Source organism: Hemicordylus capensis, chromosome 1 (genome assembly GCF_027244095.1).
Source record: "Hemicordylus capensis ecotype Gifberg chromosome 1, rHemCap1.1.pri, whole genome shotgun sequence".
NCBI lineage: Eukaryota > Metazoa > Chordata > Lepidosauria > Squamata > Cordylidae > Hemicordylus > Hemicordylus capensis.
Genome location: NC_069657.1, coordinates 28,149,276 through 28,221,364, shown reverse-complemented (window position 1 = coordinate 28,221,364; position 72,089 = coordinate 28,149,276). Strand labels below are relative to the sequence as shown.

The 72,089-nt window shown below is 45.5% G+C and overlaps 1 protein-coding gene and 1 long non-coding RNA gene across 3 annotated transcripts; both read left to right on the top strand.

Annotated features, from left to right (window-relative positions):
• Positions 1-18,920: 18,920 nt before the first annotated feature.
• On the top strand, positions 18,921-23,929 carry LOC128340566 (uncharacterized). Its single transcript, XR_008313802.1, has 3 exons — positions 18,921-20,701; positions 23,061-23,118; positions 23,254-23,929. It is a non-coding gene; the product is annotated as an uncharacterized LOC128340566 (long non-coding RNA).
• Positions 23,930-39,437: 15,508 nt separating this feature from the next.
• LOC128340565 (uncharacterized) lies at positions 39,438-59,172 on the top strand. 2 transcript variants are annotated; one of them, XM_053285829.1, is made up of 3 exons: positions 39,438-39,502; positions 51,233-51,316; positions 51,426-54,910. In XM_053285829.1, the coding sequence occupies exon 3, from the start codon at positions 52,453-52,455 to the stop codon at positions 54,250-54,252; it is 1,800 nt and encodes a 599-aa protein (XP_053141804.1). In that variant the 5' UTR covers positions 39,438-39,502; positions 51,233-51,316; positions 51,426-52,452; the 3' UTR covers positions 54,253-54,910. The 2 variants fall into 2 exon arrangements, 1 of the variants encoding a protein (XP_053141804.1); XR_008313801.1 differs by lacking the exon at positions 39,438-39,502 and adding an exon at positions 59,080-59,172 and having other exon boundaries at positions 50,766-51,316; positions 51,426-52,260.
• The last annotated feature ends 12,917 nt before the right edge of the window (positions 59,173-72,089 follow it).

Below are 72,089 nucleotides of genomic sequence, written 5' to 3'. Positions count from 1 at the left end.
AGGTGGGGATGGGGTCATAGCTTAGAGGTAGGGCATCTGCTTTGGATGCAGAAGACCACATGTGCAGTAGACCAATAGCCTGGTTTGGTAGAAGGCAGCTTTGTATGTACCTGTGTCTAATCCTTAGCTTTCTCTCTTTCATTCCAGATTTTGTCCTAGTCCAACTGTGGGCCCAACAAATTCTGGCTTGGTGTGACCTGCAACACCTTATCAACACCTGTGATCAACAGCTGTGAGCCCTTAACTCTATGTGTTCATGGAGAGCCAGCCTGCTCTCCTCAGCGGGTATCTCCCATATAATTATGCCATAGTAGGGTCCCAAATTCGACTTCCTCTCTATTCCATAACTTAGGAAGATAGGAAGCTGCTTTATACAAATCAATCAATCAATCAATCTTTATTTCGGTCTTTGACCAATATAACAAAAGAACGGATTCAAACAGATACAGACTAAATTTCCATAATAAGGTAGGCAAAACTACTAACATCTATTATATTAATTCTCCTGGGTGTGCCTTGGAATGTGCGTCCCAGTGCCCAGCTGATTGGCTGGGTGGCGGACGTGCCTGATTGGCTGAGGTGCACCCAGGAGGATTGGTTGCCGTGGCAGCGGCCCGGCCATGGAGGCCAGAGGTGGGGGGCCCGGCCCAGCCACAGAGGCAAGGCCCAGGAGGGGGGAAAGAAAGTAGGAGGGGCAGAAGTGGCAGTGGGGAGGAGAGGTGGCTGGGTTCAGAAGCAGAGACTGGGGCAGAAGCGGGGGGAGAGGTAAACGCCGGCTCCAAAGAGCACACAGATGCTCTGTGTGGAGTCGGCTAGTTTAAAACTATTAGATAAGACTAAATATAACAAAAACTAAAAGAAATAAGAAACAGAATGAGATAAACTATAATAACAAACAGCTAAGTTATTTGCAACAAAGCAAGATGCTCAAGTAACCCACTCATTGACAAGCTGTAGCCGAATTTTATTAGCAATGAGACAAAACTTAGCTACATTTTAGGACCTCACATCATTCTGATCCTCTAAAAGAAAAGTCAAATAAAAAGTGTCAGTAGAGCCTGGATGTAAGTTAATATCAGGGGAGATAAGCTTATTTTATACAGATTAGACCATTGATCCATCTAGCTCAGATTGCCTATGTTGACTGGCAGTGGCTCTCCAAGGTTGCAGATAGGAGTCTCTCCCAGTCCTACCTGGAGATACCTAGGGAGATACCTGGGACTTTCTGCATGCAAGCAGATGCTCTTCCATCAAGCTATGGCCCTAAGAGGAATATCTTACAGTGCTCAAATATAGAGGCTGTTCACATGAGCAGTCCTGCCTGGACTTGCACAGCCCTACCAAGGTAGGGCTGCTTGTGTGAAGTGCCGGGATCAGGGCTGATCTTGGCACTGCCTTGCTGGTTAGCCCAAGGTTTCCCTCTTGGGCTATTACCTAGATCGAAGGGTGTGAGCACACCCTTTGATCGAGGTACCTGATCATGTGTCTGCTCAGGCTGCAGGCCCAAGAGAGCACCTGGCTTGGGCGGGGACCTCCAATGCATTGCACGTGGTGCAATGTGCAGTGCACTGTGGGATGCAGGAGGCAACAGACTTCTTTCTTCCTGCTCCCTCGCCACTCTCGGAGCTGCTGCGTGCTGGTCGTGTGGGTTCACAGCACTGGCAATCCCAAGAGCGGCTTGAATCATGTGGGGGAATACAAATACGAATACGACAAATATTTAAATACTGGTTTTCAACTGAAGTTCTCAAAGCGGTTTACATAGGTATAAACAAACAAACAAATAAAATGGCTCCCTGTCCCCAAAGGGCTCACAGTCTACAAGGAAACAAAAGGTAGACATCAGCAACAGCCACTGCAGGGATGCTGTGCTTGGAATGGATAGGGCCAGTTGCTATCCCCCTGTTAAACAAAGAGAATCGCCACTTTAAAAAGGTGCCGCTTTGCTCAGTTAGCAGGGGAAAGCTGAATGGCTCCTGTCTTCTCCCTAGCCCTCCCCTAGGCTGGTTAAGCATAGGTTGAGTGAATGTCCTTATAGTCACCCATTCCAACGGGTGCTATGCAGGGTCCACCATCCAAACCAAGGTGGACCTGCTTAGCAAAAGGGACAATTCGTGCTCACTGCCATAAGACCAACTCTTCTCCCAGCAATATTAACCAATCCAGCCACAGAATTAGGAACGTGTTGTAGAGGAAGTGGCCACAGTTTTGAATGCACGTTATTTTGTATAACACTTCCTTGAAGGTGAAGATCCTGAATGTGAACTAGAAGGCAGGAGGAGGAGGATATATACACATTATGCAGAAACTGCAGATTGACATTATCACTGCATTATACAGGTTCCAACAAGCCATCACACCCCAGTGTGACCAAGAAAGAGAACCCAGGAACTCTTTCTCTCTTCCCTTCCCTGCCTGTCAAATTTGACAAACCTTTTGCTAGTAATAATAATGATAATAAGTCATAATTATGATCAATGATAATAATAATATGTTCCCAAGCTAGAGAAGTGTATATAGGTGTGATCTGGAGAGTGGGTAGAGAGCCAGTGTTTATCTTTGTTCTATGTGACACCCAAAGATTCAGCAATGAACCTTGTTCTTTCTCTCTTTCTCTCTCTCTTTTAAAAAATATGTTTAAAAATTGATGCAGGAAATTATAACTGGACTTTTAAAACATACCATCATGACAGGAGGATAGATATCAGTGTCTTTGTTTTGTGCGACTTATTGAAGTTTGATGTCCTTAGAGGAATATTTTTCATAACCCACTGTTTGCTGCCCTGTCTATCCAATTATTTAGAACAAGCAATCTGTCATTTTATTGTTTCCCTCCAATTATATAACTTTGGTGACAGTCGTGACAGAGAGAGTATTCTTTGTACGTGAAAGCAAACCTTGCTGTAGATTCCAAAGACAGTTTTGTGTGTGTGTGTGTGTGTGTGTGTGTGTGTGTGTGTGAGTTCATGCAAGGCTGTCCTTCTGTTTTAAGCATTTTGGTGGCTGGGCCGGAAGATTTAGAAGTAATTTATATGAGCATCAGTTAAAAGACTAAGGATCCTTGAAATATGAACTGAATTAAAGTTCCATTAAATTTCTACATGTGCACCTAAAGGCAGCTGGCTTGAGTCTCTGGTCGCTGAACACTGACCATACATGCTTAGGATCTTGTTACATATTCAAACCTGGAGAGAAACATCTTACGAGAAATGGTGCTTCACTAGAAATGGAGTCTGCCAACCTGAGTTTTATGTACTAGAAAAACTTGTATTTTTAGACTGTGAGCCCTTATGGGGCAAGAAACCAAGATGGTTTATTTATGTACTTTTCTATGTACACCACTTTGAAAACTTCTTTTGGAAAGAGGTAGTTACAGAATTTGGAAACATCACTCATTTAAATCAGGAACCTTAGACTAATAGCTCATACCCTTTACCACTACTCTAGGTCACCTTTCTAGATGGACCAGAGGCCATGCTTTCACTAGATTCCAGTAAATGTTTATGGTTTCTCATTTAGCAGGCTAATCTATTAGCTCGTGAATGTGGATTTAGGCCAGTTTTGTCTCATTTGTATTGCTTTATGATCCACTTCCACCAGTGATGCTGAGAAGAATGCAAATTTGGCCCTCATGTGTTGTAGATTCTTTTGGAAGTATAAATACTGTCCATGTGACATGGACAATAGAAAGCAGCCATTGAAGAACTGGAAGGATAGGAAAGATCCTAAGAAATTATGCTAATTGATACCATTGTATGACAGTACCATTGTATGGCATACCATTGTATACTATGTATACCATTGTATGGCAATTGATAACATTGTATGACCACCACACTGACATTACCATCACATTTTTCATTCCATTGGGCTCCAACAGCTCTGATCAAGATACACTATCCTATTTGTTTAAATGGGCATATTCTTCATAATACATATTATCCAGTCAATCAGCCTCCAGAGTCCAGACTATACAAAAATATGTCATACATACAGTTGGACTTTGGTGACACCCCCCCCCCCGCCCCAGCCAAGACGTGCAGAATCTTGGCTTTAACTTGAGTCATGCAGGCTACTCATTGGCAAGTCGAATGACCGGCCTGCACAGATGAACAGCAAATGACTAGCCTGTGCTGGTTTGGGATACAATGAGTGAGAGAGAAAAGAGTTGAGGAGTCCGGAGTTCGCCTGACACCCACCCGACACCCTTCCTTCCTCTCTTTCTGCCACCTCTCTTCCCTCAACATTGCAGGCCCTGAGATCCTCAGAGCCAACCAAACTCTCTTTCTCTCTGAGAGGCAGCTTTTAAAGGTATTGCCAGGAGCTTCCTTCGACAACCAATCAGGCCCTGCCGCAGCCAAGTCACCTGTCATGGGCACCATTTACTTCCTGTTTGGAGTCAGGGCACATGAGGAATCAGGATGCAGGTTCCTGTCTGAGCAACTGCAGCAGTAACAGAGCAAAGTGAGGCATGGAGGGGTGGGGAGGGGGAGAGGAAAGCAAGCCAGAGACCAGCTAGGAGGCAGATCCTGCCCAGGAAACTGTGGTGCCCCCAAGAAGTGGTGCCCTACACAACTGCCTAGGCTACCTAATGGACAGACTGGCCCTGCAGCTATTTCCTGGGTCATTTCCCCCCTCATCTTTACTGAGAGTGGCTAGGCACTTATGGAATATAACAAAAAAGCAAAAAAAAAAAAAGAAAAAAAAAAGACTGGATCATTTCTTACCGTGAACTCACCAGGTGATCAGATCACTGTCCCTCCAGCCTCCGACACTGAGATAATAAATTAATCTAAATTCAAACTCAGTGTGGTCTGATAGAGAGAGAATTGCACAAAGAGGGGATGGGCTATAGCTCAGTGGCAGAGTGCCTACGTTGCATACAGAACGTTTATAGCTCAGTGGCAGAGTGCCATGTTTATAGCTCAGTGGCAGAATGCCTAGGTTACATACAGAACACCTCAAGTTCAGTTCCTATCATCTTCAATTAAATAGCTCTCAGGCGGCAGGCTTGGGAAAGACCTCTGCCTGAGAACCGCTGCCAATCAGAGTAGAGAGCAGTGGCCTAGACAGACCAAAGGCCTGATTATTCAGTTAAGGCTACTTAATTGTGCTGAGTTTCAATCATATTTACAGATGACATTATTTTCGGGTGGGCGGGGGTTAAAAGGAAAATCCAGTTCTTTGATACTGAATGTCCCCCTGCCCCGGAACTCCAGGTTCAAAAGTCAGATGCTCATAGCACCTGCTCATGACTATGTGTGCACATAATAGGGCTCGCTGAATTGGAGACATTATATTTGAACATCTTGATGTGCATATTCTTTCAAAAGTGACTGCAGTCATTGATTTCACTGTGGTCGTCAGGATGCTAATTTACCCTCTTTCTAGGAGAGAGCACTGTTTATATATGAATCAAAGACAGGGTGTATTATTATTGGAAGGAAAGCATACCACTGTTTGGGGATGAACCTGAGCCCTGGCTAACCAGAGAGTTTAGTATTTCTCTGTTCTCTGGGCACTCAAATCAAAACCTAACTCCTGTTATCGACTTCTTCCCCCCGCAAAAGGGAGCTCCTAGTGGAAATTCTCCATGTAGTCCTGATTTGCATGCTGGGTGTAAATTTTTCTAGGACATTTTCCAGAAATCTGCATTTAGATAGAATAGTACTTTACAAAATTTAAAACCTGAGATTTTATGTGTATCCTATTTTTCTTAACCCCCTCCCCTGGACAGCTAAAGAGAAGATGATTTTTTTTCCCCTTCAGAATCTGGGATATGTAAGACTCCAGCACAAATTCCAACATATTGTGAAGATGGAAAAATACATTAATCCTTTCAAACCAAACACCCAAGCCTCCGTGATCCATCAGCCAGATAGATGGCAAGAGCTTCCTGAAGCCCCCATTCACTTGAGCCTTAAACAATTCGAAGCTAGCCTCGTCTTTCATCTGGAGGCAAACAGATTTGAGAGGCTAGCTTAATACACTGGTTTCTCTTATGTTTAAACTCCTGCTCTTTGTCGCATACACCTTCCAGGCTTTTAAAGCTCTCGGTATTTTTTGCTCACCACTTAACTAGCTGCCATGAGCTTGAATGCAGGAGGACAAAGGAGAAGGGGAGATTGAGCCCAGAACACAGCCTTCAAGAAAAATCTAAGCTTCACTTGAACAGTTTCTCTTCTTTTCTCTCTCTCTCTCTCTCTCTCTCTCTCTCTCTCTCTCTCTCTCTTTTGCCACCCTTAACGAAAAATGATCAGCTTTGATATGACATGCATTGCAGACCAGATTTCCAGGCTGTTCTCTGAAAAATATCACTTCACAAATCCAGAAGAAATTTTGTATGCTCTCTCCTTTGGTCCAGGATGAGGATGCTCCCTTGAAAGTCAGGCCCACTGAGTTGTTTTATTAATTATGAATTTGTTGTTGTTGTTGTTGTTATTTCTCCACATACTGCACAGCAGTTCTCAGGGAGTTGAGCACTGCGCGCACTGCTGCAAATGTGCCAACCGCTACCTACGCAGTTAAGAACATAAAAACACCCCTGCTGGATAAGGCCCAAGGCCCATCTAGTCCAGCATCCTGTTTCACCAGTGGCGTATCGGGGGGAAACGGCGCCCAGGGCAAGCTCTGGCCCTTAAATGGCGCCCCCACCCCCCACATACCTGTGAGGGCATGGCGGCGCCCCCCAGGTGGCAGATTGCCGGCAGTGGCAGCGATTCAGTGCTGGCGTGCGGCGGCGGGTCGCCTGCCGAGTGTGGTGGCGGGCGTGCGGCAGCAATTTGGCGGCGGCGTGCAGCGGTGGGTTGCCCGCGGCCTGCCGAGTGCGGCAGTGGCTGTCTGGTGGCTGGCGTGGCGGCGATGGGCTGTAGCGCGGCCCGAGCGGCGGTGGCGGATCGCCCGCCGAGGACGGAGTGCAGGCCGCAGAGCGACACCGAGCCTGCCTCCTGGCCCGGCGTCGCTTCCCAACTGCGCAGGTGCGCCTGCGCAGGCACGCTTGCACATTTGGGAAGCGACGCCGGACCAGGAGGCAGGCTCGGCGTCGCTCTGCGGCCTGCACTCCGTCCTCGGCGGGTGATCCACCGCCACCGCTCGGGCCGCGCTACAGCCCATCGCCGCCACGCCAGCCACCAGCCAGCCACCGCTGCACTCGGCGGGCCGCAGGCGACCCGCCACCACCCGCCGCTGCCAAATCGCCGCCGCCCGCCCACCGCCACACTCGGGGGGCGATCCAGGGGGGATGGGGGGGAAGCCACTTTTTGGCGCCCCCGCGTGACCCGCCGGGGTGGCGCCCGGGGGACGTGCCCCCCCTGCCCCCCCATCGTTACACCCCTGTGTTTCACACAGCGACCCACCAGATGCCGCTCGAAACCACAGGCAGGAGTTGAGGGCATGCCCTCTCTCCTGCTGTTACTCTCCTGCAACTGGTACTCAGAGGCATCCTGCCTTTGAGGCTGGAGGTGGCCTATAGCCCTCCGACTAGTAGCCGTTGATAGACCTCTCCTCCATGAAGTTATCCAAACCCCTCTTAAAGCCATCCAGGTGGTTGGCTGTCACCACATCTTGTGGGAGAGAATTCCACAAGCGGATTATGCATTGTGTGAAAAAGTACTTCCGTTTGTTGGTCCTACATTTCCTGGCAATCAATTTCATGGGATGACCCCTGGTTCTAGTGTTATGAGAGGGAGAAGAATTTCTCTCTGTCCACTTTCTCCACACCATGCATGATTTTATAGACCTCTATCATGTCTCCCCATGGTTGTCTTTTTTCTAAACTAAATAGAAAAAAGGTGTTGTAGCCAGGTGTTGTAGCCTTGCCTCATAATAAAGGTGCTCTAGGCCCATGATCATCTTGGTTGCCCTCTTCTGCACCTTTTCCAGTTCTAAATTGTCATTTTTTAGATGTGGTGACCAGAATTGTACGCAGTACTCCAGGTGTGGCCACACCATAGTTTTGTATAAGGGCATTATCAATCCCCTTCCTAATGATCCCTAGCATGGAATTTGCCTTTTTCACAGCTGCCACACATTGAGTCGACACTCTCTACGAGCTGTCCACCACAACCCCAAGATCCCTCTCCTTGTCAGTCACCGGCAGCTCAGATCCCATCAGCATATACTTGAATTTGGAGTTTTTCGTCCTAATGTGCATCACTTTACACTTGCCAACACTGAACCGCATTTGCCACTTTGTCGCCCACTCACCCAGTTTGCAGAGATCCTTTTGGAGCTCCTCACAATCCATTTTGGATTTCACTACCCGAAAGAGTTTGGTATCATCTGCAAATCTGGCCACCTCGCTGCTTACCCCTGCTTCTAGATCATTTATGAATAAATTAAAAAGCACCGGTCCCAGTACAGATCCCTGGGGCACCCCACTTCTTACTTCCCTCCATTGTGAAAACTCTCCATTTATACCTACCCTCTAAACCTGTTTTTCAACCAGTTAGAAATCCACACATGTACTTGTCCCCTTATCCCATGACTGCTAAGTTTCCTCAGAAGTCTTTGATGAGGAACTTTGTTGAAAGCTTTTTGGAAGTCCAGGTATACTATGTGAACTGGATCACCTTGATCCACCCACTTGTTGACACTCTCAAAGAACTCCAAAAGGTGAGGCAAGATTTACCTTTGCAGAACCCATGCTGGTTCTCTCCCAGCAGGGCTTGTTCTTCTAGGTGCTTTACAATTTTATCCTTGAGGATGCTTTCCATCAATTTGCCTGGAACGGACGTTTAGCTAACCGGCCTGTAATTTCCCAGGTCACCCCTGGACCCCTTTTTGAAAATCAGTGTTACATTTGCTACTTTCCAGTCCTCTGGTACAGAGCCTGATTGCAGGGATAAGTTATGTATTTTAGCAAGGAAGTCGGCAATTTCACATTTGCGTTCTTTGAGGACTCTTGGATGGATGCCATTCGGCCCTGGAAATTTGTTAGTTTTCAGTTTTTCCATAGAGTTTATAACATCATTTCTTTTCACTTCTATCTGACTCAGTTCTTTAACCTTCATCCCCAAAAAGCCTGGTTCAGGAACAGGTATATGCTCAGTATCCTCTGCCATGAAGACGGATGTAAAGAACTCATTTAGCTTCTCTGCAACCTCCATATCCTCCTTAATAATCCCTTTCTTATTCCTTAATAATCATTGTCTAATGGTCCAACTACCTCTCTGGCAGGTTTCCTGCTTCTGATGTATTTAAAGAAGTTTTTGTTATTCCCCTTGATACTTTTAGCTAAATGTTCCTCAAACTCTCTTTTTGCTTCCCTTATTGTCACCTTGCATTTCTTTTGCCAGAGTTTGTGTTCCTTTCTGTTCTCTTCATTTGGACAGGCCTTCCAATTTTGTTATAGCAAAATAGTCAGTTCGACTCTGACTTAACTTGTGTAAATGCAGTTGTGTGACACAACACTCATTAGCCCAGTTCATTTGTAATGCCAGACTGGAGTTAAATGTGGCTGAGGTTGGAACTCCAGTACAGTCATCCCTTGCCAACTGTGGATTTGGCAACCACGGTTTTAAGTATGCATGAATGGGATTTTGTGGCCCATCTTGAGTAATGCAACTTGAGTATGTGCAAGTTATCATGCGATTTGGGTTGTGAGAAGTGCGAAAGAGAGGAGAGATGGAAGAGATGGAGAGTAGCTGAGGAAAGAGAGAGAGAGAGAGAGAGATGGAGGAGAGAAAGAGGCAGAGGAGAGGAAGAGTAAAAGAGAGACGGAGAGAAGTTTTACTTCTTACCACTCCTCTCCATGTTCATGGAGTTTCTCTTACAGCTGAACGTTGCTGGCTTTCTGGTGACTGCTGCTCTTGTAGCAGGTAAGGGAGCAGCTGCTGGTCTGTCTCCATTCCTACTTCTAGGGTCTTTCTCTGGCTCTCCTAGGGTCACTTCTCTGTCCCGCTGTGCTCGGTGCAGTCGTGTCCCCTCCCATCTCAAAGTGGGGAGAGTTATTGTTGTTGTTGTTGTTGTTATTATTATTAATTTCGATTTCTATACCGCCCTTCCAAAAATAGCTCAGGGCGGTTTATGAGGGGAGACATGAAAGAGGTCTGTCAAATCATGCATGGTGTGCAGAAAGTGGATAGAGAGAATTTTTTCTCTCCCTTTCAGGGGTCATCTCATGAAACTGATTGCCAGGAAATTTAGGACCGACTAAAGGAAGTACTTTTTTGCACAATGCATAATTAACCTATGAAATTCTTCACCACAATATGTGGTGACAACCAACAACCTGGATGACTTTAAAGGTAAAGTGTGCCGCCAACTACAAAAATCAACTTTACTGGGAACAACCTATATTTTGCGACGATATCTATAATAATAACAACAATATTGATAATAAAATGCAGACATCCCAGGTCCTTGGGAAGGACTAGATGTCTGGATAAAACAAACCATTCAATAACACCTGTCTGGCTGTGTAAACAAGAAATAATAATATATTGCTTTTCAACAAAAATGTTCTCAAAGAGGCTTACATAGCAAAAGGTTTGAGAAAATTGTTTCCTGTCCCAAAAGGTCTGATCTGTGCAGAATAGCTTGGGACCAGGTATCCTGGTCCCAAGCCATATAGGACTTTATAGGCCAAAACCAGAACCTTGAATTGTACCTATAAAAGGGCTAGAAGCCAGTGAATTGGACATCTGGTGAGCCATTGTGGGAAGCAGGATAAGAACATAAGAACAGCCCTGCTGGATCAGGCCCAAGACCCATCTTGTCCAGCATCCTGTTTCACAGTGGCCCACCAGATGCCTCTGAGAAGCCCACAGACAAGAGGCGAGGACATGCCCTCTCTCCTGCTGATACTCTCCTGAAACTGGTACTTAGAGGCATCTTGCCTCTGAGGCTAGAGGTGGCCTATAGCCTTCAGACTAGTAGCCATTGATAGTCCTGTCTTCCATGAATTTATCTAAACTCCCCTTAAAGCCATCCAGGCTGTCACGACATCTTGTGGCAGAGAATTCTATAGGTTGATTATACATTGTGTGAAAACGTACTTCCTTTTTTCGGTCCTAAATTTGGATCTAGTCTAGGACGCTGGACTAGATAGGCCTTGAGCCTGATCCAGTAGGGCTGTTCTTAAGTACGTATGGAGATTTGTCAGTCTTGACAAGATGTGTCCAAAGCTTTCAGGACCAATCAGCAATCTGGTGGCTGTATTCTGAACCAGCCCCCATAGCTTCTCTGTAGTTTTAAGGACGCTTATCACTTGGAGTTGTAGCTTTACCATTTTTGAAACTGCCCAGTTCAATCCAAATAAATGTACAAATAACACCAAATTGACATTGCCATTCCTGTCCCAGGCTGGACTGCAGCTTGGCAGACATACCAGCGTAAATCCATTTCACGTGTAGCCTTTTAGCTGTCCCTTCGCAGCACTGCTCAGATGTGGGAAGCTGAGCTAGTTTGCGGGTGTGGGGTATTGGCAGGGGCTGGACTTGAGTTTCAATCTTCTGTCTCTACCAACACAAATTTTGTTAGTAAGCCTGCCAAAACCAGGCTAGCAACAGTTGGCAGCTTTGGTGGAAAGCTAAATTGGGAATTCAGTAGGATAGTTCTTGTCATCCCTAAAGGTCTGCTCTTTATGAAGTGTTCTCTTGTTTAATGAAGTCCATTTGCCTGATCGAAGAGGCTTCAACTACATGCTAATGGTTGACAAGGAGTGGTTTTATTTCATTTTATTTTAATATGCTTGTTCAGTTGATGCTTCAGCTAAAGCTTTAATATTTAGTCATATGTTTCTGATGGGGTGTCTGGAGAGTGTAAGAAGACCAGTCGTGTAATTTAATTTGAGGTCCTGCACACTGATTATATCTGAAGGCTCACCAAATGGAGAGAGAAAAGGCATCATAAAATGTAGAACATCTATTGCTGCTACCTTTCATCCTTCTTGCTTGTCTCATATTCTGTGTTCAGAAAAGACCCAGGAATTTCTCAGCCAGGGTTGGTTTTAAGCATGCCGGCTTTCCAAGGAGTGTTGGGGCTGCCCTGGGGGTCAAACCTCCACTCAGCCATCCTCTCAGTGGGTGGCAAGGCTGAGTCATTTGCTCTCTGTTGGAGCTCCCGTTTCCCTTGACTGGCCTATTGACAAACTGTGTCTGTTGGGCCTACTTGCTGGTTGGATCTTTTTAGTATAATAGCATTAAAAAACAAAAATAGAAGTGTGTAGCTGCCCGTGTGAGCAGAGCAATGAAGGGACCCCCAGTCCAGATCAGGACCATAGAGGGGTTTTAATTTGTTCTTCTCACCCTATTTTCCCAATGAAATTTGCATCCTTTCCCTCTCCCCACAAAAGAAAAAAGCAGTTATTTGTTTTGGGAAGAATGACAGCAGCTTCTTTTTGTTGGGGGGGTGGGGAAGGCCCATAGCCAGGGGGCAGGAGCTAGGGCAGGCCCACTCCCCAAATTTTTCTCTCCCACCCCCCAAGTTTTTACAAACAATTATTTTCCAAACTGCTATAAAGCATTGTAGTATAATGGAGAGCAACTAAGGTGGTAAAACCTCCCCCCCTTTTGGGCAGGGGGCAAAGGGTTAATTCTCCTCTCCCCATGTCCCTGGTCACAGTCTGTACTGGACACCCCTCAGCTGCTGTATGAAAGAGAGAAATGGGAAGGTGCATGCATGTTTAAATCTTTCCTGTTAAAATAAATGGGATGCTAAAATGCTGCATTTTGGCAGGATTTCCCCCCATGCTTTCTCTGAGGCTGCCAGGACATGCAAAAAATCATGGGAGAACTCTGGGCAGGTTCACACATAATGCCAGAAACTACTTGCAGATTCAGTAACCAACTTCTCTGCAACTGACTAAACGCCAAGGTGGGAACCAGAGATTCACTTGGGGCCTCCAACCAAGATTTGAAGTTGGCTTGAAAGTTGGCAGACCAAGTGGTGTTCCTGCTGAAGTGCATGTTATGTCTGAATCCATGCTCTGAATAGACCTCTGATTTGTTCCAGGTGAGCCCTCCCACTTTGCCATCGGGATCAAGAGCTATGAAGTGGAGAAAATAGGGAACATGCTTAAAATAATAATTATTTTTTTTAAAACTATTTTATATTTATACGCTGCCCATTGTCCTAAGACCCCAGGGCAATTAACAACAAGATTAAAACAATTCAATAAAAAGAAACACAGAACTAATACAGTTAAAAATTTAAAAAGTCACCCTTGGGGAGCAAGTCAGCTCCAAAACCAGGGAATTTGGACAGTCCACTTTTGGGGCTGACTCGCTGATTTGTGCAGCATGAGGGATGCATCCTCCCCGGTGCATTATGGTTCAAGTCAGCATGGCACACTGACCAGTCTCCTGTGGCACACCACTGTGACATGGTGGCACTTATCAATAGAAGGGCAGCAGTGGTGGATTAACGAAGAGGCAGAGTAGGCATTGGCCAACGGCGGCAAAATTTGAGGAGCAGCACATTTTGCCCCTCCTCAAATTTTGCTGCCCCTCTCTGTGGGCAGTGGCAGCTGCAGCAAGGGTGGAGTGGGTGAGGAGGAAGTCCCCTCTTTTACCTTTTTTTAAAAAGGAAACCTTTTTTGTTTAAGGTGAAAGGGCAGCAAAAAGCTTAATCCACCCCTGAAGGGCAGCATAAAGCAGGCTGGGTTAGCATCCAGGGTCTCATTGGGAGGCCTAGCCGGGGAGGGCATGCTCCTAGCTCAACTCAGCTGCTTCCAACAAACCAAGATATGTAAACCTCTGCAGCACCAACTTCAGGTTTCCGCCATATCTCAAGCTGGGGGAAACTCAGGTTTGGTATCATGTGAACTCACCCTATATCTAGAAGAAGTAACAATGTCATTTAAAAAAAAAAAAAAAAAAGCATTCACACTGGTCTTAAAGGAACTGCACTGGTTGCCAGTTTGCCACCGGGCCTGATGCAAGATTTTAACATTGACTTAAAGCCCTGAACAACCTGGCCCCCAAATACCTGAAGGAACACCTTCTTCCATATAGATCTGCCCATCAGTTAAGATATGTAGGCGAGGCCATCTTGGTAGTGCCACCATTGCCAGCAGTTAAAGTTAAAGGGGTAGGGGCACGTGGGAGGGCTTTCTCTGTGGTGGCCCCTCGGTTGTGGAATGCCCTTCCCTCTGAGGTGTGCCAAGCTTCAACATTGCGCACATTCAGGAGAATGGTGAAGAGGCACCTCTTTACCCTGGCCTTTGACTTCTCGCCCTCTCAGGCACTGTATTTTTTTTACTGTATTTTTGATTTTATGATGTTGAATTATGTTTTATATTGGTTTTATTCTAACCCTCTCTGAGACCTTTGGGTATAGGGCGGGCTAGAAATGTAAATAAATAAATAAATAAATAAATAAATCTAGCCATAATTTTAGCATAAATGGTTGAAACTGAAAACACATTTCCTACACTGCTATGGTGAATCTCCAATATGCCTGCTTTAACCACATTGGTTTGTAATCACTTCATGCAAAGATCCCTCCCCCTCCCCACCCCTGACGGAGATATGGATGCTTAGCTAGATGGTCTCCCTTAATGCAAGACACTGATTAATAAAATGTGTTATAATAGGTGAGACATGCTTTTTAAGACTTTCAAAGCTTTGTAGTCACCCATTAATTCAAGTGCAAATTGAAATATGGTTACATTCTGTTGAAATAAAATGACTCAGTCTTCAAGGATCCCCATTTTACTTACACTTAAGAAGTTTGAGATAATTCACCACAGACTGAGAGAGAGCAACTACAGAGGGTATCAATTTGGTCTCTCCCCCCTCCATGTTAATGCATAATATATTTCCGAGAAGAAAAATAAAGCTCTAATATTCTCAAGACTTCTTGGTTTAAGAGATGCTTTTCTTGCTTTCTCCTTTTACAAATTAACTGCATTTTAACATCAGAGGAAATTGAGAAAATAAGGGTGCATTTATGGTAAAGTTAGTCCTGGGTGTACCCTAGTTTTGTTTTTCAGTGGGAACTCAAAATGTATGATCTAGAAATATTCATAGATTATGCAGATGTTCACATTTTTTCTGTCCTGTTGACACTATTGGTTCTCTTGGTTGCTCCTGCTAAGGTGTCATTTTCCCCTGGGATCTACTTCTTCCTACTTCCTGGTACATTCAAATAGCTGTTCCCACCCAGTCGGAGATAACACAGTGAACAGAATGATACCTCCATAGGCTCAGTCCCTATTTTCTGGGATTTGTCACTGATAAATCTTTGCCCTTGTTTTTACCTCTTGGGGATGCCTTGGTCAATTATTATTTTTCCCACATGACTTGCTAGAATTGTCATTCTTCAGGGTCTAGCTCCCAGACTCTGTAGAAATCAAATCTAGTACATTTGTGTGTCAGTAGATGCACAGCACAATCTGGGGGGAGCTGGTTTTGTGATAGCAAGCATGAATTGTCCCCTTTGCTAAGCAGGGTCAGCCCTGGTTTGCATTTGAATTGGAGACCACATGTGTGAGCGCTGTAAGATCTTTGGATGGGGCCACTCTGGGAAGGTAGCCTTGCCATGTCCCCTGCAATTTAGGGTAGCCCCCAGATTTTGGCTCCTCCACCTGGCTGCTAAATTCCACCTGGAGTTACATGGATTTCAAATGTGCTGACCGTATTGCCCAGATTTTACTCTGGATCCAATCCCATGGCAGGGCAGAGAGGGAGGAGAAAGTATACAAATCTGTCAAATGAATAAATAAACAAAACGCAAATTAGTTGCAGCATAATTTGCATAATATGCAAATTAGGCTGCCTGGATTTGGGAAGCTTGAATATGGCAACCCTATGGGAAGGGCACCTGCATGCTTGTAAGCAGAAGGTTCCAAGTTCCCTTCTGGTATCTCCAAGATAGGGCTGAGAGAGACTCATGCCTGCAACCTTGGCGAACAGGAAAAAGAAAGGTTGTGCCATTGAGTCGGTGTTGAGTCTGGTGACCACAGAGCCATGTGGTTTTCTTGGTAGAGTACAGGAGGGATGTACCATTGCCGTCTCCTGGGTAGTATGAAATGATGCCTTTCAAAACCTTCCTGTATGGCTGCTGCCTGATATAGGAGTCTCCCATATTCTGGGAAACACACCATCAGGGATTGGAACCAACAACCCTCTGCTCTCTAGGCAGGTTGCTTCCCTGCTGCGCCATTAGGTAGCTCAACCTTGGAGAAAGTCACTGCCGATCTGTATAGACAATACTGAGCTAGATGAACCAATGGTCTGACTCAGTATAAGTCAGCTTCAGTGCAGTGCATCGCATATAGTGGGTAGAATCCAGTCTTCAGGAATGTGTAGCCGGGGCGGGGCGGGGGGGCTAGGCAGGAATCCTTGGTATGAGAATTGTTTGTTACTAATGTATCCTTATTTGTTTATTATTTCTTTATTTTTATATCAGTATATTTTTACACCTCCTGATATGTACATATTTTCGTCTGCAAAATCTTGGAGGGGGGAGTTTAGCTCATCCGCTTTGAAAATCTAGAATAATATGCTTCGCATGCGCTTTATTTGCTGCTTTCCATTTCTGGCATGCTTATAGTCAGAACTACACCTCCAAGGTTGCTTGGCAATACATAGGCCTTCCGGATTACTTGCCTCTGCCCTCTGCACATTCATGGGCATGTCCCTAATTTCTTTGGTGAGATGTTGGAAGGTACAGCACCTAATGGCACAGCGGGGAAATGACTTAATTAGCAAGCCAGATGTTGCTGGTTCAAATCCCCACTGGTACGTTTCCCAGACTATGGGAAACACCTATATCAGGCAGCAGCGATATAGGAAGACACTGAAAGGCATCATCTCACACTGCGCGGGAGGAGGCAATGGTAAACCCCTCCTGTATTCTACCAAAGAAAACCACAGGGCTCTGTGGTCTCCAGGAGTTGACACTGACTCGATGGCACACTTTGCCTTTTCACATCTCAGTGCTATACGGACAGTCAGATTTAGCTACATGAAGGATGGGCTGGTTCAGATGAACAGTATACATGGTAACGTTGGGGCCGTGGTGAGAACGCACCTGCCCTAACATCATTCAAGGACGTGCTGATCAGTGTTCTCTGTAACAGGGATTCTCAGATGTTGTTGACTACAACTCCCAACATCCGCAGCTGAAATGACCTTTGGCTGGGGCTGACGGGAGTTGTAGTCAACAACATTATATGATGGGAGATGCAGTCAACAACATCTTGGAATCCATTTTACAGGGAACACTGGTGCTGATGCAATCCAATAATGTCCCTTAATTGCATGTGAGGGGTGGTCATCCAAAGTGCTCCTTACAAGCACTACAACACCCTGTTTGCACCCCATCCCATTCCCCAGAATATACCACCCAGCAGCAGCAGCAGCAACAACAACAACAACAACAATGGAGGCACAAGGAGGAGGCTGCTCCTTAGGCTTCCATTAAACTCTGTAACCTTACCAACTGGAATATGAATTATTCATATTCAATAGGCTGGTCCAGATGTCATGCAGAACCTCAGTTAAAGCAAAGTCCTGTGCAATTTCCCTCAGCTTTGGGATCACACACAGAATTGCCATCCCCACATGTGTGTCTATTTCCTAACTAGGTTAGGATAAGCCAAGATTGGTTGTGACACCTGAACCCACTAATCATTGCTTTTTCTAACCTACCTGCTTCATGAGAACCCAAGATCTGAACCTGAGGCTTGAAGTAAGTTTCAGAGCTTGGGTTCTCTGAATTAAGTCGGTTAGAATAACCCAGGATTTGTTGATTTGGATGTCATAACCAGTCTCGACTTATCCTAACCTAGACAGGAAGTAGATGCTCACACAGGGATGGGAGGAGGAGCGTGCATTCCTGAGACTGAGGGACATGGTGTGGAGCTCAGCGGTGACTGAGGTTCCATGGGCTCAGAAAACTCTGTGATTCTAGGATATTACTCTGTGATTCTAGGATATTGTCAAGTAAAGTGCCCTATATATTTACCTCTCAGTTTGCTAGTATGATTTATACTTGGTACTTATGAGCAAACAGGTTTAAAAATTGCTATTTGTCCACGTCCTCAATATCCCATGTTCACAAACACAGAAGGGTCTCCAGATGTGTTTGTTTCATTGTCATTTTCCCCATTCTTGGCCAGAGAATGTTTATAAGAAATCTCAGCCTATTTTGTAATAACCTGTTATCCTCCCATTGAAGGAAATGAGTTTTATGCCACACTTGTTTGCATGTGCTTTTCTAGGGTTCCCTTTCGAGATACAGTTCAGTCAATGAATAATTTCCCAAAGTAACCCTGTGAGTAGATTTAGTTCATTGTATTTGCCTGCAAACACTTCACTTAAAAAAAGGAGAAGAAGCTCAAGTACATTGGAAGCCAAACAAGATATAAGCAAATACATGCACTGAAGAAAAATGAAATGTTCTGTGGCTTTGCTTGGAATATAACCTAAGCTGGTAACCTGGGAGAGTACATGATCCCCACCATGGTGACTTGGGGCCGGGCCTTCTCTGTAGTCACTCCTGGGCTGTGGAATTGTGCTCCTTATAGATATTGAATCAATAGCAGCTTTTAAAAGAGGCCTAAAGGAATGCAGCGGGGAAATGCTTGACTAACAAGCAGAAGGTTGCCGGTTCAAATCCCCGCTGCTACTATATCGGGTAGCAGCGATATAGGAAGATGCTGAAAGGCATCATCTTATACTGCGTGGGAAAAGGCAATGGTAAACCTCTCCTGTATTCTACCAAAAGAAAACCACAGAACTCTGTGGGCGCCAGGAGTCAAAATCGCCTTGATGGCACACTTTACCTTTAAAGGCATATTTACTGTATTTACCCAAATCAAAGAAGACTCTGAATTTAAGATGGCCCTCTTTTAAAAAAAGGTTATAACTGTATTTACCCCAGAGGAAGAGGAGTCATCCCTCTAATTTTTTAAATCTCTGTGCAGAATGAATTTTGTTCTGGGCGGCAGTATCAACGCTGTATGTGTGCACATGCATTCAGAGTGGGGCCTTCCTGCCCTGCTGAACCTGAGTGGGATCCAAAATGAACTGAGCGCACATCCAAAAATGTGTGAGCATGCGCACATGCACACGTCTTAGAGGGAACAGTGAAGAGGACTCTGTCTGAATTCAAGATGATCCCCTGATATCTAACATAAAGGAACTTGGAAGAAACCTAGTCTTGGATTCAGGTAAATATAATGGAGTGTAACGTGGAGCCCCGGGTCCAATGGACCTGTGGTTCCATTCCTCCTAGCCCTGCTCTCCTGTCTTAATTTGGACATCATGGAGAGCTCTCTCTCTCTCTGCAGTCAGCAAGATTGCAAAGAGGAGGGAGAACTGGCTGTGTGAGCTTCCTTCTTGGCTGAAGGACAGCCCCAGCAGCCAATAGCAGCCAGAGCGAGGGAGGAACTTCCTCCCTCAGTTTTGGTTGCTGAAGAATGAGACTGTGGTTCCATGTTCAGACGTAATGCTGGCACTGCAGTACCGGAGGTACAGGCTGCAAAACTCACTACAAACTGAAGGTACAAATCGGAATCTGAGGAGGGAAACTGTGCATCCATTTTCTCTCTGAACTGCGGTTGTATGCATCCAGACATACACAGATTTTAAGCGGCGGTCCCTTCAACTCTGGTTTCGTGTAACGTGTGGATGCAACCAGTATCTAGCCTAGCCTTCAATTACTTTTAAATGGCTTTAAATGGTTTTAATTTTGGACAATTTCAACAACAGTAATTGCTTTAATTAATTGGCCGGTTGTTTCTAGAGCCATCTGCGTTAGGCAATATAAAATGTAATAATAATATTAATAATATTAATATTATCTATACTGTATATTTAATTCTCTAAGACATACCCGTGGCTAATCCCGAGTGTGACAGCTCTCGCAAGAGTTCGTGAGCAAAAGCACCTGATTAGGCAGTGGGGATTCCATATGCAGATAGGGAGGAGGAGCCTGTGAGAGCAGAAGCACCATGGTGATTGGGCAGTGGGGATTCCATATGCAGATAGGGGGGAGGAGTCTGTGATGGTTAAGGTCAGTTTGAATGCAACTGTTACTGGTCGGAAGATGTTCTTGATTGTAGAGGAGAGGAATCTCTCTATATAAAAGGATAGTGGGCAGGCAGGGGTCTGAGAGGGGTCAGGGAGGAAGGAGCCCCTTGAGAAGAAGGAGGCTGCCGTTAAGTGAAATAGATAAGGTGAACAAGATCTGTTAACTCAGGAAGGGACAGAGAAAGGAAGGAAGGAAAGGCAGACAGACAGAGGGGGAAAGCGAGTGGAGAAGAGAGAAAGAGAGGAGAATGGAGAAAGAAGGAAGGGCAATGGATGGGCCTGAGCCTGTCAGCGGCCTGAGGGAGGCAGGCAGGCAAGAGACAAGCCCGGGCCTGTCAGCGGCCTGAGGGGAATGAGTGGCAGTGACGGTGGCGGCAGCGAGGAAGGGCCCAGTCAAATGCTGCTGCTGCTCCTGTGGGGAGGAGCAGAAGCAAGGCTCAGGTGAGGGTGAGGAGGTCTCTTGTAGCCATGTATGGTGTCCCTTGTCACAATACCTGAACAGAGCTAGGTACAGAACTGTATGCAGCAGCGCTCATACCCCTGGACTTTTAAAATCTATTTATTTGATTGATTGTTTGATTGATTCCTATACCGCCCTTCAAAAAACGGCTCAAGACATTTTTCACAGAGAAATAACAAACAAATAAGAGGGATCCCTGTCCCCAAAGGGCTCACCATCTAAAAAGAAACATGATGGACACCAGCAACAGTCATTGGAGGTACAGTGCTGGGGGTGGATAGGGCCAGTTATTCCCCCCCTGCTAAATAAAGAGAATCACCATGTTATGAGAATGTTATCACCATGAGAATGTTATGAGAATGTTATCACCATGAGAATCACCATGGGGTAAAAGGACCTGGTGGCGCAGTGGTAAAACTGCCGCCCTGTAACCAGAAGGTTACAAGTTCGATCCTAACCAGGGGCTCAAGGTTGACTCAGCCTTCCATCCTTCCGAGGTCGGTAAAATGAGTACCCAGAATGTTGGGGGCAATATGCTAAAATCATTGTAAACTGCTTAGAGAGCTCCGGCTATAAAGCGGTATATAAATGTAAGTGCTATTGCTATAAGGTGCTTCTTTGCCAAGTTAGCAAAGTCCAGGGCTTCCACACCCTCTGAGGGGCCTCAAATAATATTTAGTCTGTCCAGGGTGGTATGGTTTGTGCCCTCAAGAACCTACGTGTTAAAAAAAAGATGCTTAACTTGCAGTGCGGAGCCACCTAAGGCCTGTAGGTCCAGGCTCCAAAATTACCTTGGTGCACCTCTGAATACAGGTACACCTTCCTATCTGTATCTGTATTTCAGGGTTCTGTACCCAGATCCACTTTTAAAATGAACACAGCTTCAGTTATTAACACAAAAACTTTGTATGAGTGTATAGATATCTGAACACAGGAACAACATAATGGGGCTGTTCTCACATGCAGCCTAACCCAGGCTAGGGAATCCCAGCCTGGGTTAGGCTGCATGTGAGAACTGCCAGGATCAGACCCAATCCCAGTGGGGCAGCACCACTTAGCCCAGCTTTTTAACCTGGATTTAGCCAGGGTTAAGGAAGTGAGCGCACCCTTAACCCTGGCTTTGTGATCATGTGTCTAGGTACAGAGATGGGTGCCTAGAGCACCCGTCTCCTGCAGGAATCCCCCCAATGCACCATGCTCAGTGTGGTGCATTGTGGGATTCCTGGAGGCCAGGATGTGTCATCCCGGCCTTCTGGAGCTCAATCATATGGGATTTCAGTCTATTACTCCCCCCCCACCCCGCACACAGAGGCGTAACTATAGGGGGGGCAGGGGGGGCACATGCCCCGGGCGCCATCTTTTCTGGTCACGTGGGGGGCGCCGCCATGACAAAAAAATTTTTAAAATTTTTTTTAAAAAATTTTGTTAATACAAATGTTTCCTGCTCAGTGCAGCAGCACTGCAACAGTCAAGGGAGTGCGTCAGCGTCCCCTCCCCCACGAGCGGTCCCTTCCGCGCCGCCCACGCCCCCCCATTGCTTTGCTGCCGCCTGGCGGCCAGTCGGTGGCCTGGCTTGGTGGCGGGCGCTTGTGAGGAAAAACCTAAGTATAATGTAGTATGTGAGGGGGGGCTGGGGGGGCGCCATTTCAGTGCTTGCCCCGGGCGCCGTTTTCCCTAGTTATGCCTCTGCCCGCACACCCACTAGGTTGTGTGAATAGCTCCATTGTCCTAATAGGGCTATTATCACCTGCTAATATCTGCAAATTAAGCTATTGTTTCAGGCATAGGAGCAAGGGCCAGTAAAAAAAATATGGCAGCACTACTTTAGGAGATTCCCCAGAGCAAAAACTCTAGTGCAACAGTTACACAGATTAGATCCTTGTACTCTGTGTTATTTAATCCAGAACTACCGTAATTTCATTTTGTTATCACAGTCACTGAAGTGGATTAGAATCCCCACTTCATCCATAAGCAAATCTTCAAAGGGGAAGATGCACCCTTTTACTCCTCTCTAATGACCCTTATGAATATAACAATCTGGTTAAAGGGCATTAAAGGATAGCTGGTCCACACTATTTGATCCTAGATTTATATTTTCAAAGTCTTGGCTAATGCTGATTCTACTTTGAGCACTGGGAGCAAGCTTGTGCCATAGCCTAACATTTGATGGAATAGCTTGTGAAAAAAGAACGAATCAAATCATGCAAGAGGCATGTGAGAGAAATCAGTCTCTGCACGAAACCCTGTGTTTAGTCATGAGACAGGTGAAAATGGAAAGCCAGCGTTCTAAAATATCCAGAAGCATTTTTGCGTGGGTTGTAAGAAATTATTTTATTACGTGGCTATATGTCTAGTTTTGTATGTCAATAATTAAAATGCAGTCAGTAAAATGAAAAGAAGAAAAAGCCCACCTTTTTAGTTGCTAAGGGTGGGTGGGAAATGAACTCTTGACATACCCAGCAGTGAAAGGGTCAAAGCCGTAATATTAACTGAACCCTCCTGGGGACAAATGTTGTTTACAGTATATGTTTAAAATAATATTCCTGGCTACTAGGTCTTTCCCTCAGGATAGTGCAATTACAACAGTAACAGAGGATTAATTAAAGCCTTTCCCACAGGTGTTGCTGGAGATCTTGAATCGACCAAACGGGGATACATTACTAACTTGGCACAGAGGTGAACAGACCAGAAGCCGTTTGCAATAATTACTGAGGCACAAGGGCAGGGCTGAGCTGCTTCTTCATCTTTCCCCTCCCTCCCTCTCTTTTTCGCTTCATTTATCTGATTTTGATTAATACTTTTGTTTCATAGATATCACTCCAGAGAGGCACAAGGGGCCCCGGATACATGCGATGGAAACGAAGGGGAAAAATTAGGTCACACACGGCTGAAATCAATAAGGGACCTTCTTCACTGTCAGTTCAAGGGGAAGACTACTTTCCATACTTGAACTCTGGAACCTCAGCCCACTTGCCCAAAGACCTATCTGCAAGTTGTTGGCCCAGTGTTGAGGGTGGGAGGAGAAAGACCCGCAGCCAAATGTTTTCCTCTGCAACCCTTCTGAATTCCTGGCTCTCCAGAGTCCATGCGCTGAGTCTCAGGGTAACACTAATCTGTCAATATTCTTGAATCATTTGGTAATATCAGTGTTGCTGGCATCTTTGTGATGGTGCCAGAATATCCTAAGGTTATGTAAATCTAAGAGCTGATATATGGAGGAACCTGCCATAGGGCAGGGAGTTGGTCGTTTCACCCCTTAGATTGATTCTATCATTTAAGGATTGAAAAATGTAGACTAGACTTAAGCTGCATTCACATGAACTGAAGCAATTATGGTGAGAGCGTTCTGATGGATTGTTATGAGGAGGGTGTGTCTTACTCCTGTCATGTTCACTCGTAAGTCTTGGAATTGTATGTGTTGTGAAAAATATTTTTGAAGAAAACAGTACTCAGAGTGATTCTGTGACTAGAGCCTTTTTTTGTTTTATGTTTCTTTAAAGGGGGAGGGTTTTTAAAGGGGGAGGGTTTGTCTAAAGGGGGAGGGTTTTGAGAAATGTGTCAGGTATTTATCTATCTCTAAGAGGTATCATTCCCCATGCTTTCTAATGGGAGAGTCTTTAATAGCTTTTCCAGGAAAGTAATGCTTTTTTTCTGGGGTTGGGGATGTTTTTGGTACCCAGGGCAAGGTCTGGAACCTAACTGCAAAATAAAAAATTGCATATCTCTATCTTTTGTGGCTTCTCTGAGAGTTTCATGTCAATTAGTCAATGAGGCCCAAGCACCTTTATGTTAGAGACATAAATATCTATAAACTAGATTGTCCATATCTAGGTTTAATGTGGGCTTCCAACATGACATTGATTGTGTGAGCCCTAGGTGAACTCCAAAGTGGTTTGTGGTATGGATTCACAAAATCATGCTAATGTTGGTAACCAACATTAAGCCTAGATTTGAATTGTGTGAATTATTGTTAATAATTGAATTATTGAATTACTGGTCTTCTTGGCCGAAGAAGAATCTGAGATTCCCGTCTTGGCGTGGATTCATAAAATCACGCTAATGTTGGTAACCCACATTCAACCTAGATTTGGATTATTGTGTGAAGCAAGGATTAAAATGTCTTGCAACAGTCTACTTAATCTGGATGTGGCCAATGCATGTGTAACTGCTGCCAGCTCTGCTGTCAGGGACCATCCATACCTGAGGCAAGCTGCCAAATGTTGCTTTGTCTCATCCCCCTCCATCTGGGTGAGCCTTGCTCTCCACTGCAAGGTTTAATGGGACTTCAGGTCTGGGAGAGTAGGCTACTTGCCGGAGAGAAGGCTGTAGCCTATTCTCATCACCCTGTACCCCCTCTGGAAGCTTTCGATACATTTCTCCTTCAACCATCTTCCTTTCTCTCCTTGCCAGAACCCAGTGTTTCTCTCCTCCTCGGCGTGCAGAGCAGTGTCTCTTTTTCCCTCCACACCTTTCCCTTACCTCCTTTCCCCAACAGTCCCAAGCCCTGATGATGATGATGATGATGATGATGATGATGATGATGATGAATTTGATTTCTATACCGCCCTTCCAAAAATGGCTCAGGGCAGTTTACACAGAGAAATAATAAATAAATACCGTAAGATAAGATGGCTCCCTGTCCCCAAAGGGCTCACAGTCTAAAAAGGATACTTCCCTTCTTCCCAGTACTTGGAGCACCCTGGGAGAAGTGGCTTCTGCTTCTGCCCCCTTTCTCTTCTCATCCCTCTTTGACCCCTTTGAAAGCCTGCTGCCCCTTGGAAAAGCCTGCAGGGACTCCCAATTCGCTCCCAGCACAGACTTTCAAAGCGGTGCAGAGGGGCCAGAAGAGGCTGCCAGCAAACAGCCACAAAACTAAAGGAAGTGTAGAGCCCACACTTCCTGTACTCCACTGCACTCCACTCTTGCCTTTCAAAATGGCAGGGGTAGCAAGGACGTAGCAGCGGTGGCCAGACAGGCCTGAGCAGCGCCAGGAGGCCCAGTGGGGTGGCAGCTACAGTTCTTTTACATTTCTCTAAATAAATAAACAAATAAACAGAATGACATTGGGAACCCAAATTTCTCCAAATTTGAAAAAGAATTTCAAGGTTCCCCCAAGGAAAACAACAGGGGGGGAACACCCCTACACAAACAAACATTCCTAAAAATAAGCACTCTTGGATTCGTACTGATCCAAAGCACCTATGCCTTGTCTGGATCAAGTCTCAGTTTCTTAGCCCACTTGCTGCCCATCACAGCCTCTAGGCTGATAGACGGCACTGTAGCTCAGTGGTAGAGCATCTGCTTTGCATCTGGAAAGTCCCAGGTTCAATCCCTGGCATCTCCAGGTAGGGCTGCCAGTCAGTGTAGACCAGGGGGTTCCCTACCCGTGGTACTCCAGATGTTGCTGAATGACAACTCCCATCATCACTAGCCACAATAAATTGCAACTGGGGGTGATAGGAGTTGTAGTTCAGTAACATCTGGAGTACCACAGATTGAAGAAGTACCTAGGGAAGAAAATACTGAGGTTGATGGATCAATAATCTGACACTGTATAAGGCAGCTTCCTAGACCCCCAGTTAAGGGTTACCCTGTCTCCCTGGAATCAGATGGAAATTAGATGAAAATCCCCTTTTAAAATTATTATTATGCTATTTACACACTGTCTACCAGATGTTTTTGACTGGATTTGGTACTTTAATTATCGGGCCCTTTCCAAAGGTCTAGGATAACTAAAGAAAAATAAATATATCACCATAGTATTTGTGCTGTCCCGAGCAGTGTGGCCTTCTGTTGCTGTATAATAATAATAATAATTAATAATAGCAACAACATTGATAATAAAATTCAGCCATCCCAGGTCCTTGGGAAGGACTCGATGTCTGGATAAAACAAACCAGTCAATAACACCTGTCTGACTGTGTAAATAAATAAATAAATAAATAATTTCTTGTTTACACAGTCAGACAATAATAATAATAATAATAATAGATTATTCTACATTAGGTGCTTCAACTATAGCTGATACATTATTCTTCCCTGTATTGGAAAACTTTTAAGTAGCGTATAACACCATGAGAAATCACCATAGGCCTTTGCTTTGTGTGTGTGATTCGTCAGAATTTTCCTCTTAAAGAATATAGCATACTGCCAAAAAATAAAATAAAATGAATAGGTCAGTAAGCAAAAATATATAAACTCAAAGTGTATTCTTCCAATAATTCTCAAAGGTAGACATGAATAATGTGACCCAGTATGGATTGCTATGTGCTGCCGCATCTCACGATTGCTCCCTGATACCTAACTTAGTCTGTGTTGTGGACTGAGAATCTTATTTGTCCATATAAATCTCCTCTTGAACTGATCTCAAAGAGTCCAATAGCCTAAAAAGATACAGTTATATATTACTGATTGAGAGTCGTTATGTGCATATTGCTGGAGTGGTACAGAAGACACACTTGCTTGGTGGGGTTTCTGCCTCTGAAGTTTCCCAAGTGATTCTGTTCATCATCCGCACATACTGGGAGTTTATGCATACCCACCAGCACCATGGGGATTGGTTACAAAGCTTATGGTGTGAGCAGTGTGTCTGTTGTATTTCCAGCCTACCTGGCTCTATTGAAAGTGCATGTTGTCGTCCGTGCACATCTGGAAAGAGTTTCATTGATCACACGGGGACTCTGAATGTGGGCCCTGTTATTTTATGGTTTTAGGAAGCATGGCCATAAAGCCCCTTCCTGCCACAAGAGTTCCTTGGTCTGCATGAAGTAAGAGAGTGGAGAGAGACCAAGAGAATAGAAGCAGAGGACTGGAAAGAGATGAACAAGTTCTCAGTTCAAGACTCTGCCCTACAGTTAGTTCTCTGGTATCTGCAGCATGGCTTACATGTTGGTTTCATCTGCATGATTTCAAAGGAAGGCGACTCCACAATATCCTTAGGTAATCTAGTTGCAAATGGTGCTTACCTATATCCAGTTTAAATCCTGCCCCTCACATTCCATCCTGTATAGTAGTGATGTTTGGACACTATATGGATGTGAAGTTTGGACACTTCACAGAGCTGTTCTGGGGGAAGAAAACTGGTCTTGTCGTAGCAAGTATGATTTCCCCCCATTGCTAAGCAGGGTCTGTCCTGGCTTGCATTTGAATGGGAGACTAATGTGAGCACTATAAGATATTCCCCTTAGGGGATAGGAATTCTCTGGGAAGAGCATCTGCCTGCTTGCATGCAGAAGGTTCCAAGTTCCCTCCCTGGCATCTCCAAGATAGGGTTGAGAGAGACTCCTGCCTGCAACCTTGGAGAAGCTGCTGCCAGTCTGGGTAGACAATACTGAGCTAGATGGATCAAAGGTCTGACTCGGTATATGACAGCTTCCTATATTCCTATATTCCGGATTACCACCATAAATGTGTCTGGCTTTTGGGAGGAGGAATTCTCCAAAGTGCCCTTTCTGCTCTCTTGCAGTGGATTATAGGCGCAGGCGTTGCCTCAGAGTTGGGGGAAGTAAGGAAGTTTATTCACTCCCCGCCTTCCCCTATCAGTGGGAACCAAAAGCCTGAGCCCTTCTCCAGGAGACTGTCAGGCCCACAAACCCTGTCCCCTCTGATCTGCTCATCCTCGGCAGCCTCTGCCTTAAATAAATCCCTGCATCTCAGACACTCCTCCCTGCTTTCAGCCGGCTCCATCTTCCCTGGCCAGGCACGTGTCCTGGACACCCAATCCCTGGCCTCCACAGGGGGCTCATTCCCCAACTCCACCCCCTGCCTTACCATTCCTTGCAGCTGCTTTCCTGGCTAGTCCCTCTCCACCAATCTGCTACTTCATTGGGAAAGGATATCAGCTTTCATTGCTCTCATTGGGAAAGGATATCCGCCCAGGCAAAAGCCCTATTTGGGTGTTATCCCTGTGTTCAGGTTGAATATGGGGAGAAGGAAAACAGGAATGGGTCAGCTAGCCACACCCCCGTGCCTATGGACACCTCTAGCCATGCCCCCATTTCACCCTGGTTCAACATTAGCGTGTACAGAAAAGTTCTGGATCCAGAGAGAGTACAGAGCCATAATTAGCTGGCATAATTCAATCTTCCGGTCATACATCTAGGCTGATCACTTGAGTAGGTGACTGTTTTAAGACAGCACAGTTACAGCACTGTTCAATTATAGATTGGTTAGGGGCAGAGTGAGAGAGTGCCCTAGTGGTATCTCTTCCCTTCCCAGCCTAATGGATGATTGCATGGTTTCTTGAGGACAAAATGCTTTCTGGAATTAGCCTGGATCCCTCTACCTTATGAAACATCAGTACTGAAATAATGGTGTCTGGAGGACCAATGTGCCCATTAGGTGAAGACAGGCACAATATTTTTAGAGCAATGGGGATGATATTTTAATTGTCCTGCCTTCCTGTGCTTAGTTCAGACCAAACAGACCCTTCCTTTTCAGTGCTGAGCAGTGTTGCCTCTAACAGAGATTCCCAGATGTTGTTGACTACAACTCCCAGAATCCTCAGCTGCAATGGCTTTTGCTTGGGATTCTGGGAGTTGTAGTTAACCACATCTGGGAATCCCTGTTAGAGAGAACACTGGTGCTGAGCTCTTTTTTTAAAAAAATGCTGCATTAATACAGCAGAAGTTGACAGCTCTGACTGGCTGGTGCCCATGCTGTCATCAAGAACCTTGCAACATTTGCAACCTTAAACTATATTGTCAGGGTTGTTATATTAATAAGTGGAAGGATGAACAAATAAATGGATGGGTACATGTCACCTTTTAAAAAGTTCAAATGGCAAATGCCCTGTCGCATGGGGAAGAGGAAGACAAATGGCTGAATAAGCATCCAGGTCATTGCTAGGCATTCAGATTGCAGTGTTGAGGGACCAAATATGAATTCCCCTGTTAGCTGTGATAGTGCTGCCTAGACTGTGTTGTCACAATACTCTCTCATGAAGGGTTACAAGTTGACCTATGCCCTGTATGTAGATAGAATGAACAATAGGGAACAATGGGAGGAGAGCTGGTCTTGTGGTAGCAAGCACAATTTGTCCCCTTAGCTAAGCAGGGTCTGCCCTGGTTGCATATGAATGGGAGACTACATGCGTGAGCACTGTAAGATATTCTCCTTTGGGGATGGGACTGCTCTGGGAAGAGCAGAAAGTTGCAAGTTCCCTTCATGGCTTCTCCAAGATAGGGCTGAGAGAGATTCCTGCCTGCAACCTTGGAGAAGCTTCTGCTAGTTTGTGTAGACAATACTGGGCTTGGTGGACCAATAGTATGACTCGTTATAAGGCAGCTTCCTATTTTTGTTTGTTTGCTTTCTTCCTTCTTTAAATACTTCAAACTCTTACATGTCCCACGTGAGGGAGGCACTTGATGCCATTGCCTTGGTGAAATGAAGCAGATCTGGAACCTCATGCACACCTCTTTTTGTTCCACAATAGAACACAAATAGGATATAATAAATAAATATTCAAATCTTGTTTTCTTCAGGCTTAGTGAGTCCAGTTCCACCACCCTTTCCTCATAATATGACCTGAATGGAGGACTTCACATCATCCTTTATACATTTGCAGGCAGATTTTGCAGATCATTTTCCTGGCAACTTCCCTAAATTGGTGTTTCCATCATGGTGGTTAGTGCCAAACTTCAGGTGGAACTGATTTCTCCATTAAAAAGCTGAAATGTTTGTTCTTTATAGAAATTATGCTAATTAACCAGATTTGTCCTTGCTTCGCATTGTTTATTCTGCTTTTGTTAAATATGCAGGAGCTCCGCCCCTAGCCAATGAACTTCTTACACAGATTTCTGAGATTCCAGTAGGCCTGACTCACAAACTTTCAAACCTATCTTTGCTGCCATCAGGACTAAACGCTTCCCCTTTTAAAAGTGAGAGCTGGGATTCTCAGAAAGCTGGATTCTGCGTCTTGGGTCACCTTTCTGCTTCTTTTCTTCCTACATTTGCACAGAATTGCAGAATTCACATAGCCTTGGCTATAAATTGTCACCAGCAGGTGGTGCTAGTTGTTGATATAAGAGATGAAGTGGTCTTCTGCCAGTTATCTTCCAAATATCTGTGGTAAGCTCTCTTGTGAGCAGAGAGACAAGAGTGAGTAGTAAGCTAGAAGTAATGAAACATCCTTCAAGGGGAGGCTTGTGGGACCAAGAGGTGGCCTCTCCTTTGGTCTGTCTTCCCTTGTGTTTGCCTGCTTTCCCAGTGTAGTGTAGCTATTTATTTGCCTTGCTCCCATTTCCTTTCATTCATATATAATGAATGAAACCACAGGAAACCACACTAGAAAGTACACAGTGGCCCACATAGAATGCAGCATCCTGCAGGCATTTTGTACACTGTGGGCACTATTGTGTGTTTCCAAGACAACATTCACTGGCGCAAGTATGTTCCCATCAGCTGCTTGAACTTCGCCTTAGAACATGGCTGCACAATTTTGGCCTTCCAGCTGTTTTGGGACTCATCATCCCACAGTGGCCAATAGTAAAGGATTATGGGAGCTGTAGTCCAACATCTGCCAGAGGGCCAAAGTTGTGCGTCCCTGCCTTAGAAAAACACAGCAGTAGCACCCACAGTGCACAAAATGCCCACGGGATGCTGCACTTGATGTGGGCCAAAATATTTACAGTGTAACTGCTGTGGATCTTGCCAGCAGAATATCAGAAGGAGGCTGATAAGCATACAACCAAAGTACTGAAGGTTCTCTAATGAGACTTAGCCACGGACCCATCAACCTCTGCAAGAATCAACTTGCACAGTCCAGATAACAACAATAATGCATCACGTTGTTTGTTAGCACAGAAGCTGCACTCCATAGAAGGCTATGAATCAGGACTGCTGGAGAATCTCCAAGCTTGAGGGATGACTAACAGAGCACAATGGATGGGCAAGGAAGCCTGCTCTTATATGGATGGATTACAAAAATGCAGGTAGGCCACACCTCATAGGAGCGGTACATACCATGATGCTCCACCAATGCTTCTGATCGGAAGAGAGAATTGCAGAGAATTCTAAGTAGGAGGTTGTCATATCAGCCCATCAGCATCCTCTTGGTCTGGGAAAGCAGGTCATGCTGAAGGGCCAATCTGTAAATCAGGGATCTCAAACAGTGGCCCTCTACACTTGCTGGACTACAACTCCCATCACCCCCAGTCATAATGACCAGTAGCCAAGGATGATGAGAACTGTAGGCCAACATCAGCAGAAAGGCTGTCGTTTGATGCCCCTGCTATAAATACCTGCATACCTTCTAACTTCCCTGAATCTGGGCAACTTGTCACTGGAGGAAGCTGCTTGGTTTCCCCTTCTGGCCAGTTTCCTCCCAGCTTGACTCCAGTATGCCTCCAAAATTCCTGCCAACCAGCCCGATCCCTTCCCTCTATAAACCACAAAGAAAAAGATAGAGGCCTTTGATGTCTACTGCAACACTTCATCTTCCCCCTCCAAAGCCCACCCCCTTGACAATGTTTGTACACTTTTGTACCAGCCTTGCCTATTAATCATATATCTATTCCAAGTTCAGACGTGTTGGCACAGATAAGGCAGCAAGGCAGTATCTTGGCCAGTGCATAACTTCTTCCATATGGTCAGCTGGGATCACATGGGGATCACCTTGGTTTTACCATTCCTTTTCACACCAGTTCCTGCCTCCCCACTACACACCCCATGACTTCAGAAAGAATCATGCTATTATAGAGTTTTCATATAGTATGGCAGCAACCTGAGATATTTATGCATTGTATTTTTATACTAACCATGTTCCAAGGAGCTCTGGGAGACATACATGGTCCCCTCCATTTTATCCTTACAACAACCCTATAAGGTAGGCTAAGCTGAGAGAGAGTGATGATCCAAGGGCAATTTCGTGGATGAGTGGGGATTTGAACCTGGGCTTCCCAAACCCTAGTCACACATTCTTACCACTATGCTGCACTGGCCATGCAGATGCTGTTATTTTGTGACTACCATATAATCACAGTAACTCATGAATGAGTTAAGCATTCATAGTGATTAAACGGGTAGTGATAAACGGGGCAGGGGGAGGAAGTAGGGGAAACATCTCATTGTTCAAAGGCAAACATTGCTTAGGAGTTCCAAGGTATCCTCCTTTGAAAATTGGGCTAAAAAAGTGAGCATAAGTCAACAACACGGAAGCATCCTCTACAAACATGATTAAAGATGCTGGAAACACCACAAAACAAGATCTCTGGTTAAATTTGGAAAACTGCCCCTCTCTACATTAATAATAATAATAATAATAATAATAATAATAATAATAATAATAATGCCCAGTGAGGCACTACCTTGGCGTGGTTGTGGGGCTTGAGTGCTCTCTGAGGAAGGTGAGAGCTATGCCAGAGGTCCAACCATACTGGACAGGTCTCACCAGAGGAGACAGACAAAGAGTGCCTCTCCCATCAACAATATGGTGAGACGTAACTTTAATAAATCTATACCGGATCGGTCGTCGCCCGGGTCAACAAGGACCGTGCCAGGTGCTGGAGTCCCAGGACATCTGGTGGCAAGTGAGCAACAGGATCTTCAGTTGAGCAACCAGGGCTGAAGACAGCAAAGTTATTGGAAGAAAAGTCGCTTAACCGGAAAAAATATACGAAAAATGCCAACAAGGAAATAATGATCTGCTATTACAAGTCTAGTCCAACTAGAAGAGGTTATTTAAAAAGAATATACCAAATTTGGAAAGAGAAGCATCCAGATACAGAAATAACAGAACAAAGGCTAGCAGACCAGAGAAGATTCATAATAAGAAATAAAGTACTCACAGGAGTTGAGCTGGAAGAACGGCAAAGAGCAACACAGGCTCAAGACATGGAAGAAGAATTACCACCAACTGAAGCAGTTGCTCAGGCGCAGGTGGAGGAGGTGTTGGAAATCGAGGATGCCACTGTTGCTGAACTGTTTGAAAATCAAAACCAGGCAACCTCCCCTCTGCCTTCACCTCAAAAACCCAAATCCCATTTAACAGAAAAGCAACAAGAACTAAAGCAAAAAATAACTGAGCACATGAACCAAACAACCACCAGGGTTCGACTTCCAGCTCTAAAAACAGTTGCCAAAAAACAACTTGCTCAGGTATTAAAAGATGTCAATGCTGCACTTGCAGAAATAACAACCAATAATTTGCAAGAAACAAACCAACTAATGTACACTGCAGCAACAATAATAACACAAGAGCTCAGATATAAGATCAATGGACCTGTAAAAAAAGAAAGTAGTACATCACCTAAATGGAAGATTCAATTAGAAAATAAAATCTCCAGGCTTAGATCAGATGCTAGTAAACTGAAAGATATGAAAGACAAGAAGCTGAAGAATAAAAACACCAAACAGTATCTGATCCAAAAATACCACCTAGATTCAATGAAAATTAGAGAAGTCCTGGAAATAATAAAGCAGCAAATAACAGCAGTGTCAAAGAAGATTAGCAGATATGAAGCCAGAACTAAACAACACAGGCAGAATCTCCAATTCCAGTTGAATCAGAGATGTTTCTACCAAAGCATAGAAGGAGAAACTGCAAGAAACGTAGAAACACCAAATAAAGATGAAACAGTGCAATTCTGGGGAAAATTATGGGACAATCCAATAGATTATAATAAAAAAAGCAGGCTGGATGAAAGAGGTCAAAAAATGTAACCAACAAATGCAAGATCTAATAATAACACGAGAATTAATAAGTGAAAGATCAAAGAAAATTAAAAATTGGTCTGCGCCAGGCGACGATGAACTGCATGGCTTCTGGCTTAAACACCTAACAAGCCTTCATAAACAACTATCAAAACAGTTCAATCACATTATGAAAGGCGGTGATATTGAACAATGGCTAACAACTGGGAAAACTCATCTCATCATGAAAGACCCAGCAAAAGGTGCAGTTCCAAGTAATTATAGACCGATAACCTGCCGGCCAACCATGTTCAAATTATTAACTAGAATAATAGCAGATGAAGTGATGCAAAACTTATTAACTAACAAACAGCTTCCAGTTGAACAGAAAGGAAATTGCCCGAACACCAGAGGCACAAAAGACCAGCTGCTGATTGACAAAATGATTTTAGAAAACTGCAAGAGAAGAAAAACAAATCTAAGTTTTGCATGGATTGACTACAAGAAAGCCTTCGATTCATTGCCTCACACATGGATACTAAAATGTTTAGAAACAACTGGTGTCAGCAAAAATATTCAGATATTTATAAAAAAAGCAATGAGCATGTGGAGTACACAGTTAACAATCAATGGCGAGGCACTTGGACAGGTTAGCATTAGAAGAGGCATTTTCCAAGGGGACTCACTATCCCCTCTGTTGTTTGTAATCGCCATGACCCCACGTTCACAAATACTAAACAAAACAAGCCTCGGATACCAAACATCTAAAACATCCAGTAAAATCAACCATCTGCTGTACATGGACGATCTGAAGTTGTATGGAAAGTCCCAGTCAGAAATCGAATCACTGCTAAATACTGTCCGTATATTCAGTAGCGATATAGCAGTGGAGTTTGGATTAGACAAGTGTGCTGCATTAATAATGAACAGAGGGAAAATAACAAAAACAGAAGGAATAGAATTGCCCAGTGGAAGCAAGATCAAGAACCTGGAAGAGAAAGAATCTTACAAATACTTGGGCATTCTCCAGGCTGATAACATTGCACACACTGAAGTTAAAAGAAAAATTGGAAGTGAATACATCAGGAGAGTCAGAAAAATCCTCAAGTCTAAACTCAATGGCGGGAACATCATACAAGCCATAAACACCTGGGCTATACCTGTTATTAGATACACTGCAGGAATAATAGACTGGACCCAGGCAGAGCTAGAGATGCTAGATCGTAAGACCAGGAAAATCATGACCATCAATCATGCTCTGCACCCCCGCAGTGATGTAGATAGGCTCTACCTCCCTCGCAGCTCAGGTGGAAGAGGAATGCTGCAAGTCCATCAAACAGTAGAGGAGGAGAAAAGAGGCCTTGAAGAATATATAAGGGACAGTGAAGAAGATGCACTTCAAATGGTCAAGAATGCGAAACTATTCAACACCAATGAAACAAAACAGGCCTACAAGAAGGAACCGAGCAGAAAAATGGAGAAATAAGCCCCTGCATGGTCAATATTTACACAATATAAGTGGAAAATCAGACATCACCAAGACCTGGCAATGGCTTAAGAATGGAAACTTGAAGAAAGAAACAGAGGGTTTAATACTGGCTGCACAAGAACAGGCACTAAGAACAAATGCAATAAGAGCAAAAGTAGAAAAATCAACCACAAACAGCAAGTGCCGCCTTTGTAAAGAAGCAGATGAAACAGTGGACCACCTGATCAGCTGTTGTAAGAAGATCGCACAGACTGACTACAAAGAAAGGCATGACAAGGTAGCAGGGATGATACACTGGAACATCTGCAAAAAATACAAGCTACCTGTAGCCAAACAATGGTGGGACCATCAAATTGAAAAAGTTGAAGAAAATGAAGATGTAAAAATATTATGGGACTTCTGACTACAAACAGACAAACATCTGCCACACAATACACCAGTTATCACTGTAGTCGAGAAGAAAGAAAAACAAGTCAAAATAATCGACATAGCAATACCAGGGGATAGCAGAATAGAAGAAAAAGAAATTTTAAAAAATCACCAAATACAAAGATCTACAAATTGAAATTGAAAGGCTGTGGCAGAAAAAGACCCAAATAATCCCAGTGGTAATTGGCGCCCTGGGTGCAGTTCCAAAAGACCTTGAAGAGCACCTCAACACCATAGGGGCCACAGAAATCACCATAAGCCAATTACAAAAAGCAGCTTTACTGGGAACAGCCTATATTCTGTGACGATATCTATAACAACTGACAATAAAATTCAGCCCTCCCAGGTTCTTGGGAAGGACTCGATGTCTGGATAAAACAAACCAGTCAATAACACCTGTCTGACTGTGTAAACAAGAAATAATAATAATAATACCTGTAGCCAAGAATGGTGGGACCATAATATTGAAAAAGTTAAAGAAAATGAAGATGTAAAAATATTATCGGACTTCCGACTACAAACAGACAAACATCTGCCACACAATACACCAGATATAACTGTAGTCGAGAAGAAAGAAAAACAAGTCAAAATAATCGACATAGCAATATCAGGGGATAGCAGAATAGAAGAAAAAGAAATAGAAAAAATCACCAAATACAAAGATCTAGAAATTGAAATTGAAAGGCTGTGGCAGAAGAAGACCAAAATAATCCCAGGGGTAATTGGCGCCCTGGGTGCAGTTCCAAAAGACCTTGAAGAGCACCTCAAAACCATAGGGGCCACAGAAATCACCATCAGCCAATTACAAAAAGCAGCTTTACTGGGAACAGCCTATATTCTGCGACGACATCTATAACAACAGCAACAACATTGACAATAAAATTCAGCCATCCCAGGTCCTTGAGAAGGACTCAATGTCTGGATAAAACAAACCAGTCAATAACACCTGTATGACTGTGTAAATAAATAAATAAATAAATAAATAAATAAATAATATGATTTATATTAAATATTATTTGAACATGCATTATACTGACTCAGTTCATTGGTCAATCTAGGTCAATATTGTCTAATTAGATTGGCAGTGGCCTTCCATGTCCCCCCAATGAACCTGGGTCATTCTGCATGCAAGACACTGCGTGCAACCACTGAGTTCAAGTTCCTCCTCAAATGTACTTTGCTTAGATCAGGTCCAGTATGATCTAAACTGCCATTAGATTGGATTCCAAGGTAGTGCTGGTGTTGTCTAAATTCCTGATGCTCTACTGTGGTCTTCACACTGTAAATAAAACCCTTCCTGTTGCTTCTATCTTCAGATGTGACAGGTGGCTCAATTTCTGGTCTGAAGAAAGCAGGACGGCACAGCTAGCCAACCTGAGGCTCTGTGGCTGTTGCTGGACTACCACTCCTATCATCCGCTGCCACAAAGTATTATGGCTGGGATGATGTAAGCTGTAGTCCCCCAACAGCTGCGGAGCCTCAAGTCGGCCACAGTAGGGCCTCAGACTCTGGTCACTGCTATGTAGGTCCAGATACTGAAGTTCCTTGATGCAATACTTCGACTAAAGCAGGGTGGGCAAACTTGGCCCTCCAGGGGTAGTTGAACTACAATTTCCATCTTCCCCAGCCACAACAAGTTGTGGTTGGGAATGCTGGGAGATGTAGTTCAACAATGGCTAGAAGGCCAAGTTTGCCCACCCCTGCAGTAAAGCTAAACAGGCTTGCCCTTCGAAGGTGTCAGATAAGAGATCACTTGGGAATGATGCATAAGCAAGTCTCCATTCCTTGGAAGAAGATATGCATAGGCTATTGCATCTCATAGGGCTAGCTGTGCCATGTCTCCCAGCAAGGACTCACCAAGGGAGCCCAGCTGAAGTCAAGCTAGAATGCTCAGGTCAAAAGCCAGGGAGTCAGTGGTTTGAGGGAGTGAGCACAGGCCAAGTCAGGTCTAGACCAGGAGGTCAGGTCTGCACTGAGTAAGGTCAGCCAGGACAAGTCACACATCAAGGTGAAGCCAGGAAATCAGATCTGCACAGAAACAGTGCAAATAGCAAGAGTCAGGCTGGGAGCAGTTGCAACCACGACGACAATGAATATTTATATAGTCTGTTCAACAAAAGTCCCCAAAGTGATTTACGTAGATAAAAATAAATTAAAAAAAATGGCTCCCTGTGCCCCAAAGGGCTCACAATCTAAAAAAGAAATATAAGATAGACACCAGCAACAGCCACTGGAGGGATGCTAAGCTGGGGAAGGATAAGGCCAGTTGTTCTTCCCCCCTGCTAAATATAAGAGAATCGCCACTTTTAAAAGGCACCTCTTTGTTCAGTTAGCAAAGTCCTGCAGCAGCAGGGGACTGAGTCCCTTTCAAGAGGTAGTGGATTCTGACCACGCCCCCCCCCCCCCGGGTCTGGAATGTTGACAGACTTAAAGTGCCTACGCCTTATTACGCAATCGCTGGATGTGGCGTAGCTGAGGCTCTGGTGCTGGAGCTGGCACAGCTTTAGCATCTCTTTCTGAACTACAGGAGGAAGAAGAGGGCAAGGGTGCATCTTCTTGTTGAGGGGGGGGTTCTGGAGTTGCAAGGTCCCCCAATTCCTGGAGTGGGGGGCCCTCGTGCCCCACTTCCTCTGCTGCATCTGTCCCAGGGTCAGGCTCATGGTCTGTCTTGGATGAAGCGGGGTCAGGCTCGGGAATCATGACACCAGAGTAATAAATAACAAATCAAAAAGCAAATTAAATAATATTTAATTGGTTTTAAATGGTTTCAAAAGAGAGTGTTATGTGAATACTTTGATTGCTGTTATTTAGGGTTTTATGTTGAATTCAGGGACGAACTGGTTCAAAGGACTCTCAGGGGCCATGCCTCGTGCCCCAGACACTTCCCCTGCATCTGACATCAGATGCTGATGCAGGGGGCGGGGCTAGGGGGTGCGGTGGTGGGCTGAACCCGGGTTGCCGCTGTCCTCCCTCTGTGCCTGGTTGAATTTTAAATGGTTTGAATTTTTAATGTAAACTGCCCAGGCCCATTCTGGGATGGGCAGTACATACATTTATTTATTTGCATTTATATCCTGCTTTTCCTCTGAGTAGCCCAGAGCGGTATACATGCTTATGCTTATCCTCAAAACAACCCTGTGAGGTAGGTTAAGCTGCGAGAGAAGTAACTGACCCAGGGTCACCCAGTGAGTTTCACGGCTGAATGAGGATTTGAACTTGGTTCTCCCAAATCCTTGTCCAGAACTCTAACCACTACACCACACTGGCTCTCTTCAGGAAGCGGAGAACTAGGGGAGACAAGTTCCCAAATTTGTCCCACATGATGGACACAATCGAAAATAATAAAAACACGCCAACTTCAGTGGAACCACAGAATCAATGACTGGATGACTGCAAGCTATAATTGGAGCCGTGGGGCTCGAAGCCCAGCTTTCTTCCTCAAAGTGAACCCTTTCAGAGGCTTGCCTTCAGTGGGATTTGGCCTGACGGTACCGAAAACCCAGTGTGAGCCAGGTAAGGACTTTGGGGGCTGCTCAGCACAGGCCAAGTCTTTCCCTCCTGGGCTCTCAGGACTCCAGCCAACAGCAGCTTCCATGACGCACGGCTGTCGAGCAGCAAGGAGCCGAAGTGCCGTGGCTGCTGTTTCCCAGGCAGAAAGGGTTCGGCAGGAAGCCAGTTCTTAATCACACAGCCACATCATATCATTACAGAGCGTCACTCGGCACAACCACTTGCTGCACACCCTGCACCTCTGCAGCATGATGCTGGCTTCCTGCCAGTGGTTTAGAGAAAAGCTGCTATCGGCTTATATAATTGCTTCCCCTGATGAAACAACCCGGTGAAATGGCAGGGCTCAAAAGGGGGAGGGGGAGGGGGGAATGACGAGACCACAAAGTTCCCAGATTTCCAAGTCCAGATCTATTAAGCGTCAATTAAACTCCTGGCCGGCTTCGGATGTCCACCACAATTGGCCTTTGTTGTCAGCTTTGCTGGCAGCCTTCGCAGAGAAGCCAAGGAGGAAACAGACAGCAAGGCAGAGTCTCTCTCAGCAAGCAAACGCTGGCAAAAGGAGGGAAGTGAGTTCAGCTGCTGTCCTGTCTCTATCTACCAGGGGCTTCATTCAGGCCTCTTAGAATTAGACCCCAGGATTGGTTGGACTCCATTCCAGAAGGACCAGGGCTATGGCAGGCACAGGAACTGGCTATGTGGCTATGCTAGGCTTCCTTATCTTTGGCTATGGAGGTCCAATTTTCTCCTTTTGATATGTCCATATTAAAGGTCACATTCATTTTTAAAGGAAAATTATTGTAGCTAGTTTAAGTAGAAAGGGGCCAGGCTAGAGGAGTTACAGTGTCATTTAATGAGGTCATTCACAGAATCGAAAACTGTGTTCTACCCAGGTTTAGGAGCTGTGTGTGCTCCCTATTTTCAGTTCTTGGAAACAAGGGAGGAGGAAAACCTGGGTAGCTTTTCCTCCTACCTTGCTTCTACACAATCCCTTGTACCCAGGTTTTCCTCTTACCTTGCTTCCGCACAACCAAGAATGGGGAGCACACACAGCTCCCAAACCCGGGTAGAACACAGTTTTTGATTCCGTGAATGACCTCAAGATCTGTTCCTTTTCTTTTAATTTGTATCTTGAAGTTTACGTAAAAAAAATCTGTGCATAGGAGCCTGGAGTTTGGGTTAGGTTTGAAAAGCAGTGTGAAATGGGTCCTCCAGACATCTGTGGTCCTCCAGATGTTGCTGGATGACAACTCCAATAAATTGTGGCTAGGGATGATGGGAGTTGTCATTCAGCAACATCTGGAGGACCACAGGTTGGGAACCCCTGGTGTAAATAGCACATTTCCTCTATGTCCAAAATGACTTTTACTTGCTCATATACTGTTCCCCTGAATAAATAATTAAATAAGGATGTAAAAAGAGCCCTGCTGCGTGAAATCAATGGTCCATAGCTCCTAACAGTATCCACTCAGATACTTTTGGGAAGCTCACAAAATTGACATGAAAGCAACAGTCTTCACCTGCTTTCTGTTCCCAGTATGTGATATCCAGGGGTTCAGATGTCCCCATAAGTAGAGATGGTGCCATAACTTGGTGGTAGGGTGCTGGGTCGCCGCTGCTGGTTTTGTCAGGATGTCTGTCACTAGGATCATTCACACAACCCTAAATAGAGTCTGAGGAGCATTCAACCAGGGTAGGAGAGCCATGTGCGCTCCCAGTGGTGGGCATTTGACATTCGGGTCTTCTGAATTCTGGGCTAAATTCAGGTTTTTCAAATTACTAATTGAAATTTGGGTCTTTTGAATTCCGGCTTGAAAACCGGGTCTTCTCAAATTCAAAGATCAAGGTAGGAGGGCAAAATGATGATCACATAGGAGCCAGGGTCTAGCTTTTTGTCCACCCTCAATTAAATTCTGGGGACAGAATATGGATTGGCCACTCCCATCCTACCAAACTCCTTCCTCCCACACAATCACTCTTCCCTATTCCTACCTTGATCTTTGAATTCACACAACAGCTGATTGGGAGCACACACATCTCTCCAACCCTGGCTGGACATTCCCCCGACCCTGTTTAGGGTTGTGTGAATGAGCCCACTGTATTCATGGGGCTGGTTTCTAGGTAAGTGTGCACAGGATTGCAGTTTCAAGATCAGAGAAACAGAAAGGGGTCACTGAACTGTCTGAGAATGACAGTCCTCATGTTACATGCTTCCCCTACATCAGCAAAATCTTCGGGTGAAATAATGTAATATGTGGAATAAAACTAAAGACAGAAGAACATTAGAACAGCCCTGCTGGATCAGGCCCAAGGCCCATCTAGTCTAGCATCCTGTTTCACACAGTGGCCCACCAGATGCTGCTGGAAGCCTACAGGAGCTGAGGGCATGCCCTCTCTCCTGCTGTAACTCCCCTGCAACTGGTACTCAGAGGCATCCTGCCTTTGAGACTGGAGGTGGCCTTTAGCCCTCTGTCTAGTAGCCAATGATAGACCTCTCCTCCATGAAGTTATCCAAACCCCTCTTAAAGCCATCCAGGTTGTTGGCTGCCACCACACCTTGTGGCAGAGAATTCCACAATTTGATTATGCATTGTGTGAAAAAGTACCTCCGTTTGTTGGTCCTAAATTTCCTGGCAATCAATTTCATGGGATGACCCCTCATAAGACTGGTAAGACTGGAGGAGTGTTTCAGTAGCTCCATTGTTCATTTGGTGATTTATTTGTTCTGGGTGGTGTGGAGAAAGAGGATTTTCCTCCCTTTCTCATGAGGCAAGAGCTCTGAGTCACCAATCAGAGTAGAAGATACTGAGCTAAATGGACCAATGGTGTGACTCAGAAGAAGACAGCTGCCTGTGCTAGGCTATAGAAGAAAATTCACTGCCCTAAGTTGAAGTGATGGCCACTAGCTTGGATGGTAGGCCTGTACAAAGTCAGATCAGTAAAATCAGACATGGTCCAATTTTACTGAAATCATAGGGGTTTGGAGAGAGGCCAGCACAGTTCGGGTTGGACTTCTCCGACCCTTTCCCCTCAAAATTTGAGCTTTCCAGCGCTCCAAATGGAGGTGCGAGTCTGCTTTCTTCTTCTTCTTCTGCAATTGCAGCTGAAGGGAAACAAAACTTCTGCCTTCTGGCCCTCTGGCCTGTGCATAAATCTATTTTTTTTAAGTAAAATTAAAGTTTTTAGCCAATTTTAAACTCACAAGCTGCTGATTTCTGGTTTTCTCCTCTAATTCTCTGATTTTACATCACTTCCCCTTGGATTCTCTGTTGTCACATCACTCCCTGTGGCTCTGATATTGTTTTATTTTCCTTCCAGGTTTGCACCCCCACATACACATTTTTCCTCCTACTCCAACCGTATCCTGTCCCCAACCCTGACTCTGACCCTGACTTCTGCCCTAAATTTCAGCAGAGACCAAAGGGCTCCAAACCAACATTTGGAGGTTTGGATCAGATCAGGTCAGACCTGGTCCTGACTTTTAGATCTGTGCACTATTGAATGACTATTGAATGACTTTAAAACAGTCATTGAATGACTATTAGTCTACTGGATGACTAGAGTATGACTAGTCCATTGAATGACTTTAAAACAGGGATTTGACTAATTCATGGAGGAACTGACCATTAGTCAATTCATAACCTGCCATTAGCCATCTTCTGAGGCTGTGCACTTATGAATAATACCAGGGGTACAGACAGAGGGAAAGCTTAAGGAGCAATTTTTCATGGGGAGGGCGTTAGGAAGGAAAGATATTTGGTGGGCAGAGATATGGATTATTAGTTCAGCAGGGGAGTTGAGTAAAATGAGGGGGAACTAGGAACATAGGAAGCTGCCTTGTATCAGTATAGTCTACACTGTGAAGAGAGATTGGAATCTTCTGGCATCTCCAGGAAGTGAACCTGGGACCCTCTGCATGCAAATCAGATGCTCTATCACTGAGCTGTGGCCCTACTGGTTCGAATGGGCCCTACTGGTTTGATCCTTGTTTAGCAAGCACAGCTCCCCCACTACCCACCTGTCTCCTGTGATCCTTGGGAACTATATTTCAGGGAGAGGTTGAGGATTTTCTGTAGGGATCCTGAGTCCTCTGTCCAAAATTACAACTCCCAGGATTCTCTAAGAAGAGAGAATGGAAGTCTGTAATGTAGAGACACCCTGAGAGAAGGGAGTGGGGGAAATGCCATGATTTGAATTGTAATTGCTAGTTAAGCTTGTGAGGGCAATGGAATTTCCCCCCACATACTTCCTCCTTAGCATTGTTTAATGAGGGAGGAGTATATTTAAACGCATCCTTCCCTCCTGTGCCAACTTAGCTGATAAGGGCAGTCAAGGGGAAACTGTCCATCTCTGAGGTGTTTCAAAACTTTGGGTATACTGAAGCACCCAGTTCTTTTTGTTTATTCTGAAATATCTCTGGCTGACTGTTGGCAGTGAATGCTTCCAAAGCTACCCCACTGTCTATGGCCAGTGGCAGTGGAGATGGGGCCATAGATCAGTGGTAAAGCATCTTTCCATGCAGAAGGTCCCAGGTTCCTTCTCCAGGTAGGAATATGCCTACCTGACATCTCCAGGTAGCGCTGGGAAAGACTTTTGCCTGAAATCTTGGCGAGCCACTACTAGTCAATGAGGCCATTCACACAACTGGAAATTGGGTAGGAGAAGTGACCTACCCAGGTTTGGGAGCTGTGCGTGCTCTCAGTTTTTAGTTGTGTGGGAGCAAACAACTAGATAGGAGAAGGGAGGAGTGATTGTGTGGAATCAAGGTAGGTGGAAAAGCTGGGTAGGACAGCTTTTCCTCCTACCTTGGTCAAATGCTGGGTATGAAAACTGGGTAGGACAGCACAGTCTACCCAGCTTTTCTTTCTACCTTGATTCCATACAGTTACTTCTTCCTCTTCCTACCTAGTTGTTTCCTCCCACACAACCAAAAATTGGGAGCACACACAGTTCCCAAATCTTGGTAGGACAGCCAGAGCCACTAAAAATGGCCTCCCTGTGGTGATTCCATCTGCTTCAGCAGTAATCTTTGTAAGTTCCTACCCAGTTTTCGGTTTGTGTGAATGACCTCTATGTAGAGGATGGACCAATGGTCTGACTCAATAAGGACAGCTTCCTATGTGTAAAAGCAACAAATTTTGTTTGTTTCAATTGTCAGAAGTAAAGTGTGACACCCCCCGCCCCCAGTGGGATTTTGCAGATCTAATCCCATGCTTTGAGCTTCCTTGAATTTTCTCCGACGTTTTGCCCAAGCAGGTGATATAGAATGGGAACTTGGTAGTTAGAAGGGGTGTGTGTATATATATATATCTCCTACCTGGGAACCCCAACAACCACCTCACACAGTCACAGACAGACGGATATACAACAGGTTTATCCACAAAATGTATACGGATACAATAACAAAGAGAAACCTGCACCATAAGCCTGGGCAATACACACACACACACACACACATCCCATGGTGTGCATGAAAACCCTTGGGATCACTTTAAATGGCTCTTTGGATCTCCAGCCTTGTTCTCATGTGAAGAGTAAAGAGTACTTTGCCTTAAGCACGCATGCCTGTTAGATATGGCTGCTCTCCTCGCTTTTCTGTCATCCAGGAAGAGGTGCAGCCGACAAAAGAATGAAGTCTTGATAAAGGAAGACTGAAGAGTGCATATGTCTCGGTGTTATACATGATTAAAATAAAGCCTCCAACCTTATTTTATGATGATGTTTGTATAACATATGGCTTCCCAGAGACAGTCCTAACCATTACCTCTTTATCTGTTTAGAGCAGGATTCTCAGCTATTTATTATAAGCAAGCAGCTCACTAATATACTGGCATTTTTATCGTTAAGGTCAATACAATGATAGAATTTGCTTCTGCTTTCCTTGTTGCTTATACTGAGAGAAAAGTCAGACACTTGCAAAGGTTGGGGTTATTTTTTTTCCCTCCCCCTCCGCCTTGCACTTAGCTTCTGACATTAGCAGGGTACATGTTTTAGTGTCTATTTCCTGGTGGAGCGAAAGCATCAAATTAATAAATTATGGTAGGGCAAGGAAGAAAGTATCAGGGTCTGGCTTTATGTAGATCTCACTGTGTTTTTCCATTTGTAAAGCTAATCAAACACAATTTTTTATATTAAAAAATCAGCTACGGTATTCCGTGCCTGACAGACAGCTCTCAACGCGGAGGATTGACAACCACACTAATTGTCTTTTCGGCTACCATACTGCAGAGAAATATCGTTAGTGGTTTTGGAAGCATGAACATGCATGCTGTTAGGTTTCTTTCTTTCCAGGACCTGATTCAAGACAATTGTTTGACATATTCAGGATGCAAGGAAATGGCTTTATTCTATTGACTTAAAGGTAAAGTGTGCCGTCGAGTTGGTGTCGACTCCTAGTAACCACAGAGCCCTGTGGCTGTCTTTGGTAGAATACAGGAGGGGTTTACCATTGCCGTCTCCCGCTAAAAGTGAGTGCAGTCACGCTGTTCTCAGCTCAGTGAGTACATATTCCTACATCTGAGTTTCCTCACTCCGGAATCAACAACAAGGGGGATTCTATAGCCAGAATTTATAGCTATATATATTAAAGAGGAGTAAAGAGGAACCTTTCAAAGTTGTGATTCTCTTCTATTTAACAAGGGGAGAGCAACTGGACCTATCCAACCCCAGCACAGCATCCCTCCAATGGCTGTTGCTGTTGTCTGTTTTGTATTTCTTTTTAGACTGTAAGCCCTTTTGGGACAGGGAACCATCCTATTTTTAAAAAATTTATTATTTATTTCTCTATGTAAATGGCATTGGGAACATTTATTGACAAGCGGTATATAAGTATTCGTCATAGCCGTAGTAGTAGTCCACATTGGCTTTCAAAGGGGTATAAGGGTTATGAGAAATCTGCAGGCATGTCTGTATCAATCCTTCCTAATGTGTAGGACAGGGGTTGACAAGCTTTAGCACTCCAGCTGTTGTTGGACTACAACTCCCATCACCCCCAGCCACAATTGATTGTGCCTGGGGATGATGGGAGTTGTAGTTCAACAACAGAGTGCCAAAGGTCGCCTACCCTTGGTGTAGTGTCTAAACAGGGATGACTCGAAATGGTAGCTAGGGGTATTCCTCCCAAAATCTTTCCTGCTCTTCCTTCCCCTTCCCCATCCACCAGATTCAAACTTTCCAGCAACGTGTCAGACAATGCTATCATAGTATATTATGGTCCTATCATTCAAGTTAATTATTTGAACCATTATATATGGTTCAATTATTTGAACCATTATATAGAGCCTCCATTGTATATAGATGCCTCATTCATTCACTCATCTCCCCCAGAACAAGTAGCAGAAGTCAGTGCAGCCAAGTAGGGGTAAACTGCTCCAGTCTCCTAGGAGCAGGGCAACCCCTGAGCTGGTTAACAGTTTCCTGACCAGGAACTGGCCTAGGTGAGACCATGAGGGCAAGATGCTAGGGGTGTGCACAAAACCAGTTGGCCTGGTTTGGTTCGAGTCTGGATCAGATTCGAACCGAACCAGGCATGTTCGGTTTTGCACGGCCCTGAAAATCGCCCTGGTTACGCTCAAATTTGAGCCGGTTCAGGGGTTCTGACTAAATCCAATTTTTAAAAAATCAACTCACTACTTCTGGGGGGCATTGCCGTGGCCGTGGGGTGGTCCTCAAAGGTTCCCCCTCCCACCAGCTGGCCTCCCCAGGTCTTGTAACAGCCTAGTTTGGGTGGTTTTCGGCCCATTTCAGGCCTCTGTGTAGCTGCGGTGGCCATTTTGGAGGCCGCCATGGATGTGCAAAAATGGACACTTGCATGACTGGGGCTGGTTTGGTTCAAGGTCAGCTCAGTGTCGAGCCTGATCAATGTCAAGCCACTTCAAATTCAAACCGGTTTATACATCCCTACAGGAGGGTGCAGGGTCGTTTCCCTGCAGATTTGAGGTGGCCTGGTACTGAACCCTCTCTCCACCCAGCTCTTTCCTGCTACATAGTCTTGGGAAGGAAGAGGAAACTAGCTTGGAAAGCAGATTGGATGGTTTGGCCTACTTTACAAAGACAGTGAGGCTATTCTCATGCACAGTGGGAACCGGGCTAATGGAGCCCAGCCCAGTTCCCACTGCACGTGAGAACCTCTGGGAGCTAGGCAGCTCCCGGTGACAGCGCAGCAGCAAACCCTCTTGGGTAGCCCGCCACTTAACCCAGGTTTTGGGTGCAGGAGTGCCCGAAAAGTGGGATAACTGCTCATGTGCCACCACGGTGCGGCTCCACGCCACAGCGACTCATGAGTAGCCCCCTGACTGGGAGGCCACAACAAGCCTCCCAGCATCGGGGGGCGCCCCACTTGCATGGGTCATTCTGGGACTTCCGGGGGCCAGGCGGCCCCCAAACCCCACTGCCCCAACTGGCTCCATGATGGCGCCAGTAATTGTCTGGGCGGCTGATCCCAGGAAGAGCTTCCTGCTTGTGTGCGGGGAGATCAGGTCTAACCCACTCTCCCCGCAAACCCCATTCAGGCTCTCCACACTGCTTGTTTGGAGAGCCTTGGTATTTTCTAAGACAAATCTGGCCCATTTTATTATTATTATTATTATTAGTAGTAGTAGTAGTAGTAGTATTTTATTATTTATTTGATTTCTATACCACCCTTCCAAAAATGGCTCATTTTATGTATAATGTTGAAAATGCCAAGCAAGCTTCCTAAGGTAAGTGGATGAACAGCATTAATTACCTTACCTCTGTAAGGATTGAATTCATAGCAAGAGCCTTGCTTCCCTAATAAAGTTGGTTGCTACCCCTTTGCTCTGCGAAACTAGTGTTCTGGTCACTCCTGTGTTGAAAGATACATCCAGGTGAGCGGAAGTCTTTACATGGTTTTGGACTGTTGTGGGAGCAATCATGTGTGCAACAATACGCTTGCCAGCAAATGAATGGGTAAAAGGAGTCTCAAGAGTTACCACCAAATTTCTCCTATCATTAATCTGGACCCTCATCACTCTACCATTTGTCTTTCCTGCTTTTTCAGCCCTCCTGGCTTTACTGTCGTCTGTGTAGCTCCAATGGGTTTTCTGCCAAGGTTTCCCTGATTCCAGCTCTGTATGCACTAGACTTGGTTGTTCCTCAGTTTGTCACTTCAGCAACAACGTAATGTGAGGACAGCAATGATGTTAAGCACCATGCACAATCAGTTCAGATGCTCTCTACTGGAAAACATGAGGGCAGTCCAACTGTTTGGAGTTTATTTTGTAGCTGTTTGGAACGACTGAATTTCAGTGTTGTAGATAAGCCTAAAGATTGTTCGCGTGGTCCTGGCAAAAATTCCACATGCTTCCTCTTTGCCTAAGGGGCCTGCATCTGTTCCCACTAAATGGCTTCTCAGCTTGAGCTCAACATTTCAAAGAGAACACCTCCTTCTGCATGCTTCATCATTGTTTCCAAAACTGACCAGGAACGAAGAGGTACAACCACCTGGTATCACTCTGTAGAGTTTTGGTGTGAAGCAGAAAGAACTCATGTTGCACTATCAAAGCTTTGGAGAGGATCACAGAAGCCTGAATGGTTTCTGCCAGTTCTTCTGAGCATGCACAAAGCGACCTAGAATCACTCACCTTCTCTGTGCATGCCTGATGCTCTCTATACCAGGGATTCTCAGCGTTGGGTCCCCAGATGTTATTGGACTTCAATACCCATAATCCCCAGCCCCAGTGGCCTTCCATTGGGGATTATGGGAGTTGAAGTACAGTAACATCTGGGGACCCAAGGCTGAGAATCCCTGCTCTATACAGCGAGTGGATGAGGTTTGTACCAACCCTTAATTGCATCACTGGCCTTCTAATCTGGAATGTGAAGGACACTCTGAATGCCAGGATACAGGGAGCCTGTTCTTTTGCCCACAGATTCCTGGGAAGGACGAGGTTAACCAGGAATCCATCCTAATCTGGAGAACTGGGATGTCTCCCCACCCAGCAGCTCCAAACCTGAGTGGCCCAGATCCGCTGCTCAGGTTGAAAGTGAGGGAAAACAGAAACAGAGCGCGTCCTACCTTTTTCTTTTGCGTCATCTGCACTGCCGTGCCATTTTAAACTGTTCCTGGGTAGCCATAGAAGCCAGGGAGAGAAGAGTTGCTGAATCACTGATTGCGGCCTCACTCCGTGCATTGGGGGATCCTGGCGAACCCACTTTGGGTTTTTCTTTCCTCAGGGAGCACGTGGCAGTCTGATCATGAGGGAGTTGGCTAAGTAAACCCAACTGGGGGCTTGGGCCATTTGGGAGACATGGCGTTTTGAGCATGCCTCCCCTCAAGCCCAGCTCCATATGGTTGTGAGAATGGGCTCAAGGTCTGCAAACAACACTTCATCAATTCACCAAAGACCATCTAGATGCACTGGAGACCATCCATGCACCTTGGAGACCACTTTCATCACAATGACCCTCTAATACAATGCGAGGGTTGGTATTTTTATTGCCCATATGCTGCATTGCAGATCTTCTGGCTTGGATGGAGAGTACCATTGCTCTGTGCATCTCAAAATGGATGCTGATAGGCTACGAGCCTGGGTACAACCGCTTTAAGCCATGTTCATTTTCCATCGAGGGGTGGGGCTTGTAACAGCAATCAGGACCTGCAACAAAACCAGCTTAGTTACGCTTGGCATTTATCACAGCTTGTCTGGTTGGAGCTTGTGGCTGGTCTCCTGCTGCCATCTACGTGCCTTGGTCCTGTCCCCACCCCTTCCTTACTTGGCCTTTGATTGAGAGGATGAAATAAAGGAGGTTTAACATTCACCCTGGTCCTCTTCTAAGGAAGCCATTAGATGGCTTCACTCAGTTGTCTCCTGCTGAGAGGAGGATCCATCAGTCCATCTCTGTCTCACAAGATCTTCTTAAATGTTGTCTCCAGCAGTGTTGCTCTGGTGAAGCTGCTCCCCTGTTACACACTGCAGACAATGACTGTTTTCCCTGGCTTCACATCATCTCCCCAACCTGGAATCCCCAGACTAGCCCCAAAGGCCTAATTTCTGGTGCCATTGGAAGGTAAGTCGGGGACATCCCAACTGAGCTGTCTCTGGTTCTGCAGATTCTCTCTTTGCCACATGTTCTCTCCCTATGGCTTCCTCCCTAACCATCATCTGCTACACTCGCAGTCAACTTCCAGTTGTTGGCTTCTTCCTGTTATCCTTCCATATGTTTCCAGTCAGTACTTGGAGGACTTAACCTAGCACACATGGGGGTCCACCAGTGTTCCCTCTAACAGAAAATCCCAGATGTTGACTACAACTCCCAGCATTCTCAGCCAAAGCCTACTGCAGCTAGGGATTCTGGGAGCTGTAGTCAACAACATCTGGGATTTCCTCTTACAGGGAACACTGGGACCCACCAGTACAATTCATTGCCCGCTTGTGCATGTATATTAGCTAGCTATGAATAGCAGTTCAACTGAACATATTGTAAGAATACTTTGGCAAGCGTACTTCCTACTCACATGATCAAACATTTGTTTTATCTTCTGGTCTCTGATTAGTACACGAAGTGATCTGCCATCCGGTATCCCCTGCTGTAGCGGTCAGGTGTGAATGCAAAGGTTGAACAAAGGGCAGTACTTTTCATCTTTACCTTTGGTAATACAATCTTCTGTTAACTAAATGCATCATAGCCTTCCCACATGTGATAATGACAGGCTTGAGTTGAGGCTGACTTTAATTTCAGTGGTTTTTCCCTTCTTATGTTTCTTTACAAATGCAGGCACAGAAGTGAAATCAACGCCCAGTTCTGACTCTAGAAATGTCATATCTGACTCTACAAATGTCAAACCCTCTTAGTTTAAAGGTACAAGTCTAAATAGAGCATAATGGAATTAGTGTAATCACATGCTTAAAACTAGGCAAGTACTAATGATGAAAGCTCAGAATTAACTTATTCATATTTTGTTTTTCAGAAGTAGCAGAATCAAAGAACCCGTCATTGAGTTTGAGGCTTGAGAAAGAAAGATCCCAGAAAAGCTTCTAAGAGAAGCAGCTTATCCAGAAGCATAACCAACAAGCTGATCACTGGGCAGCTTCACATGATTGCTGGTGGGTCCATAAGTGGGGAACATGTCAGTCAAATGTCGGCAACCCAGTGTGACATCTGAACCTGCCCAAATATGGTTCCCAAGATTCTCCTCCTGACATTCCCCAATTTCAGTAACTATGATCTGGAAGTCAGAAGGAGAATGTCAGATGGAGACTGCTGGAACCAGAGTTGAATGGGTTCGAACATTGCTCCCGCAAGGACTGCACACTCCTGTTTGCTTACATTTTACTGACATGTTCCCCACTTACACCCAACCAGCCTTGGAGAACATTTTCCCCAGCCTTAAAATAACTGCATTCCAAACCGTCCAACAGTTAAGTGAAGGCTACCAAATGAAACGCACTAGTTTCCCCAAAGGAGTGGATTAGACAAAGAAAAATCTCATGTGACAAATGTTGGTCAAATTATTTAATGTATTACGCAGAGGCTCTCTAATACTAATTAGAGTCTTGAGGCATAATGGCCAAGTGGTCATGACACTTAACTGCATCTCAGAAGACTGTGGGTTTTGCTTTGCAGTTTTTCTCAAAGGAAATAACTGCCACCTGTCCACCAGGTTGTAATATTGGTTACTTGACTCTCTGGGGAAGTAAAAATCTACAGGCTTTTGGGTCTTTACAATAATCCCTTTTTATCATAGGCTGAAGACACCATAACCGAGACATAGCCTCGGAGACCCCATTCAGCCATGTTACTAGGTGGGTAACTCTGGGCCAGTCACTTCTCTCTCACCCTAACCTACTTCACAGGGTTGTTGTGAGGAGAAACTCAAGTATGTAGTACACCGCTCTGGGCTCCTTGGAGGAAGAGCCGGATATAAATGTAATAATAATAATAATAATAGGTCTCACCAGAGGAGACAGACAAAGAGTGCCTCTCCCATCAACAATATGGTGAGACATAACTTTAATAAATCTATACCGGATCGGTTGTCGCCCGGGTCAACAAGGACCGCGCCAGGTGCTGGAGTCCCTGGACATCTGGTGGCAAGTGGGCAACAGGACTCAGGATCTTCAGTTGAGCAACCAGGGCTGAAGACAGCAAAGTTAATGGAAGAAATGTTGCTTAACCGAAAAAAATATACGGAATATGCCAACAAGGAAATAATGATCTGCTATTACAAGTCTAATCCAACTAGAAGAGGTTATTTAAAAAGAATGTACCAAATTTGGAAAGAGAAGCATCCAGATACAGAAATAACAGAACAAAGGCTAGCAGACCAGAGAAGATACATAATAAGAAATAAAGTATTCACAGGAGTTGAGCTGGAAGAACTGCAAAGAGCAACACAGGCTCAAGACATGGAAGAAGAATTACCACCAACTGAAGCAGTTGCTCAGGCGCAGGTGGAGGAGGTGTTGGAAATAGAGGATGCCACTGTTGCTGAACTGTTTCAAAATCAAAACCAGGCAACCTCCCCTTTGCCTTCACCTCAAAAACACAAATGCCGTTTAACAGAAAAGCAACAAGAACTAAAGCAAAAAATAACTGAGCACATGAACCAAACAACCACCAGGGTTCGACTTCCAGCTCTAAAAACAGTTGCCAAAAAACAACTTGCTCAGGTATTAAAAGATGCCAATGCTGCACTTGCAGAAATAACAACCAATAATTTGCAAGAAACAAACCAACTAATGTACAGTGCAGCAACAATAACAACACAAGAGCTCAGATATAAGATCAATGGACCTGTAAAAAAAGAAAGTAGTACATCACCTAAATGGAAGATTAGATTAGAAAATAAAATCTCCAGGCTTAGATCAGATGCTAGTAAACTGAAAGATATGAAAGACAAGAAGCTGAAGAATAAAAACACCAAACAGTATCTGATCCAAAAATACCACCTAGATTCAAGGAAAATTAGAGAAGTCCTGGAAATAATAAAGCAGCAAATAACAGCAGTGTCAAAGAAGATTAGCAGATATGAAGCCAGAACTAAACAACACAGGCAGAATCTCCAATTCCAGTCAAATCAGAGACGTTTCTACCAAAGCATAGAAGGAGAAACTGCAAGAAACATAGAAACACCAAATAAAGAAGAAACAGTGCAATTCTGGGGGAAATTATGGGACAATCCAATAGATTATAATAAAAAAGCAGGCTGGATGAAAGAGGTCAAAAAATGTAACCAACAAATGCAAGATCTAATAATAACACCAGAATTAATAAGTGAAAGAGCAAAGAAAATTAAAAATTGGACTGCTCCAGGCGACGATGAACTGCATGGCTTTTGGCTTAAACACCTAACAAGCCTTCATAAACAACTATCAAAACAGTTCAATCACATGTTGCAAGGAGGTGATATTGAACAATGGCTAACAACTGGGAAAACTCATCTCATCATGAAAGACCCAGCAAAAGGTGCAGTTCCAAGTAATTATAGACCGATAACCTGTCTGCCAACCATGTTCAAATTATTAACTGGAATAATAGCAGATGAAGTGATGCAAAACTTATTAACTAACAAACAGCTTCCAGTTGAACAGAAAGGAAATTGCCCGAACACCAGAGGCACAAAAGACCAGCTGCTGATTGACAAAATGATTTTAGAAAATTGCAAGAGAAGAAAAACCAATCTAAGTGTTGCATGGATTGACTACAAGAAAGCCTTCAATTCATTGCCTCACACATGGATACTAAAATGTTTAGAAACAACTGGTGTCAGCAAAAACATTCAGATATTTATTTAAAAAGCAATGAGCATGTGGAGTACGCAGTTAACAATCAATGGTGAGACACTTGGATAGGTTAGCATTAGAAGAGGCATTTTCCAAGGGGACTCACTATCCCCTCTGTTGTTTGTAATCGCCATGACCCCACTTTCACAAATACTCAACAAAACAGGCCTTGGATACCAAACATCTAAAACATCCAGTAAAATCAACCATCTGCTGTACATGGACGATCTGAAGTTGTATGGAAAGTCCCAGTCAGAAATTGAATCACTGCTAAACACTGTCCGTATATTCAGTAGCGATATAGCAATGGAGTTTGGACTAGACAAGTGCGCTGCATTAATAATGAACAGAGGGAAAACAACAAAAACAGAAGGAATAGAACTGCCCAATGGAAGCAAGATCAAGAACCTGGAAGAGAAAGAACCTTACAAATACTTGGGCATTCTCCAGGCTGATAACATTGCACACACTGAAGTTAAAAGAAAAATTGGAAGTGAATACATCAGGAGAGTTAGAAAAATCCTCAAGTCCAAACTCAATGGTGGGAACACCATACAAGCCATAAACACCTGGGCTATAGCTTAGGGGTGTATCCGAACCGGTCCAGAGGCCATTCTGAAGGCCTCCGAACTGCCGGACCGGTTTGGACCTGGCCGGTCTGGGTCCGGGTGGGGGGGCCTTCCTTTAAGGGCGGGAGGGCTTGCTTACCCCTCCCGCCTCTTTGCCCCCTCCAGCGCCCGTATTCCACAGTGTAATTGGGGCGCTGGAAACCAGCCGCCCCCGCCGCCCCCCCCCCGTGAGCGGATTAGGGCTAAAGGTTAAGTACTGCTGCCGTCCCGCCCCCCCCACACCCGCCCCCCCGAGTGCTCACCACATTGTTTTCTTAAAAAGAGAGGAGCTCGCGAACAGAGCTCCTCTCTCGGCAAAGTCCTGGCCCAACTGGGGCCTTGGGCGCGCACGCGTGATGGACGCCGGATGGAACTTCCGGCGATCGGAGGCCCGTTCTACCCGCCTGGACGAGGCCGGGTAGACCGGGCCTCCGATCTCCGGAAGTTCCATCCGGCGTCCTATCGCGCGCGCGGCAATACTTAACTTTTAGCCCTAATCCACTCGCGGGGGGGGGGGGCGGCGGAGGCGGCTGGTTTCCAGCGCCCCAATTACACTGTGGAATACGGGCGCTGGAGGGGGCAAAGAGGTGGGAGGGGTAAGCAAGCCCTCCCCGCCCTAAAATAAAGGCCCCCCTTCAGTGCCGGTCCGGACTGCTCCGGACCGCGCACATCACTACTATAGCTGTTATCAGATACACTGCAGGAATAATAGACTGGACCCAGGCAGAGCTAGAGACGCTAGATCATAAGACCAGGTAAATCATGACCATCAATCATGCTCTGCACCCCCGCAGTGATGTCGATAGGCTATACCTCCCTCGCAGCTCAGGTGGAAGAGGAATGCTGCAAGTCCATCAAACAGTAGAGGAGGAGAAAAGAGGCCTTGAAAAGAGGTCACACATTATTAGCAGTTCTGCTCGATTCCTGCATTCTTCTCGTGAGTATCACATGGGTGTCCCCATGGGCCATGGCCTTTTACTCGAATGAGAGAGTGATCTGCTCCAGAGCAACAGCATCAGACAGGAAGAATAGCTCCATTAACAGAAGGCAATGCTGCTCCTACTGGATGGTTCTTCTCATGAGTAAGCCTAGTGACCACACGTGTTAACCCAAGGAGAAGGGGCTGGGGGCCACTTCTCAAATGTTATTGTACAAAAAATGGAGCTAGGCCGTTCAACAATTCCTGGGTTGGGCTGCCTTATAAACCAGACCCTGGGTATCCCTGCCCTGCCATATGTTATCTTTGCAGTGATCTAATTGGGTTGCCCAGTTTATGGAAACTTCTGGAATCTAGAGAAACAATAAAATTACTACTACCACTACAACAAATATTTATATACCACTTTTCTACAAAAAAGATTATCAAAGCAGTAAAGAAAACCTAAATATAAATAAATAAATAAGATGGTTCCCTTAAATAAATAAAAGAGTTCCCTATCCCCAAAGAGCTCACAATCTTGAAGAATAATCACAACATTAATTATGTTTCAGTGTTGTGCTACTGACCTCAACAGGACTAGATACAAGCTTAAATCAAAACATTTGAAGTTATCTGATTTGTGAATTGGATTGTGGGAGAATGCAAAGATGACAGATTCTCATACTCATAGCTGGGCATTCCTGTTGCCTTCTGACATTCCAACTTTGATGATGGGAAGGTAGCTTCTGAGAGGCCATCACTAGCTTCTGCTGATCATGTGAAGCAGCCATAGAGAAAGCATGAGCAATTTCCATAGGAGCTGCCAGACATAGTATGGGGGGATGTGCCTGTCCCCTACATGCAAGTTCTCAATTGTTTGATCAGAAAGGTACTATAGGTTTGAGGGATATATGTATCTTTCACCCTACTCTTTCACTTGAGACCCCAAAACAGCAGTAAGGTCAATATGAGTCAATCACTGCTTTGAGTGACTTTCCAAAGCCAGTACAGACGGTAGTACCATTTGCTCTTCTTAATAGTTCAGCTTAGGGGGCCAGTTCAGGATTAACATCTGAAAAACTCATGGGGAAGAGGCCACAGAGAGTGGTAGAGTTCCTGCTTTGCGTGCAGAAGATCCCAGGTTCAATTCCCAGCATCTCCACTTAAAAGGTTCAGGTAGCAGGTGATGGGAAAGACTTTTGCCTGAGATTCTGGAGAACTGCTACCAGTCAGAGTCGACAGTATTGATCTAGAAAGGCCAATAGTCTGACTCCGTATAAACCAGCTTCAGATACGTTGAAGGCATGTTCCTGATTTCAAAGCCAGAGTGTGACAGTGCTTCCATATCAAAATCTCACTTCCCATGCAAATCAGAAAGGCTTGACAAGACCTTAGTATGGCCAGACATTCAGATATTCTTCAACAACACTGGCACCATCTTCCCTTCAGTGTGGGTTTCTGCCCCTCTCCTTCTTTCCCATTGCTATGACAGAAGACTATGTAGCAATTGTTGATTGAAATACTTATTTCGCTTTTATGGTTTCTCACATAATAGATGTCCAACCCTTAGACTGGCAGATGTGAAAAGGGATCCAGCTGTTTCTCAGGAGATGGGAGGAGGGCAGCGCAATTATGGGTGCTTTCAGTGGGTATTCCAGCCCCACCTAGCCAGAGCTGAGGGAGATTCCCTTCTCTGATGGTGCATTATACTGGGGAGGAGGAAGTGGCTGGGATAGACTACTCCCATTAGAGACTATGGCACAGAAATTGTGAGTGATCTGGATGAGCCCAATCTGAGAGGTAGGAAGTAGGCAAGTAGTCAAAGGAAGGTAGGCAAGTAGGCAAAGGTAGGCAAGTAGGAAGGTAGGCAAGTAGGCAAAGGAAGTAGGAAGTAGGCAAAGGGCCCCCGACCCCCACTAGAGCTCTGAATCAGGCTCCGGCCTAGGGCAGCCCCATCCTGGTCATAAACAAGCAATTCCAAAAGCCTCTAGAGGGTGCTGGATCAGGCTACAGGGCAGGATGTAGGGGTGTCCAAGCTGACTCAGTGTGAGCTGAGTTGGATGTCGAACCGGCTCGGTTTGACAGGTTCAGGGTCAAACCGAACCAGGCCTGGAGCCTGATTCAGAGCTCTAGTGGGGGTTGGGGGAGCTGCTGCTGCCACAGCTTACATTGGTAAGTACTAAATTACTCCCCTCCCTCCCTCCCTCCCTCTCTAGACTTAGGAAAGTCCCCCTGCCCTTTATTGGTAAAGGGGAATCCTCGCCAAATTCCCCTTTACTACTAGAGCTCTGAACCAGTTTGAATTGGTTGGGTGGTCAGACTGGACTGGGTCCAATTCAACTAGAGCCAAAACTGAACTGGTTTGAACTGAACTGGCAAAACCAGTTTTGTGCACATCCCTAGCAGTATGCCATCATTTGTGGGTGGTTCTTGGGGTTAGGAATAAAGGAAATTGGCTTATACTAGAGTGGTTCACTCAATTTGTAATAGGGTAGGATAAACATCCTACCCAAGTTCAAGAGCTGTTACTTAATGGTGTACTTTTTTAAAAAAAGGTGGTGGTGGGGAAGTGATCATGTGCAAGACTCCTGCCGGGGAGGAGGACTTTCCCTCCTACCTCATTAAACAGCTCAGTACAGCTGCTGGGTAGGACTGAGCCCTCCTAGCCAGCGGGAGCCTCGCTCATGAGCCCTTCCATACAATCACAGTACAGGAGCATGCACATCCTATCCAAGGGTGGGTAGGATGCTTATTCCTCCCCTATTAAAGATTGTGTGCACCAGCCTCCTGAGTCAGACCACTGGTCCATCTAGCTTATTGTCTACACTGACTGGCAAGGTTCTCCAAGGTTTCGGGCAGGAGTCTTTCCCTACCCCACTTGGAGATGCCAAGGATTGGACCAAGGACTTTTATGTGTGCAAAGCAGATGTTCTACCACTGTGCTACAGCTCCTACATGCTATAAAGCAGGAATTCCCAACCGTGGGTTCTCAGACATTGTTGAACCACAGTTCCCATCATCCCCAGACACAATGGTGAGAGGCCAAAATACATTGTGGTTGAGGATGATGGGTGTTGTAGTCCATCAACATCTGGGGACCTGATGCTGAGAACCTCTGCTATAAAGAATCACACAAGATTGTGAAGTTTTAAAGTGCTGTATCATCTTTTGCTCTCGCCGCACCCCTTCAGGGATCCTCAAGAGAAGGCTATAAATCATTCAGACAAATATTTGGTGTGCGGCTGTGGCTTCCTAAAAATAACTTGCTACTTTTCACTACAGTAAAAATAGCCTCCTCTTTCTCCCAAGCAGATCTGGCTTGTCATTTCCACACTGAGACTACTGTGCATCTGGAATCAATGAAGAGCCCTTTTATTCACAACAGGTTGGATTGTCTAGTAGGGGAAAAAACTGATCTTTTAGAAGGTCAAGCGACTCCCATGGGGCCGGATAATAAGGTGACATTGCACAAACCGAGCTACAGCTGAAGTTCCCACCAAGTTGCTAACAAGTCAGAGGCTCTACAACCCCAGCATGGCGAACGTTGCTGCTGCGTGGTAGTGCTGCAAAAAGAATACACAAATTGCAAAGCAAATTGTGGAGCCCTAAAGATCTACGGGAATTGGACATATACACACCAAACCAGAAGACTGAACTGGCAGGATTCATGCTGCATGATCAGGAGAATCAGGCCTATAGCCAGCCTAACAGTATAGGGAGGGGTGCAAAAGAGAGTCAGGTGGCAGCTCAACTGTGTATGTTTGTGGGAGGGATTGTGTCATGTTGCCTTAAAAATGTGTAGCCTGGGCACTCATAGTACAACAATAACAACACATTTTTTATATACCGCTCTTCAACCAAAGTTCTCAAAACAGTTTACATAGAAAAATAAACAATACATAAATAAGATCTCTGGAGCCCTCCGAGTTAAGCGACTATAGGCCTGTCTCCAAACTTCCATTGTTGGGCAAGGTATACAAATATGACCAATATTTTTATACTGCTTTTCAACAAAAAGGTTCCCAAGTGGTTTACATAGATATAAACAGATAAATAAGATGATCCCCTGTCCCCAAAGGGCTCACAATCTAAAAAGAAACAGAAGGTTGACACCAGAAACAGCCACTAGAGGGATGCTGTGCTGGGGTTGGATAGGGCAAATTGCTCTATCCAACCTGCTAAATATAAGAGAATCACCACTTTAAAAGGTGCCTCTTTGCTCAGTTAGCAGGGGCATACTGTTGAATGAATACATATGCATACAAAAATAATGCCCTCAAGCCCCTGCCCCATTTTCAGAAGCCTATAGGAAGGAAGAAGACAGGAAAGCAAAATTTAGGGTGGTAGAGAAAAATTTAGGGGGTGGACTCACTCTAGCCAGAAGCGCTCTTACCCCTGGACTTTGGGGCTGAAGTTCAGGACCTCTCCAGCCCCTGGGGCCTCCAAATCCTCTTTAGTCTGTCCCGGGTGGTGTGGTCACCTGGCTGAGCTTGATGATGCTTACTTTTTGGGTGTGTTTGTGTGTGCCAAAGGCTTTTAGGTCCAGGCTCCAAAATTACCTAGGTGCACCTCTGACCCTAGCCCCTTCCCATGGCTACAGGTATGAGGAGCATCGTATGATGCAGCGCTTTCTGGATTGTATCACTACAGAAGGCAGGTGGCCAGCTGTTGTGCGGACTAACAAGTATACTAAAAGTAGCATGTCAGATAGGCTTGGGCTAGAACCCTTTCCTGCGCATGTACCAAATTTCTATCTGCACAGGGTTTTTTTAAAAAAAATGGGGCAATATTCAAACATGAGTCTCCCCCTCCCCTCTAGTAGCATATGCATTTGGATCTCAGGAGATCACCCACCATTGAAAACCGCCGCTGCCCCCCCAGCTCCTCAATAGCAGTATGTCTACCAAATTTTTTTGTTAATTTTTGTTCCCATCCTCCCATTGAGCATGGCCCAAACCAGTTTGGACGAGCTGGACCAGGTCTGGCTCTAGTGTGCACAGAACTGGACCGGACTGGACCTGGTTTGGTTCAAATTTGGTTCTACTCAAACCGAACTGGGTTTTCCTGTTTTGTGCACACCCCTACCATCTAGCTCAGTATTGTCTACATTGACTGGCAGTGACACTCCAAGGCTCCATGCAAGGTTCTCTCCCAGCCCTACCCGGGGATGCCAGGACTAGAACATGGGACCTTCAGTGTGCAAGGCAGATGCTCTTCCACTGGGCTATGGCCCCATTCACTAAGGGGAGTATCTTACAGCGCTCACATGTAGTCTTCCATCCAAATGCAAACCAAGATGGACCTTGCTTAGCAAAGGGGGAAATCCATGCTCACTACCACAAGACCAACTCTCCTTCTCCATATATGTAGGCCTTGGCAGCATTACAGGGGTGTGGCAAACATGCTATCCTCTAAGACAGGGGTTCTCAACGTTGGGTCCCCAGATGTTTTTGGACTTCAACTTCCATAATCCCCAGCCCCAGTGGCCTTTGGTTGGGGATTATGAGAGTTGAAGTCCAATAACATCTGTGGACCCAACGTTGAGAATCCCTGCTCTAAGAGATAGTGCCCTCCCCAAGGCTGCCTAGTGAGCTTGATAGGCAAGCAGTGATTTGAAACTGGTTCTCCCACAGCCACAGCCAATAATATCTGCACTGCAACTCAATAATCCTGTATCTCAACTGCTTGCACAATTTAAAGGATGGGGTACATCAGGACCATTAATGTTTATACATCATTGTCAACTGAGAAGCTTAGTGCACTATCATTAAAGTAAGATTCCATGGTATCTGGGGAATGAGGAAAGCTGAGGCCTTTGATTTCCCTTTTACATTGTTTATTTAGATTATGTACGCAATAAACCATTTTACTTATGTCAGGATGCTATTTTTCTCCACGGGGGCTGCTGCACAGCACAGCCTGGCTTAGATAAGTTAAGTCACTCACGAAATTATAGCAAGGAAATGGCAAGGCAGTGAGATTCCACACCAGAGATTTTCGAAGCATGGCTCTATCTCAAGCAGGCCTGCAAAACTGGTGACCCACCAAGCCAAACACAGCCCACCAGCCATAGATTGGCACATATGAATATATATGAATTTCACAATGACAGGAGGACCATTAGTTGGAGTGCCAACTGTCCGAGTTCCCTCCTGTCATTGCAGAATTCATTCTGATAGTGTCCAACATAAGGTATATTGGATGTATCTGGGAGAGAGAGACGAGAGAGAAGCTTTAAAATCCACCTCCCAGAACCTTTGGATGGGGTGGTATAGAAATGTAATAAACAAATAAAAATTTCCTCCCCTCTCTCTATATGAACTGTGTTGTTGAATAAATCTGACCATCAGATACAAACAATATACCCTGTGTCGGACACAATCGGAATGAATTCCACAACGACAGAAGGGAACTCAGACAGAATTCACACACATATACTGCATTTACCTTAAACTAAGACTAGATTCCCCCCCCCAGGTTTTTTTGATATTAGAAATCGAGAAGTTATCTTGCATTCAGTGTCCTGTTTCTTCCGAGTAAATACGTGTACAGCCTGTATTAAACCTCCACTTTTTAAGGGGGTCATCTTCGATTCAGGTAAATATGGTATACATACACACATATACACTGGTAAAATGGCTTCCATTTGCAAGCCTTCCTCTGGTGATGATGGTTCTGGGGGGAGGGGTGGGGAGGGCAGGCGAAAATACCTGTAAAAAATGGCATATGACACAGCTGGTGGCAACCACCATTCAGCAGCAAACCCACTGGATCCCATAGGGAGAACACTCCACCCCACCACTCAGCTGATCTCTCCACATGTGTGGCAGCTATTTGAGTGGTCAGCACTGCAGTCAAGTGCCGTGTTTACTCAAATGACTGCCAGACATCTGCAGAGGGCAGCTGAGCGGTGGGGGCAGGGTAGCCTCCCCATGGAATCCCATTGGCCTCCTGGGCTGCCTGCAGGCTCCTGGGTGCCAGTGGCTGTGACATTCACCATTTTTGCAAGTATTTCCCCCTGAGCTCATCGCCTCCTCAGAAGAGCTGTCAGTATGTGACTCTAGTCTATCCCTACATCTATGAGGTCTCACTCCCCATGCTTTCCAATGGGAGAGGTTTACTGCATTTATTCATTCTTTCATTCATTCATTCATCAAACTTAGGAACATAGGAAGCTGCCATATACTGAGTCAGACCATTGGTCCATCTAGCTCAGTATTGTCTTCACAGACCGGCAGCAGCTTCTCCAAGGTTGCAGGCAGGAATCTCTCTCAGCCCTATCTTGGAGATGCCAGGGAGGGAACTTTGAGCCTAGATGCTCTTCCCAGAGCAGCTTCATCTTATATACCACTCAAACCTTCATCTCTGGGCGATTAACATAAAACAATTAAAACACATATAAAAGTTGAAACAAATCAACAGTTTAAAATCAACCATAAAATTAAAACCGACAATTTTTAAAAGCTGAGAAAGCTTGCGTGAAAAGATGGGTTTTCAGATTTTTTAAAAAAATTGCCAGAGATGGAGAGGATCATATCTCAGTAGGGAGCACATCCCACAATCTCGGGGCAGCGACCGAGAAGCCCCTTCTCTGTGTAGCCACGAAACGAGTTGACGGTAACTGGAGACGGACCTCCTCAGATGACCTCAATGGGCGGTGGGGCTCGTAGTGAAGAAGACACTCTCTTAAATACCCAGGCCCTAAGCCATTTAGGGCTTTATAAATTATAACTAGCACTTTGTATTTTGTCCAGAAGCCTATTGTCCCTTTCCCTGGACATTAATGAAGTTTTTCCAGGTTTGGGATTATTTTGGTAGCCTGGGTGATTTTAATGTCTAATTTGAACCAAACTGCTGCTGGCAGTTCCATGCACACCCCTAGAAAATGGGGTCTATGCATGTACACATACACAGGTAGAGGCTATACACTTGATTGGGGACTGTTGTGAACTTTGAGCAACTGTGCAACCGTCAGGGCAGGGCCAATTAGCACGAAGTAAGGCTCTCTTTCCCAGGCTTTCATTTCTTTGGGTGTCCTCTCTTGCTTCTGCTGATGTACTGTGTCCTCTTCTTATGCCTGTACAACCAGCATCCTTCCAGGTCCTGACTCAGACCTCCCACGCCCACTCTCATCTCTCTGTGGTTTCCTGTACAGTATTTTGTCTCCTGGCTGAAAGTGTGGTCACCATAGCTCAGTGGCAGAGCCCATGCTTTGGATGTATTCGATTTCAGGTTCAGTTTTGGCATAAATACCAACCATTAAATTTAGCATATTTTAACTGGTCAAAATGCCTTCTGTAAAGTCGTGTTGGAAATCTTTGCCATGATTCTGTAAGATGGGCCAAGATTAATGTCAGCTCCATATTGAACGTGGAGTTGGGTGGGGCTGAGCAAAGACGACCCTGGGTTGCCTAAAGCTGTCTAGTGAACTCATTGCTGTGATGGATTTGAACCAGGACATTCCAGTCATTATTCCTATTCTGTCTAGCAGAATGCGACAATGAGAATTATTCCGATATTTGTCCTTGGGTGGACCCTGAAATTCCTCTCTGAATTTTGGTTTCTTCTTAGAAGAACTCTGAAATCCTCTTTTGAATTTCACTTTGGAGAAATGTCAGGTCCAGCTGAAGGCTACTGTAGCCAGGGATTATGGGAGTTGTAGTCCAACAACATCTAGGGACCCAACTTTGGGAACCTCTGCCTTAACGAGCTGCTGCCAGACAGGTGATATATTTATTTTTTCATTTATTCATCCATTCATCCATTTATTCATTTATTCATTTTGCAAATTTGTAGATTGCACCAAACTTCCATCTATGAGTGGTTTACAACATAAAACAGATTAAAGATGAAAACCTTTAAACAATTGAAAACTGCAGTCCAGTTAAAAAGCTTTGGTGGGGAAAAAATAAGTCTTTAGATATTTTTAAAAGTTGCCAGAGATGGGGAGGCTCTTATTTCAGCAGAGAGCACATTCCAGAGTCTTGGGGCAGCAACAGAGAAGGCCTGTCTCTGAGTGGCCACCAGACAAGCTGGTGGCAACTGCAGATGAACCTCTCGGGATGATCTCAATGGGTGGTGGGGCTCCTGGCAAAGATGAGTAAACATTTTAGCACTTGATGTCTTTTAACTTTGTCATCCCTTTGACCTTGCCCTACAGGCTTTCATTTCCTCTTTCTTTATCCCTTATCCTGTAGCAAGTCCAAATGCTCTGTTTGTGCTCTTCTATAAGACATCTTGTGAGAATGAATCCTAAAGCAAAAGCACTGTCCATCCTGTTTTCTGGAATGGTGAGAGAAGAAATCAGGAGTGGAAATTGTTGGAAGTGAAGGACTTTGCGCTGTCTCTTGTCTCAATGACATTGGAGGACAGACTAGTGAGTCAGAGGGCTAGAGGGTCAAGACATTGGTCATCCCTTCTCTACTGCTCTGACACTATCCCTTTGGAATGTAGATTGCTACGCTCAGGGACTAACTTCCTTCCTTCCTGCTTTGCACTTCCTCTCTCCCTTCTCTTCCTGTTCCTTCTACCTTGCAACATGCAAGCTCCTCTCCCCTGCACCATGTGTGCAGAGATGCAGAATCCATCTGCATCCAGCTAGACAGATAGATTAGTGATCCTAACTCCTCACTTTCCTATCTAGAATGGAGTTCTCTAATAAATGCCATATATATTGATTTGAAACTATGAACTGGCTCCAAGTTACTTTACTCTCAGCATGCACGCATACCTAACTAAATTCCGCTATGTTGTGCCTCTGTGCACTCTGCTATAATGAAAAAGGGTTTCTCCTACCAGAGAGAATTCCCAACAGAAATGGCTGGCAGTGTGTTAAAAAGTTAGGGGTTAACAGGCCCTCCCATACACTCCAGGAAGCTTTGGTGGAGTTAGGAATAAAACTCCAAGAGTGGATTGGTGATTTTGAAATGACTTCTTCAGTCCACCCCAGGCATGCGCAGAGAGGCCTCCCTGTGAATGCTTCCAGGGTTCTGGCATGGCAAGAACGCAGAGATGTCACCACCCCTTGGCCACTGAGGAAGTGAGATGGGGGCCATTCTCACAATCAAACATGAGGGCGGCTGGATGGCAGGCAAAGAAGCCTTGCAATGCTTACCTCCTCCATACATGATCGTCCTGTGGGGCTGGGCATGTGGATCACACCCCAGATGCTCAGACGCTGCCCCTGACATCGTCCCAGTCCCTGTATATTCCACAATGCACCACAATGCGTAGTGCATTGTGGGGATTCCTCCAGCCATGGGCGGGTGGCCATCAGTGCTTCAGCACTGGCTGAAAGCAGCCGACACTGGCACACAAACAGGGTTAAGGGAGCCCTTCCTCCTTTAACCTCATTTAAGAGGCAAGCCCAATCCCAATGGTTCTCCTGCAGCCTAACCTGGGCTAGGCTGCATGGGAGAATAGCCTCAGGATGTCCCAGGCCACTCTAGGTCCTGCTTTGCATGTGTGGAGGCCTTCAGAATGGTGAGGAAGCACTGGTGTCATGGTCCCCTTGCAGTGGAGGAAGCAGGCTTTCTCCCTCAGGCTACTCTCCAAACAGGATTCATGCTACTCCCCATCTAGGATTCTGTGCCTCCAGAGATCCTTGAGTCCCATCCGGAACCCAAGTTTGTGATCTCGTGGGTGGCTCTAGAGAGCGGGGGCAAGTGAGGGCAAGAGCCCCCTCAGACAAGTAGCTTATCCCCGCTTCTATTTCAGAAATCAAACATGCAGACACTAACAGGCAGACATCTAACATGCAGACACTCACCCACCCATAAATGTACTTCACCCCTTCTGTGCCCCTCTCAACTTTTTTCCCCTGGTGCTGCCACTCTGTGGCCTAAATTCCAGTTGGGGTAGAACTTTTCCCCATCCCTAAACAAGGCCATGGAATCAGGCCACACCCAACAAGAGATGCTATCCCTGCATGTTGTGACCAACACACCGCTACATCTTTCATTGGTTGCTTTAGCAACCTAACCATTTGAGTTCATACCTCTTAGAGCAGCTCTAGATATGATGCTACTTCAGAGGAAGAGGATGTGGAGAGCCACCCATGGTTCCCCATGCTGTGGTCCACCACAATAATGTCATATCTGAAACAAAGCCTTTGTATTTCCCCCTCCCAGGAAATGTGCAAGGCAAGCAAAGGCAATATGTCCTTTCCCTCTAGAGCAGGGGTGGTCAGCCTGAGGTTCTTCAGTTGCTGCACTACAACTCCCATCAGACAGAGAGCCTCAGGTTGGTTACTCCTTACCCACTGCAGGGCTGCACAACTTTGGCCTCCTGCAGATGTTGGACTACAACTCCCATCATCCCTGACTATCGGCCACTGTGGCTGGGGATTATGGGAGTGATAGTCCAGCAACAGCTGGAGGGCTAAAGTTGTGTAGTCCACAACATCATGTAGTCCATGTAGTCCACAACATCATAGATGAAAGTGCTCTCAATACAAACCATAATGATGAGCAGTCATGTAGCCACAGTTAAGTGGGTGATAAATGCCTGGGGCCAGAGGTCTCTGGGGCTTGCAGACCACCACCCCGCACCGCCACCTCATCCTGGTTGCTCCATTGGCTACTCTCCTAGGCCACTGAGCTGCACAGCCACAGTGATTCTAAAGTGGAGTTGCCTGGATCCCAGCAAGAACAGGGGACCCTTTTAGGTAGGGCTGGCCCATCCACTGAGTAGATCTAGGCAGTCGCCTAGGACACCAGTTCTTGGGGGACATTACATGCCTCCCTTTCTACTGACATGTCTGACTTGCTGGGAGTACCCGTTCACTCTCCACCCTGGAGGAAGATTGAGGGAGAGCAGGGGTGAGGGAGAAAGAGCAGGCGAGCAAAGCCAACCTCACCTTGCTTTTGCTTTGCGCTCTCTCCCATCCCAAACCCTCTTCCTTCCCAGAAACGAAGCAGCCTGCACAGCTCGAGTTAAAGCTGGGGGTTCCACACTTCTTGCCTGGGGGCAAGTTTCACAAAGTTGAATTTCACCTAGGGCAGCGGTTCCCAACCTGTCACACTCCACATGTTGCTGAACTACAACTCCTATCATCCCCAGCCACAATAAACTGTAGCTAGGGATGATGGGAGTTATAGTTCAGCAAAATCTAGAGTACCAGAGGTTGGGAAACCTGGCCTCGGGCACCAAAATCCAAAGGCTGGTCCTACCTTCAAAGCAGCTCTGATCTCACTGGCATCTGCACAGCCGGGTGGACAGGTAGCCAATAAGAACTTAAGAAAAGTCCTGTTCGATCAGGTTCAAGGCCTATCTAGTCCAGCATCCTGTTTCACACAGTGGCTCACCAGATACCTCTGGAAAGCCCAGAGGCAAGGACATGCCCTCTCTCTTGCTGTTGCTCCCCTGCAAATGATATTAAGAGGCATTGTGCCTCTGAGGCTGGAGGTGGCCTATAGCCCTCAGACTAGTAGCTAATAAGAACCTAAGAATCATGGGTGGTGAAGGCGGGCAGGTGTGCCCCATCCTTAAACCTTGCCCCAGAGCCAGCTCCAATCTTGTTGTCCCCCTGCTGATGAACTATTTTCAAACCCAAGAGCCAACATTTCCTAGACACAGAGGCGCTTCACATCATTAGTGTGACGTGCCAGGAGAGGCTGTGCGGGGAGAGTGGGCTTAGCCCGCTCTCCCCGAACATGCAGTTGTTCATTGCTGGGCAGCCGGATTGGCTGACCAGATGAGTGGCTGCTCTGGTCGGATGCTCCCACGCCTGGCCACGACTCCGTCGGGAGCTCCCGGCTCCCTGAGACCCAGGAAAGCACAACGCACGTTCGTGGTGACTTCCTCTGGTCCCTCCTCCCCTCCCCTCCCACCCCAAATGTGCCAGCAGCCGCGGCTGACACATGAGCAGAAAAACAAGGTTAACGGAGTGTTTGCTCCATTAACCTCGTTTAAGAGGAGGGGTTGTCAGGCAGGCTAGCCACCGTGGAACAACCGGGGTCACCTGTGATGATCACTGGGCTCACCTGATCACTAAATCACTGATCACTGCGGTTCCCAGCCCGGTTTTCAGTGATCATCAGAATAGCTTCACAGTTAACATTTAAGCCACTAAAATAATAATGCTTTGGTTGCTCCCTCCCTCTCTCCTAGGTCCCCTTGTTATTTTCTCACTGTCCCTAGAGAGAAGCTGAAAACCCAGTACGGGTTGGGGGTCCTCAAGAACCCTGTGTTGCACTCCTTGCTCCTTCCAGCTGCTTCTTGTCTCAAAGGAAACATTGATTGATAGACCCAGGGCCCACCCAGTGACAAGAGAGGCCCAGCAACAAGGACTCACATTCCTTTCGCGGGGTGGAGAATGGGGGGAGGACATTGCAGCAGGGTTGAGTTGCCATATGCTGTCGAAGAGATGAGAAATCTGGGAGGCTTGATAGCCTTAGTCCCCACCGCAGAAGTGTATAAAATTTCACAGCTAAGCTGCCAGAAAAGCCAAGACCACACCAGGAAAGCCGTCTGCATACAAGAAGATACCTGCCAGGTCTTGTCTGCCAGAGCCTGGACTAATGATGAATACACAATGTCCCAATCAATCAAACTGGATTTCTCTTTGCCCCAGGTCTAGGTGAGGTCTGGTATGAGGTGACCATAACTGTCAAGCATGCAGTAGCCGTGGCCAAGAAAATGATGGTATATTTATGCATTTTCTTAAAGTGGAGATGAATATATGTCTTTATTGCTTAAACAATTGCCTCACGTTACACACCATGCACACTGCAAGGGACTGTGTAGACATGCATATATTTCGTTTATAGTTAAGGTATAACTGCCTCCATTGCCATGAGCACATTTTATATGCAGGTAAGGTCCATGCTTAAATATTCCTATACACGCACGCACACACGGACGCGTGCACGCACACACATGTCTTTGTCTCCCTTCTCCAGCTTGTTCTTGTGCAGAGCTTTGCATATGATTTCAATATTGCCGCTTGGAATATGATCACATTAAGCACCAAGAAACACACCATTCTAGCAGAACCAAACCACAAACTTTCATTTTTTTTAAAAAAAGAAAGTCACTGCAAAGGGAGCAGGCTTAGTTGTATCCCCAGTATTAATTCTCCATCACGATCATTATGGTCTGTCAGATAAATTGGCTGTGTTAACATTTCATAAAAGACTTATTTGCATGGGAAACCACAATGGCTCCAAACAAAAAGTGGCAGAGAGCTTAAAAACAGAGCCATGTGTGGTATGGTATGTGTGTTTACCGCAGAGATTCTCGGGGCTGTTGTAAGGGCGAAGTGTATTGGTCCCAATCCAGAGTTCTCTGAAGCTGCACAAAGAAGGCTCCTGAACACGAGAGGTTCCTCATTAACTTCCGTGGAAGGGACAGCTCTGGGTCCAGATCCCTTTCGCCTACAGAGATGTATTTCATAAGGATGAATAGGAAGCTCTTGTGGATTAGGGAGCTTAACATGGTGTCATTTGTTTCATTATTTATTTTATTACAAAGCTCCATACTAGGGATGGGCACAAAACTACTTTGACCAGTTCAGTTCGAATCCGAACCGGATTCGAACCAGTCTGGGCATGTTCAGTTTTGGCACCCCCTTGAGCCGGCTCCAGTTCAGTTTGAATTCAAGCTGGTTTGGGCTCAGTTCGAGGGTGGTGGTGGGGGCGATAAAATTGAGTTTTAAAAAGTAATGACTTATTGAGGGCTGCCGCAGCCTTCAGAGATACTGCAGCATCTGCGGAAGAGTCTCCAGTGGCTCCCCCTCCCCCTTCCAACCTCCCCCGAGTCTTCCTAGGCTGGTATAGTCTGTTTTAGGGCACTTTTAGCCCTCTGCACATGCAGGTGGCCATTTTTCAGGCCACTACACATGCACACTGGCCATTTGCATGACCTGGGTAACACAAATAGTAGTCAGTCAGTGCCCATGCGTGGCAGCCCAAAAAATAGCTGCTGTTCATGTAGAGGGCCAAAACCACCTTGAAACAGGCCAAGCCAGCCCAGGGAAACTTGGGCGAGTGTCCAGCAGGGGAAGGGGGAGCCACCAGAGACCCCCAATGGCCACCACACACACACACCCCGAAGCTGTTGCAGTCCTTGGCAGTGGTATGTCATTTTAAAACTCAATTTTATTGCCCATACCACTGGGCCTGAACATGCCTGAACATGCTCGAACTGGGCCTGAACATGCTCGACTGTTTCAGATCAACTTTGAACCAAACCAGGCCCAGCTTGAGGTTAAGCCTTCGAGCTAAGCTGGTTTGAGCTTGAACTGGCTCAATTTTGAGCTGGCTCGCACACCCCTACTGCATTCATGCACCAAAGCCACCATGCTCACAGCAGATCATTTGAATGGGATATATTCCCTCACCACTTTGTTTTGATTCCTCAACTGACTATCATGATCCTGAGTCCTCAAGTCCTGAGTTGGAGGGGGGCACAGACAATTTGGGGGATAAGTCAGGATGGGAGGCCCCAGGGACAGTAGATCCCCCCTCCCTTGTGACTAGAGGAGATGACAGAAGGGGAAGCCTCAGTTTCATCAGACCCAGAATTGTTCCCGGGATGGAAAGGCCCAACTACATCAGCTCCTCTCCTTCCACTATGTAGCCCTGCCAGTATTCTCAGACTCAGAGGACTCTGCAGATTATTCACTAGCTGAGATGGAGTCACATGGGCTAGCATTTTGCCCCATCCTTAAAGAAAGTCAATAGATCAGGCCGTTCCCAACATCGCTTGTTATAGAGATAACAAGTGATGCTATCCCTGCATGTTGCAAGCAATACACAGCGACATCTTCTACACACACACCCCAAAGCCCAACAACTGAGTTCATACTTTTAGAGCAGATTTGGATATGCTGCTGCAGATCTAGGATGTGGAGAGTCGTCTATGGTTTCCAATGCTGCAGTCCACCACAATAACGTCATATCTGGAAAAAAAGCCTTTGTATCTCCCACGCCCAGGAGGCGTGCAAGGCAAGTAAAAGCTATATGTCCTATTGTTCTAGAACAGGGGTGACTAGCCTGAGGCTCTCCAGCTGCTGTACAACAACTCCCATCAGAGAGAGAGGCCGCATTCACCCATAATGTGAAACCTCAGTAAAATGGATCAGCGGTTTGAAATTGTGAATTTGCGAATGCGTGCAACTGCGATCTTGTGGCAAAAACAACCTGAGGTTTGCCTCGCCAAGCTCCAGTTTGAACCTTCACTGTTTGAGTTTAGCCGCCATAACCTGAGGTTTTTTGGCGGCACCATTACTTCTGAATGTGGACGGCGCCATAACCATGATTCTGTTCTGTTTTGAGAACCGTAATCATATGGCGGTGCAGACCCACCCAGGATTGCACCTG

Bases quoted from the DNA above. Each gene is read 5' to 3' on its own strand.
- LOC128340565 (XM_053285829.1), top strand. From the start codon at position 52,453: ATGGTGAGACATAACTTTAATAAATCTATACCGGATCGGTTGTCGCCC.